Raw genomic sequence first — 72,089 nt, forward strand, 5'->3', positions numbered from 1 at the left:
ATAACACTGTTATTCCAGTGTAACAGTTTACTATTTGAATGCCCAATTTCATCATCAAATCCCTTCCCAACAAGTTAGTCCCTGCCTTGGGTACATACAATAATTGCCCAGAGATCATTTTATCCCCTAGTCTCAGCTTGGTATCCCCCAAAGGTGGCACTGTTATCCCAGCCCCTTCTACCCCCATCACTTTTTAGGGTTTCATTAGTTAATTTAATCCCTGATACTTTACAGGCCAGTAATGACCTAGCTGCCCCAGTGTATTGGGTTTGATGGCAAGGTTTGGGGGGGGGTGGGGGGGGCTGCAATGGCAGCCCCCACCAGGAGAATCCAGAAACTGCCCCGTGGCAGATAAGGGACAATTTCATCCAGCCCCAAAGGGGCCCACCGCTGCCCAGAGCCAAGCCACGAGCAACACAGTCCGTGCCTCTGCGAGAGCACATCCACAAAAACAAACAAACAAACAAACAAACAAAAACCTGCTGCTCAACAGCAGCTGGGAGAGCAAGGAGTGAGAAACCTCCCCGCAGACACCAAAGTCAGCACAGAAGGAGGGGGTGGAGGCGCTCCAGGTGCCGGAGCCGAAGCCCCCTGTGGCCTGTGGAGAGGCCCAGGTGGAGCAGGCTGCCCCCCCCATCCCCCTGTTATAAATGACTGAGTCCCAAATAGGACTGCAATCAAAGTTTACAATTTATTAAACGAATAGAGGAAAGCAAACAGCGCTGGGTATGCCGGGAGTCTCTGCTCCACCAAGACGCACACCCGTTACATAAGACGGCTGATTTTTTTATACTCCTAGGCTAATACATATTCATTACTACTTCTAGAAGAGGCAGGGTTATTATAATTGGTTTCCCGAATCCGAAGTCCTCCCAGGGGCGCCTGCGTATCAGTCTCTGGTGGTCTCTCGCGGGCCGCTCGGGCGGAAGGCTCATATTCTTCCTCCTTATCTGGTAGTCTCTTGGCCGGATGTCAGAAGCTACTGCACGTCCGTGCAGAGTCAGCAGTTTTTCTCTAAAAATCCCTCTGTTCTCTTATCACCTAAACCCAGGCCTCAATGTTAACCCTTCAAATCCCTTAGTGTCACGAATTGCTGGACCATTCCTTACAATCCCTCACCTTCTTTTTAATATCATCAATTCGTGTCTCTTCTTCAACCTTTTTTAGTAACAATTTCATCAGTTACTATCAGTTACTATCAAGATTTCATCAGTCAGTTCTCGGGGAGTCCATTTCTTAAGCATCATTATTGACACATCACCTTTTTTCTCTACCGAAGTCATCACAAATTGGGTGCTATTTATTATTCACTGTACCAATAACGTAAAGCAAGGTATCATACAAGGTATAAACAATAATGTCCTTACACCACATAAAAATAAAAATAACATCCTTTTAACCCATGGTCCACCGTGCAACCACGAAAAGAAATCCCAGTCTATACCCTTCCAAGTTTGTACTGGGATGGGGGCTACCTTCCTAATTTCCTTTGTTATCTGTTTAACCACTTTTCCATTATCATCAATTTGTAAACAACAACTAGAATCATTCAGTTTTCCACACACTTCCCCTTCTTCTGCTAGTAAATAGTCTAAGACCATTCTATGTTGAAAGATAGCATTCCTCATCTGAGTGGATTGATCAGCCAGAAGATCCAAGGCTGTCGCTGTTTGATTGGTTACAACTTTGAGGATAGCTTGCAACCTGATTATTCGGTTCAAATTATAAATAGGTTCTCGGGCTCCTGATACCAACTCATTCAGGTTCCAGGTAGCTGGCCCATAACGCTGTATGATTCTTTCAGGAGGCCATTCATCCTTTCCCCATTTTTGGGCACTACCCCCGGCTAAGGAAGTATCAATAGATCCTTTCATTCTGTTCAGGTCATCATATAATCTTATTCCTAAATGATTTCCTTGTGTTTGTGACAATAAAAAGAACAAGGGTCTTATGTACCCCACATAGCATATTCCTGACCAGTTTCCGGGTAGCCTCTTGTAAGCATGTTTGCCACACACCCAATAATGTCCCTTTAGGGCCCACGTCCCGTCTGGAGAAGGACCATCCCATCCCTCTTTACCCTTTAGGGCGTGATAATACAGAGTGTCCTTGTTACCAAGTGGTCCTGTTACAATATCTGCCCCGTTTGTACTCGTATATGCACACTTCCAAGCTCCCACGTTGGGTTTCCACTTACTGTCACAATTCAGTTCTCTTTGGCGGCCTGTCGTATTATAAGCTGACCAGAAATGTTTAAAGAACACTCGCCTCCCATTCTCATCTTGTCATTTCCAATGATAAACCCGCACCACATGCTGTTCCTTAGTGGTGTTATCACGCTGACAGCTCAAGATTTGACCATCGAATTGTCCCCCCGCTTGTGCTCTTGCCACAGTTTCACATCCGGATCCAAAAAATTCTCAATATGAGCATTTCAGCCAAGTCCCATTTCTCAGCTGAACATGCGTGGCGTTCCATTTCTCACTACATGCTGTACAGTTTATAGGACTACATCCAGGATTGGTACAATCATATCCAGGGGACAGAGTCCAATTGCAAATGCTTTTTCCCACCGCCACTGTTCCTGTTCTGTTCAAGCAGTATACACCCTGAGCTGACGAGTGCAACTGCCATGGGCCTCCTTCCTCTTTCCAAAATTGCGTCCCATTATGAACTTCGCTCAAATTACTGACCCACCACTTGGGTTCAACCAGGCCTGCTACCCAGGGCCAACTTTCAGTTCCCCCCCTCCCCCCGGTCCTCCACAAATCCAGCAGTTACTAAGGTTAAAGGCCTTGGCCACTTCCTCCCCCAAAGTGAAAAAGTTATTCCTCCATTCTTGCCCATGGCCCAATTGCCCCTGTAAAAACAATACCAGGAAGTATAGCATTTCTTATCCTTTTTTGCCGTCCAATCTTGAGAGTGTGGGAAACGCCTTCAGTCATGGGGCTGGGCCCGCTTTCAGAGCTTGTGTTACCATTCAGCCCTTCGGGGTGATCCAGCTCCTGGAAAAACTTTCAAGGGGTACGTCCTTCAAATCTTCGCGGCTGGCGTATGTTCGATTATTTCCACACAATTGTGTTCCAACGGTCCTTCTTCTGGAACAGTTCCTAGACATACTGCTGGATTTAACAGGTTAGTCGTTTTCAAGGTTACGTCATCTTGTTCAGTTAGTATTGCCTGATATTTCATCATTCGGCTGGGTGATAACCAGTGCCCCCCCCCCCCCCTTTTTGTTCTAAAACGGTTGTTACCATATGTGGTACAAAAACTTCAGTATGTTTTCCCATTCAAAGGCAAAATAATTTTCTACTATCTTTATCAAGAGGTATGCAAAAGAAGGCATCCTTTAAATCTATCACGGTAAGCCATTTATATTTCTCTCTCACAGATGTTAACGATGTGTAAGGGTTAGCTACTACCGGGTGAATGTCCTTTGTTATTTCATTTATTGCTCTAAGATCTTGTACCAATCTATACTCGCCATTCGGCTTCTTTACTGGAAAAATTGGAGTATTGTATTCCGATTTACATTCTTCCAGAATCTGATATTTGAGAAATTTGTCAATAATTTTCACTATCCCCTGCCTAGCTTCTATCTTAAGTGGATATTGTTTGATTCGAACAGGTTTGGCTCCTTCCTTTAATTCCACCTTTACCGGTTGTGGCAGTTTCGACTTCCCTGGTACATCTGTTTCCCACACTGCTGGTATAACTGCATTTTCTACTTCTCTTGGAATATTAACAAAGGTTTTATCTTTGATCATTAGGATTTGTCCTACTTTGGACTCAGGTACCTTCATTATTAATTCTCCATCCTCAAAGGTTATTGTTGCATCTAAGTTGGCTAATAGATCCCGTCCCAAGAGTGGAATCGGGCATTCTGGTACATACAAAAATTCATGGGTTAGTTCCTTACCCCCAAAACGCAAATCAAGGGGTTGTAAGAATGGCCATTCCTCCTCCTTCCCTGTGGCTCCAATTATTGTAGTTGTCTTAGTTCCTAATCGTCCTTTTAAACTATTTAACACTGAATATGTTGCTCCTATTACATTTGCAGGCTAATTAACACAGAGAAAGAAGCTCCCGTAACCAACAAAAAATTCAAGCCTCTGTCTTTGTTTCCTAGCTTTATTTCAACTAGTGGACCTGCTAGGGTAGATGCCCCAGGATGCTTTGATAATCAGTCAGCCCCCTCCCCCGATACTTGGGAAACTGACCAAACACCACCGTGAATATACCGAAACTTCTAAACTGTTATTTAGATAATGCTCCCACCTTCCTCCTTGACACCCTCAAAACATTTAAGAACAAAATAGGATTACAAGATGCACCACCGGGGGTGGATTGTTAGGATATAGAGGTGGCAGGTTATCCAATGACTCCCATTCATCTTTTTTTCTTTTTCTTTTTTTCTTTTTTTTTTCTTCTTCTTCAAACTTGTCTGCTTTTAGTGTAAATATTGAGGCTGGAAAAGGACGTGAGATCCTGATCCATAATCCTGCATAATCACTTTCCTCCTGGCTAAAAAGGTTCTTTTGAATTAACATGTAGATTTAAGGCTGGCAAACCCAGTCTTCAAAGGATCCGAAAATGGGCCAAAAGATATGTGGTCTTAAAGGCTTCTTCAGCCATTCTATCGTACAATACTGGACCATTTTTAATGTACTTTTTTCCTTTTCTGGGGCCCCTATCATTCCAGTTTCTAATCATTATCTCTAACGGACTTTCTGGCGGTATGTCTGGTAATTTGCTCCCTTTTCTCTGGTCCTGGGTCTTCGATTTTGTCTGACCCATCTAGGAATTTTATTGTGGCAATTCCTACAGCCCTTGGTTGCCTTAGTGAGAGTGTCTTGCAGGGGGTTTAGGACCTATCACCCACCCACGAATCCTATAGGAATCGCTTCGGTCCTTCACCGGCCAAGTCCCTCACAGGAGATTGGAACTGCGGTTAGAAGACCTCCACAATCGCTTCGAAACTAAGTTCCGTCTCAGTCACACTCTCACACACACACAGGCAACCGAATCCCACCCAACCGAACAGTATACACCTTAAATACTTACGACTCCGTCGTCTTCGTTCGGATCTTTGCGCACAGAATTACGGGCAAAATATAGTGCTGCAGCCGGCAAAGGGAGCTCATAAAAAAAATCTAAATCTTTGATTGCCCTTATTCAGGTTCAAGATGGTGTTAGTCCCGACCCGACTCGAACAGGAGCCACCAAATGGTGGGGGCGCCCCTCCTAGATCAAGTCAGAATTCAGGAACCAAGACCATCCTGGACGAGCCCCCAATTTTTATAAATGACTGAGTCCCAAAAAGGACCGCAATCAAAGTTTAAAATTTATTCATGGCTCCTGATTCCTTAAAAAAATCTTTCTCTTAGAACTTTTTAGTTCTTTCTTAGTTTTCAACAATTCCCTGAATCCTCTCTGGATTTATTCTCCGTTTTCCCTCAGACATTAGATGCCTTAAATACCTGACTTCTCTTTATACGTATTGTAATTTATTTTTCAATACTCCCAAGCCCTGCTTTCCCAGAAAGTTGAATAGCTTGTTAGTAGCTTCCTTCACAACTGTTTTCTCTTGTCCTGACAATAAACGATCATCCACATTTTGTAACAGTAATTCCTTCTTGGGAGGTCGGAATTGCTCCAAAATCTGTTCTAGAACTTTGCCCAAATAAATCGGTGGCCCTGTAAACCCCTGAGGTAAAACTGTCCATATGTATTGTTGCTTCCACCCCCACTTCAGAGTCTTTCCAGTCAGAGGTGAATATATCTTTGCTCTCAGGGCCTGAGAGCACTCCATTAATAACACTGTTATTCCAGTGTAACAGTTTACTATCTGAATGCCCAATTTCATCATCAAATCCCTTCCCAACAAGTTAGTCCCTGCCTTGGGTACATACAATAATTGCCCAGAGATCATTTTATCCCCTAGTCTCAGCTTGGTATCCCCCAAAGGTGGCACTGTTATCCCAGCCCCTTCTACCCCCATCACTTTTTAGGGTTTCATTAGTTAATTTAATCCCTGATACTTTACAGGCCAGTAATGACCTAGCTGCCCCAGTGTATTGGGTTTGATGGCAAGGTTTGGGGGGGGCGGGGGGGGGGCTGCAATGGCAGCCCCCACCAGGAGAATCCAGAAACTGCCCCGTGGCAGATAAGGGACAATTTCATCCGGCCCCAAAGGGGCCCACCGCTGCCCAGAGCCAAGCCACGAGCAACACAGTCCGTGCCTCTGCGAGAGCACATCCACAAAAACAAACAAACAAACAAACAAACAAAAACCTGCTGCTCAACAGCAGCTGGGAGAGCAAGGAGTGAGAAACCTCCCCGCAGACACCAAAGTCAGCACAGAAGGAGGGGGTGGAGGCGCTCCAGGTGCCGGAGCCGAAGCCCCCTGTGGCCTGTGGAGAGGCCCAGGTGGAGCAGGCTGCCCCCCCCATCCCCCTGTTATAAATGACTGAGTCCCAAATAGGACTGCAATCAAAGTTTACAATTTATTAAACGAATAGAGGAAAGCAAACAGCGCTGGGTACGCTGGGAGTCTCTGCTCCACCAAGACGCACACCCGTTACATAAGACGGCTGATTTTTTTATACTCCTAGGCTAATACATATTCATTACTACTTCTAGAAGAGGCAGGGTTATTATAATTGGTTTCCCGAATCCGAAGTCCTCCCAGGGGCGCCTGCGTATCAGTCTCTGGTGGTCTCTCGCGGGCCGCTCGGGCGGAAGGCTCATATTCTTCCTCCTTATCTGGTAGTCTCTTGGCCGGATGTCAGAAGCTACTGCACGTCCGTGCAGAGTCAGCAGTTTTTCTCTAAAAATCCCTCTGTTCTCTTATCACCTAAACCCAGGCCTCAATGTTAACCCTTCAAATCCCTTAGTGTCACGAATTGCTGGACCATTCCTTACAATTCCCCCCCCTTCTCGATACTTGAGAAACTGACCAAAGACCACAGCAAATATACCAAAACTTCTAGACTGTTACCTAGATAATGCCTACATCCTCTTTCCCTGCTCATTCAACTTTCCCAACTCATTCAAAAAACAGCTCTGTCAAAAATTACATACCACACCTTTAACACCTTCAATAACCCTTTTTAACACTTCTTTTTATCTTTCTCCAGCCTGTACTTTCACCAAAGTCTCAGTCATTGGCCAACTTAATTCCATACCTTTCTCCCTCCGGGATGCTGAAACAACATATCAGTATAACATATTTCATCCCATTTTCCTTCTCTCCTCCCGACACACACCTTCAGGGCCTCCCACAGGAGGGCCCCCCAGTGACTGTTCACTACATCCCCCCACCTTCTGGAGCATTTTCTGTGTATCTTGCCAGGTTTTACTCACAAAATGAACTTTCAAGAGCCCTTGGGTTACCGAGTCCTCAGGATTCATCCCCAAGTACTTTCTCATTCTGACCCCAAGTCTCTCATATGATTTCGGTGTTGCACGCTATTATTATTCCAGCCAGGGTCGGCAAGTGGTTATTTCTGCTCTGCCGGTATTACCCCTGGTCCTGGAGGATGAGCTCTTTCCCATTTTTGTATAGCAGCTCTCCTCCTGATCATTCCCATTTCTTTCCCTGTAAACAACATATTTATATACATAATTCCCCCCCCCAAGAGTATAAGTTAGGTCCTAGGAACTGGTCTAATAGTTCAGCTAGCCTGCTGGGGTCCTCAATTAAAGACTTCATCTCCTTAAAACTCCTAACCTCTCTGCTGGTAAGGAGGGGAGGAAGTTCACCTAAGAGGATACACAGTTAGTGTTAGTACTGTTAGTATCAGGGAAGGCAAAATTCTCAGTGCCTCTTCTACCTTGTTCTAATTCTTGCCAGAGCCTAGAGTACGCTCTTCTCTAGGGACAGTGCTAATTGCAGTCCCTGTCTCCCTTCCTGGAGTGACCGCTGCTGCCATCAGTGCAATATTAGGATTACAGGCAGCATAACTTGGCTCCTCCTCCAAAAAAAAAAGGAATCTTATTGTTTACACATAAATTTAAAGCCTGAATTTTCATCAGGCCCGTATTTTGGCCAAAATACTGCTGTTTCCTTAATTGGTTCTTTTGTCCAGACTAATACACAATATTTAACCATTTTTCTTTTCTTTTATCATCTCCTCTAATTTTGAGATTATTTTTCCAATTTCTTATAATTCTTCAGGAAGAACTTTCGGTAGGCACTCCCCCAGGGATATTTCCCTGTCCCCTGGAACTCATATTTCCCATTTTTCCTAGCCCTTGTCAGTGTGCTGCTACAGAAATTTCCCTCCTGCAGGGTACCACACACTAACGTTCCGATTCTGGAAAATAGGGGTGTACTACCAAGCACTTCCGCGTGCAAGGGGTACCGCACACCTATGAGTTTACCAGATTCCCTGGTGTACTTCCAAGCACTTCCCCGTGCAAGGATTACCGTACACCAAATTTCCCTGGTGTACTGCCAGGTACTTCCCTGTGCCAGGGCTTACTGTACACCAAATTTCCCTAGACTCTTCCTTTCTCTCCCTTATCTCATGCTTCGTCCTTCTCCGGCTGCGCCCCTCGCGGAGCTACGGAACCGCGGATCAGGACTCCACACTCGCTTCGTACAAAAGTACGTCTCAATCACACATCACACAGAGTCTCACCCGACCCCCAAGGCAATACTTAATATTTCTTACCTTGGTCTGTGCACAGAGTTACCGGATCAGTTCTTAAACCCGCAGTGCCTACCTTCTTCCCTTCCTCACTACTTCATGGATCCTGCCTCTTTAATCAGTCTCGGGCCCTCTGTCAGCTCTCCGCAGAACCGCCACCGTGGATACACAGGACCGCTGAAATCAGCGGGGCATGCCTTTCTGTTGCTGCGGCGGTGGGGCTCCCCAGTAGGCGACTGGATCCCGGACGAGCCCCCAAATTGTGAGAAACACTCCATAGCCAATAACTTAGGCTCAGGCGAGGATCTCAGTGAAGTAGTAATTTATTCGCAATTGCTATGGCGGGCGTCCCACAAGCAGGAGCGCGCCTACTGGTTCCAAAACACACGTTATATACTTTTGGATGACAGGACCCTCCCCTGTTTCCTCACTGAGTGGGTAATCCAGGTTCACAATCTATCTGATGCTTCACAGACAGTGCATGGCCTTCAGTTGCCGGCCTGTTACATTTCAAATTACTTTTGACTTTTTTACTGTTTGAAGTGGTAATGTTTCTTCACTTATCTGACTTGACTTAACACCGTGATTTTCACCTAATTGTTCTGAGGAGTCTGGTTGTCTGTATTTGACAAGGTCGCCTGCTAAGTTTTCTTATCACTGCAAGCATATCTCAATACCCTATTCCTTACCTTTAAACAATGTAACTCTGCAAAAACAAAACTTTTATTCCCACATTATAGACAGATAGAAAGTTATTTGTTTTCAAAATTATAACACATTGCTGGACAGATGCAAAAAATTCCATTTTACAAATGCACTGATAAGTTAGCAGATCATTCACGATCACACATCATGAATCAAAGATAAGAGTGTAACTTGCAATCTCCATAATCCTAAATTTAGACCTTAATCTCTAAAGGACAGTGCACTACCTGGATGTACCAAAAAGGATGAAAAGGTGTCCTAGTTTTGGGTGGGATAGAATCAATTTTCCTCGTAGCAGAAAGTATGGTGCCATGTTTTGAATTTGTGATTAAAACAATGCTAATACCACACCAGTATTTTAGCTATCTCTGGACAGTGCTTACGTAACATCAAGGGCTTTTTTGCTTCTTACACTGCCCTGCAGGTGAGAAGACTGGGGATGCACAAGGAACTTGGAGGCGACATATCAAGACAAATGATCCCAACTGTGCAAAGGGATATTCTATACCATATGATGTAGTACTCAAAATAAAAAACCAAACCTGTTGGGGGGCGGGGGGGGGGGGGGGGGGGGTTGTTTCCTGGTCTGTCATTGGACATTGATTAGCTGGTGGTGAGTGACTACTTTTTGCACCACTTGTTTTGATTTGTGCTGTGTTTTCTTTTTTTTTTTTTTCTTTTTTTCCTTTTTCACTTACTAAACTCTTAACCTCACTCCACAAGTTTTCTTTCTTTAGCCCTTGTGAATTTCTCTTGGATCCTGCTGTTAACTTAAAACAAAACAGTATGAATATAAAATGACAAATTTGTGAAAGCAGAGGAAATTGAGGGCTCTGCTCGGGAAAAATAAGGTCTTTTTTATTTTTTATTTTATTTTTTTATATGTCTATCTTCTTTGTATTTCACAAACATTATTTGTGACATTGCAAAGTAATGTTAAGTGTGATCTAAAATGCAAATGGGGACAGCAGATTTGGGGACTGGATAGCAGGAAGAATTTCTATGACCGAAGACCATTAGATATCCAGTTCAGAGCTGCAACTACAGGTAAATAATATGGATATACTTCTGTCCAAAACAATACTGAAAAACAGTGTTCTTGCTGACACCTGTTAAAGCATAGCCAATAGCCATGGAATTTCTATGTTACCTAATTTAACTGTAAATATTGCGGTTTTGCATAATTTATTTTTGTGACAATACAGTTAAAACATAAATGTTGAGATGCAAGGTTCTCAGTTGTAATTGTCTGTTGTACTGTAACAGCCATGACTCAAGTGAATTTAGTTAGTAAATAATGGAAGAGCTAAAGATTGCATGTACTCAAGTTCAAACACTTGCAAAAAGTACACATGCATGCAATTTGAATGCTTTTATCACTCATTTCCTTTTAACTGCCTTGTCTTCAGACAGTGTTGAGCACTTATATGCTTCTGTTCTGCTTCTCAGAGTTAGCAGTTTGTTTTAAAAATGGATTAACTTATGCTTAGTACTTAGTCTAGGTCAATTACCCATTTCTAAGGCATCAATTTTCTTGCAAAATTCTTCTGGGCTTGCTTCTTTTTCCTGGATACTGTCCTGCTCAACTTTCATCCTTCAAGTAGTACAGCCCCCAAAACACTCCTAAGGATTTTCAGTACTTCTTAAGAAACTAAACTAATCGTTTTATTTTTCCATTCACAAACCGTTTTTCTGGAACACAAGCATTCTGTGGCAGTATTTGACAGTGGTTAACATGAGGCCATTGCAATTTCTGTTGTTCATTCCTGCACATTCAATTCTCAAATCCCTTTTTTCCTTCCAATATGACTCTCCTAATGTTCATTTTCATCACCATTTAGCATGGATTTTCCAGGGAACAACTGATTTAAGGAAGCGAGCTTGAAGTCTTATGACTGAAATTGACTCTTTTTAGAGTCATAGTGATTGCAAATTATAGTTTTTTAGTGATTCATCATCAAAATAACATAATCTACACTTGAAATTTAATTGTTTCTGCTTATTAGACCAATAATCTCTGAAATTCAAGGCCCTTTTCACCTCACACATTAGCATCCAGCGTTTAGGTTATAAGCCTTAGTTTTATTTTACTCTCACCAGCACAGATCTTATCCTGAATTTGCCACAGGTAAAAATTAGTGCACAACTCCAGTTCACTGTCCCTTCAGGACAGATATCAAGAAAATACTTTTTTGAAATCTTACTAGATTAACAACCATCTTGACTGTATTTTAACAATATCTGCTAAATACATATCAATGCACTTAATTCCACATTGTTATGAACCAGAATCAAGGAGATATCTGAAAGATAATTGCCATTTTTGCGTGACAGCTGGAAGGCATATCCAACATTTTATTCTTGTGCTGATCAGTGTTACACTTGGAAAACCTAACACACTGTATAGAGAAGCAAAAGAAGTTGGGGATTCTGTCACAAAGAAAAAATCTAGAGGTCCTCTCTCTAACTTGTGGGCTTAGGAGAGCAGAGCAGTCATCTGTGCCTTAAAGATAAGAAGGGAATTGATTGATAAGAATTACTTATGACGTCTCCCTCCACACACACTGCCAACCACTCTTTCTACCTCAGTAGTTAGAAAACAAGGAAACTTTTTGTCTTTACTTTCAGTAATTGATAGGAGTGTCTTCAAAGAAACTTATATGCTAACAGGAAAAAACAACTTTACTTAAACAGCACTGTATTCATGTATATGTGGATAATTCATGTATTCACCTCACAAGTTTGCCAGAGCTGTACAGGCTGTATACTCAATAAAGACATTATTGCACACTAACCATATGCAGACTCCTCCAGCATAGACCTTTCTCAAGGCTTAAATGTATATAGAGATATTCCACTGACCTGTGGCACCTGACATGAAAAAGACTTGCGTATCCACTTGGTAGTTTGGGACATATAAGATATGCTTGCTTACCTGGCTTATTGCTGCCAGATGAAAATGTGTTTTGTCCTCACCCTGAGTTTGCCAGATGCAGGAGGGTCTGCTTGAAAAGGCACATAACTACAGTGTCTGAGTTACACAGCTCCAGTTAATGACCACAGTCAAGCAGATTTTTATGAAGTGTGAGTCACATAATTTTGGATAAAATACTTGGATATCTCAGAACACAGGCACAGAGTGTGCACCTACATGAAATGAATCCACATTCTCTCCAAAGGAAGACAGGAATTTTGGAGTAAATAAAAGTTTTAGCATCTTGATTCTCTCCATAACACTGTCACTTTCCTGCTTAACTATTCAACAAACTCTGTTGCAGCAGAATGCTACTCAGGAGCACGGTCTCCAATGGAAATCATAAGAAGAGCAGTTATGCATTGCTATTATGGTCTGTAATGACTTAAGAGAGGAAACCTTACATCCTGTATCTTTTCTACTAGGATGAGGAAACAGCTGAGGCATTTAATGTCTTTTTTTTTTTTTTTTTCCAGTTTTTAATATTTATGATAGATCTTGTGTTGCCTGGCCCTCTGAGTTAGACAAACATGACTGGGAAGCAGTGACTTTCCATTTGTGGCAAATAAAATTGTAAGGGAACAGTTTTATCAGCTGAATGTTTGCATCACCTAATGCAACTCACCCTAGAGTACTGAAGGAGTTAGCAAATCCTAACTAGAGCTCTCTCAATAATCTACCAAAGGTCCTGGGACTATGGGAAGGTCCAGTCTGACTGGAAGTAAGCCAACGTTATACAACACTGCTATGGTGGGTCTTCTCATGCTACAAGAAGTGCATGTGAGAAGACCCAGGAAAATACAGACCTGTTAGTCTAACCTCATTGCCTGGAAAGATTATGGGGAAGATTACTCTGTGTGCCACTGAAAGGCATTCAAAGAATAAAGCTGTTATCAGGCATAGTCAACATGGGTTCATGAAGGGAAAGTCCTTTTTTAGTAATTCAATCTTCTACAACAATATCACCCACTTAGCGGATGAAGGGAAGGCGGTGCATAAAGTTTTTCTGGATTTTAGTAATGCCTTTGATATCATCCCTCACAGCGTCCTTCAGGAGAATTCTCCAACTCTGAAACGAACAGTTTCATAATATGGTGAATGATGAACTGGCTGAACAGTGGAGCTCACAGTGTGGCAGCCTGTAATCTGTCTGATGGCCAGTCACCTGTGGTGTTCCCCAGGGCCCAATTCTAGGGCCTGTTCAACATTTTAATCAATGACCTGGATGCAGAAGTTGAATGCAGCCTCAGCAAGTTCACTGATGACACTAGACTGGGAGAGGCTATTGACTCTTTGGAAGGCTGGAAGGCCTTGCAGAGAGATCTAGAAAGGTTGGAGGACTGGGCAATTGGCAACGGCATGAAGGTCAACAAAGGAAAATGCTGGGTTCTGCACCTGGGACAGAGTAATGTTGGACACAGGTACAGGCTGGAAGAAGAGTGGCTAGAGAGCAGCTCAGCAGAAAGGGATTTGGGAGTGCTGGTTGACAGTAGGCTTAACGCGAGGCATCACTGCACCCTGGCAGCCAAGAGAACAAACTGCATTTTGGGGTGCCTTAACCACAGCATAGCCCACCAGTCAAAAGAGATGATTCTTATGCTGTGTTTAGCATTGGTGTGGACTCAGCTTGAATATTTTGTGCAGTTCTGGTCTCTACAATATAAAAAGGATAGTAAGATAGTTGAATGAGGAGGGCAACAAAACTGGTAAAGGGGCTGGAAGGCAAGTTCTATGAGGAGAGGCTGAGGACACTTGATTTGTCTAGTCTGGAGAAAAGAAGGCTAACAGGCCACCTCATTGCTCTCTACAGCTTGCTGAGCAAGGGAAGCACAGAGGGTGGTGCTGGTCTCTTCTCCCTGTTAACCAACATTAGGACACAAGGGAACTGAAGCTGTCAGGCAGTTGGAACTCAATTATATTTCTAGGTGCCTTCCAGCTCCCCTCCCCTCCCCTCCCCTCCCCTCCCCTCCCTCCCCTCCCCTCCCCTCCCCTCCCCTCCCCCCCTCCCCCCCTCCCCTCCCCTCCCCTCCCTCCCTCCCCTCCCTCCCCTCTCCTCCCCTCTCCTCTCCTCTCCTCTCCTCTCCTCTCCTCTCCTCTCCTCTCCTCTCCTCTCCTCTCCTCTCCTCTCTCCTCCTCCTCTCCTCTCCTCTCCTCTCCTCTCCTCTCCTCTCCTCTCCTCTCCTCTCCCCTCCCCTCCCCTCCCCTCCCCTCCCCTCCCCTCCCCTCCCCTCCCCTCCCCTCTCCTCCCCTCCCCTCTCCCTCTCCTCTCCTCTCCTCTCCTCTCCTCTCCTCTCCTCTCCTCTCCTCTCCTCTCCTCTCCTCTCCTCTCCTCTCCTCTCCTCTCCTCTCCTCTCCTCTCCTCTCCTCTCCTCTCCTCTCCTCTCCTCTCCTCTCCTCTCCTCTCCTCTCCTCTCCTCTCCTCTCCTCTCCTCTCCTCTCCTCTCCTCTCCTCTCCTCTCCTCTCCTCTCCTCTCCTCTCCTCTCCTCTCCTCTCCTCTCCTCTCCTCTCCTCTCCTCTCCTTCTTGCAAGACAGCTTTCTCAGCATCCCAGGGCCAATGAAAATGGCCCTGGGATTCAAAGACCAGTACTCTTCTCTGAAATAGTAGCACCACTTCCTGAAATATTCTATCCGTACTGACAATGAAGTTTTAATCCTACTGCTTTTCAAGATGTGTCTTGATTAATTTACGAAGTGTGGGAATGTTCATACATACATGTACTTTCAAAGTATTTTTAGATAGTGTATATGGGAGGATCCATATGGTGTGGCAATACCAATGTAGAATTTTCTTAATTTATGTGTTAAAATCACATTTAACCACAAAGAAACAGAGGATCTGTGTAAAAGATACCAGCTAATGAAACTAGGAAACTGCAGTCGTATTGCTTTAGCATACCGACAAAGAGGCTTTTTTTGGTCTTCTTACATTATGTTTTAAAACTTAATACTTCAGCCAAGATTTTACCTGTTTTAATTTAAATTATATTGTGTTCTACATGATCATAGCCATTGTATACTAAAAAGGCAATAAATTCCATGCCTAGAGAATTTATAAAGCTTAGATAGTGTTCATTAGAGAAAGTACAAGTTAAGATACCTTCAATACTTAAAGCTTGGGAGCTGTTGGATGGCATAATTATGAAGATGAAAGAGTTCAGACACATAGGTAAAGCAGATAAATAAACTGTATATTGCTGTGAAAGAATTTGTTCCGTCAATTCACAAAGATATCTCCACTGTAAGATCACTTGCAGTTAAAACTAGTCAGGTCCCTACACACATATTCATACCATTTCTTTGTACGCAGTATTAGTTCAACTACTGAAAAATGTTTGTGAAAGACTACTAGAGCTATAGCTGTTGTGAGAAAAGATTTAAAGTAGAGAAGAGTAGAAAAGGCACAAAGGCAAAAGTGGCAGAAAATACAAAAACATACAAAAGACTTAAAGATGTATTGAAAAAAAGGATTACAATTTTTTTATTTTATATTATTTTTTTTTTACATATTTACATTTCTCAGTTTGCATAAAGATTTGGGGTCTGACTAGCTGTAAATTACTTTAGGCCATCATGAACGAAGCACCTTTGCATATATTGGATAGTTTGAATCACAGAAACGCTCATTCCAGTGATGTAGGAATTGTGACTACAAAAAATGATGTCTTATAGCTTCCAATAAGACAAATCTCAATCACTTACGCAAGAAGTATTTCAAATTGGAGTCTGAAGTTAAGCTGAACGGTGGTGACCTATTACAAGGAAAGAAAGGTCAGTAAGGATCTTTTTTGTTGTATACAATAATTTTTACAGTATTTAGAGATGTTAATTAAATATAGAAATATATAACTACTAGTGACCTCAGAGGTAGAAAGAACTGGGTATATGTAACTGGTCTCAGACATATAACAAGTGTTTTTGTCACAGTATATACAAAGTTTCAGCACTACTGGAATACGGATTAAAATTCGATTGGTGGTGGGAAGAAGATTTGGATTTTAGGAGAGCTTCCCAAAATTTTGGGAAGCTCTGAACAGCTGAACAGATATCTGTTTATTTCCAAACTAGTGAACCAAAACACTGTATTCCCCTGAGATACTCACAAGGTAGGGAGGTAAACTGTCCTGTCCCAGTGTTCTGCTTGCTTCGGTCATTTTGGAAGCTGACACCAAACTCATCTCCACCATCCCTCTCAAATCCCAGAATCCACTTGATCAGGTCTCAGCTCCCAACTTCCATTACTCTGTTTTTAATGTCTCAGGGAAGTGATCCTTGTTTTCATTACTCAAAGTAAATTAACCGTGTGCCTTAATCCCTTCAATATACATTCATAAGGAAGCAAAGAAGCACAGGCTGCCATCACCTGAGAAGCAACATTCAATTGTAAATAGAGTCAGTAACAATCTATTTATTTATTTATTTATCTGTTTGTCTATTTATCTATCTATCTATTTATTTATTTATTTTATGCCTCTTAATCCAAAAGAGGAAGAACCAGAAGCGGATTTCTGTTCATGCCTTGAATGAACTTAGATGCAGATGAGACAGAGAAAAAAAAAAGGCAGCATGTCAGCCTTCCTTTTGGGAGAGGAGGAACAATAGGATCCATATCCCACGGAATCTTGCAATAGACAGAGGTCTCTAGGCCACAGAGCATCAGGTTGAAACAGGCTAGAAGCAGTGAAAATATCAGACCAAAACAGGCTTGTTGGGTGGGTAGGATAGTAAGGCCGTTGGAGAGAAAAGAAGCAAATAGTTGAGAAGAGGCTGGAGGAGACAGAATCACATACTTCTTTTCAAATAGATTTCAGTATAGTGCCAGAAGAGAGAAAGACCTTGGGTTGCAGGGAGATGCAGAAGGGAACAATAAAGCTAGTTTTATGAGAAACAGGGGTGTTAGGAAGAGAAGGTGGGTGGAGAGTTTGCAGAAATATATCCATTTCCCTCCCTCCCATTTTCTTTAAGGGTGTTTTTCTCAGAGCTTTTCCTTGCTTTTCTCCTCCCCACAGCAATCAGCCAAGCTGGGAAGAAGAGATTGTCTCCGAACTCAGTAGTGTGCCATGAGCACAGAAGACTGATAGTAAACAAGTAAACAGAGTTGACAACTGCGGTAACTACAGAGGCAAAGCCAGCTCAGTGACAAAAATGAAGACTGTTCCAGAGGTAAGGAAGGTTTGTCTTATTTTCTTTCCCTGTCACAGCAGCTCGTCTTATTATTACTGCCCTAGGGTACTGGAGTAATTGAGATTTGAGACTTTGTATCCAGAAGGGTCTTGCCCAGGTCTCAGAATTACTGATGTGGTGGGGTATGGTGTGAGGATTTAGGGATTCTTGCTCTTCCTGTTAGTCATCCTAACTGCCATTCCAAGTCTCTATTCAGACCTGTCTGAAGCCCTGGCAATAAATATTAATAAGCTGATTATTTGCTTCTTTTGTTGTATCCTTATTTTTCAACAAACAAATTATTTTCAGAAAGCACTTATGCAGAAATGTGCTTTTTTTTTTTTTTTTTTTTTTTCTCAACAAGTTGTGGGTAAATGTGGCATAGCTTTCTGAACACGAAAATGGCTAATTGCTCCCCATGCAGTGTGGTGTCCTTTTTCTGGTTTTACATCTCACAGAAATGATTAGTAGAGTGTTAACTGGATATTTATAGACAAATTACTAACCGAGCTGTTAGCTGAGAGTTGCTAAAAGGTACAAAACATTCATATATAGTAGTGATAGTAATATTTTTTATGTAATTTTTATTACATAAAAATTTTTTATTTTATATGTAACTAGATTATATTAAAAAGAAACATATTTTGTTATGTTGAAAACTGTTCAGTGTTGTAAGAGATATGTTTTTATTGCAAATGGTTGTTCACTTTATCTCATCTGCATTTTTCTAGCTAAAGAATTTGCAGAAAAGTTTGGTTTGTATATCCATTCTTGTATTACTGTGTGATGGAGATCAGCCAACAATCACAATTTCAAATAGTTATCGGCCTTTGTTATGTTTCTGACTTTTAGTAGTTCAGAATATAATTCAACACACTTTCTGTTTAGTTTCTCATGTTAGGAGGTAGGATACTTTGAACGCAGTCTAAAACATTATTTCTCAAATGCCATTCAGTGTGCTCAACTTATGTGTTTAAATGATTTGCTGACAAAAGACAAATTTAAGAAAATGCTAAATTAGTTTTAAGGCATTAGTTTGAAAACATCATCCACTTAACTAATGTGATATAGACAATTTGGGCAACAGTTGAAGTCAGTAATTCTTGAATAGTCTACTGGCTGATAAACAATACCCTTAAATCATCTGGTAAACATTTATGAAAAATAGCTCCAATTCTCCCTACTTTTGGTCTCTTTATTTTAATGAATTTAATTTTCCTCAAAGTTACAGTCATCTTTTTCTACAGCAGTACTAAACACTGGGGAAATAAGAGATGGGGGAGAATTGGGCAGAGGAACATCAACCTCTGCAGACTTCGAGATGTCTTGCAAAGAGAAAGAAGGAGATGCTGAAGAAAAATCAAATTTTTTGGCTGATTTAATTGCATCAAACTGTTTTTTCTTTAATGTTACCCAGTACCTGTCAGGATTCTGCTAGCATGCTCTCATTCAAATGGGGTAATTTGTGTAGTACATATTTTCAACGTTGTTCATTTTATAACCAAGGACGATTAGAAGTCTGCTTATAGTGATTTTACAGGCATTTGTTCTCACTTAGCTACAGTGAAGCCATTTAAATTTAAGCACTTGTACGTTCGTCAAAGAAAAGCGTGAAAGAACTGAAACCGTAGTGGAAATTTATCTTCAACTTCATGCAATTACTAATCATACTTCTCACTCACTCAAATGAGGTCCATATGTAAGAGCTCTGTCAGAGATTAAAGGCTCTTTATCCTCTTGCACAGGCTTCTTCAGGCCATTCACTTGTCTCTTTATATGGGGCATGTTGGGTGATGCAACCAAACCTCAAATATACCACATAAAATGCTTCTACTTCCTGCGTGCTTTGTAACGTTCCTGCATCCTGTGCCCTGGGAGTTTGTATAGCCCATTTCCAGTTCCATCTAGTTAAATCCACACTTTCTTGCCAAGGATCACTGAATTAGGATGGACTTTATATTTCACTTTAAGTTTCACAATGTCAAAACCAGCCCCAGTAACAGAGGCCAGATTAGAGAGACATTCCTTAGGGAAGGTGAGGTGCTTAAAGAAATTTTTTTATCCTTATGGCTCACATAATGTAGACCTTAAAATCCAGTTTCTAACAGAGAAGTATAATCATAGAATCATATGATTCTACAATTCTGTGATAACATAGACCTTAGACTCCAGTTTTTAATCTAGAGGTACACAACCAATTTCAATTTCCCTCGGCAATGTTCAAGACGCATTTGGATAATGCCCACAATAATATGCTTTAAATTTTGGTTAGCCTTGAAGTGATCAAGCAGTTGGACTCAATTATCTTTCTAGGTTCCTTCCAACTCTCCTCTCCTCTCCTCTCCTCTCCTCTCCTCTCCTCTCCTCTCCTCTCCTCTCCTCTCCTCTCCTCTCCTCTCCTCTCCTCTCCTCTCCTCTCCTCTCCTCTCCTCTCCTCTCCTCTCCTCTCCTCTCCTCTCCTCTCCTCTCCTCTCCTCTCCTCTCCTCTCCTCTCCTCTCCTCTCCTCTCCTCTCCTCTCCTCTCCTCTCCTCTCCTCTCCTCTCCTCTCCTCTCCTCTCCTCTCCTCTCCTCTCCTCTCCTCTCCTCTCCTCTCCTCTCCTCTCCTCTCCTCTCCTCTCCTCTCCTCTCCTCTCCTCTCCTCTCCTCTCCTCTCCTCTCCTCTCCTCTCCTCTCCTCTCCTCTCCTCTCCTCTCCTCTCCTCTCCTCTCCTCTCCTCTCCTCTCCTCTCCTCTCCTCTCCTCTCCTCTCCTCTCCTCTCCTCTCCTCTCCTCTCCTCTCTCTCCTCTCCTCTCCTCTCCTCTCCTCTCTCTCCTCTCCTCTCCTCTCCTCTCCTCCTCTCCTCTCCTCTCCTCTCCTCTCCTCTCCTCTCCCTCTCCCTCTCCCTCTCCCTCTCCCTCTCCCTCTCCCTCTCCCTCTCCCTCTCCCTCTCCCTCTCCCTCTCCCTCTCCCTCTCCCTCTCCCTCTCCCTCTCCCTCTCCCTCTCCCTCTCTTTTTTTTTTTTTTTTTTTTGTGCTTTGCAATATTCTGCTATTCTCTTCCTGGTATATGTGCAATTCTCTAGTTGTTTCACGCTGGAGTCTTGAGGGGGACAGTCGAGTTTTCTTACAGGTTTTAAAGAAAAGTGGTTATTTGTGACATTTTCTATTTCAAAAGGAACGTAATTTATAGGACTGACGTAGATCTACTGTTAACAAATACTTTGGTCTTGAGTATTGATTTCTCAGATTCATTAGTATCTGCATGTTATCAGAGGATATCTGTTTCTCTCTTTTGAGTACTAAATAGCATAATTAACACTCAAAAGAGAGAAATAGTTATCCTCTAATAATGTGAGACTAAAGAACTACAAAATGCTAATCATTTTGTTATAGGTATAGGACAGATTTTCTGTGTTAAAGACAAGAAGTATTCCAGAATTCCAGAAAATTCTAGAGCATAGTGAATATAAATAGTTCACTCTTTCCTAGATGGTGAGAGACAAGGGCTTGGATTTTCTTTTTCCTTTCAGCAAAGCAAATTTTCTTTTGCTCACTTCCCTCACTTCTTCTGTACTTGGAGAGTAAAAGCTAAAGTGTTTTACTACAGGGGCATTTGAAAGGAATTTAGATTTCCTCTTTTATATTTCCTACACTATGCTTTGCCAGTATGTTCATGTTTTGTATTTTGCACCTTTTAATGCCAGGATTCACTTGTATGCACTTGCTCTCTGCTTAGTTATCCTGTATCCTGTCTTAAGAAGTCATCAGAAAAGAATTATAAAGGGATAAAAGTAGTTAGGCATTTAACCATTGTTACAGCTGTCAAATAAGCTGCTTTTGAGAAGTCAATGTTACTGACTGAATAAATGGACATTTGAAATATATCAAATAATAGGGTCTGTTTTGTTGTTTTGTTGTTGTTATTTTATTTGTTTGTTTTCTGTTTCTTTCTATATTTTCTGTTCTGTTAATGTTTTTATGCAGAAATCACCACCACAGTGTCCAAACATACTCCAGAAGTATATTTCTGGAGGTGATTTACTAAGATGGTTAACAGCAGGCTGTTCATTTCCTTAGCCTTTCCTCAGGGGAAGGGGCCTATGTTGTGAAGTATATGCCTACTTCTTGTAGGGTTTTGTTATTTTTGTAAAGATACACGTTTTCTGATATTTGTTTTTTTGTTTGTTTTTGCATAGTAAGCATGGTGATTAATGCACTTTAATGTAATCTTTAGTTGCTCCATGTAAGTGAGCAGAAAGGGCAAACAAGGAAGAATTCTGTAAGCTGGGAGCCATGATGAGACAAGCAAGAAGTACTGGCCTTACCAGCAAAGGGTGCAAACCCACAGTATGGGAATGAAAGGAGTAAGGCAAGCTTGGTGCCAGTAGCCAGGGTCAACCAAGAGTCTAGATTGCAAGGTAAGTCCATCGTGAGGAGGCAAGTCCAAGGTCAAACCTGCACAATCAAGTCTGCAGGTCAGGGTTCAGATCAATGGGGTACATGGCCAGCCATAGGTGGGGCTATAATGCTGCTGAAGCATAGCTGAGATGAAGATCATACATGAAAGCTGCAAAAAGCAGCTCCCACCGAAGGCACTCAGTGGCATTCAGTGGGCACCTCCACCGAGGTTTCTTCTAGCTTTCTCTGTCAAGATTTCTCAAACAACTTTATTTCATTGGAGAGGCAGGCCTGAGCACAGGGAACTAAGTTGGAACTGTGGTGGGGGAAGTGCAAGCCGGGTCCTAAAAACGACATGTAAGAATTTCAGACTAGCATGTCCTTCAGCTTTCAAGACTAGGTTTACTCCTTATTTGCTATACTATTTCCTCATTATACTCTTAGTCTCAGGTTTTCCTTTATCTTTTGCTTTTTTTTTTTTTTTTCCCCTTCTGCCTCCTTTTTCACTCTGTATATTCTTTTCAATCATTCTACTTTTCATTTTTTCAGTTCTTTTTCTTCTTTTTTAGACTACCAGCATCCATTCCCATGTCTGTTCCCTTGTGGTATGCTGTAACCTACTGTTCTTGTCCATGTTCATGCACACCAAAGTAGGTAGAAGCAGTGAACACACACAGCAAAGGTAACTTTACGTAACTTTACCCAGGTGGAATTTAGAAGTGTAGCCTGACATAGTCATGTGGCTTCCTTTGCAGTCAATGGAGAAAAAGACCTGTATCTTTGGAGAATGCTTCAGTTTATCTTAAGACATGTTTGAAATAGAAGCAGTACTCATAACATGCCTAACCTTTTCCACTGACTAAATTGCAAATACAACCAAATTTAAGTGAGATGTAAACAGTCTGTATTAAAGATCTTCCCTGTGACTTACAGCATACTGCACTTTTTAGAATGAGACAAATCTCTCTCATTTGAACTTGACTACAGGGCTTAGGGTTCAGAAGCTCTTACTTGAGAAGAGATTAGTGCTCATGTTGAAATTAGCGCTCAAGTTGGCAAACAGGTTAAAGAGCCACTAGTCCTAGTGTGTTGGGTTTATGTGGCAAGGTTTTGGTAGCAGGGAGGCTGCAGAGGTGGCCTCTGTGAGAAGAGTCCAGAAGTTGCCCCATTTAGAGAAGGGCCAGTTTTAGCCAGCTCCAAAAGGGACCCACCACTGGCCAGAGCCAAGCTAATAAGCAATCTTATTTGCACCTCTGTGAGAGCAGTTTTAAGAAAGTGAAAAACCCACTGCACAACAGCCATTGGGAGAGCGAGGAGAGAGAAACAACCCTATAGACACCAAGGTCAGTGAAGAAAGAGAGAGAGCAGATGCTCCAGGCACCAGAGCAATAGTTCCCTGTGGCCTGTGGAGAAGATCATGATAGAGCTGGATGTTCCCATGCAGCCCACGGTATAGTGCAACAGAGCAGATCTCTATGCTGCAGCCCGTGGAGGACCCCATGATGGAGCACATGGATCTGACCTGAAGGAGAGCCTAAGGAGAACCCCTGCCAGAGCAGAGTCTGAGCCGGAGCTGCAGCCCGTTGAGAGGAGCCCACACATGAGCAGATGGTCTGGCAGGAGCTGCTGACTGTGGGGGACCCATGTTGGAGCAGTTTGCTCCTGAAGGATGGACCCCATGGTACAGACCCGTATTGGAGCAGTTCTTGAAGAGCTGCTGCTTGTAGGAAGCCCACACAGGATCAGTTCAGGAAGGACAGAATCCTGTGGGAGGGACTCCATGCTGGTGCAGGGGCAGAGATTGAATATGAAGGAGCAGTGGGGACAAAGCATTGTGGACTGACTGCAGCCCCCATTATGCATCCCCCTGCACTGTCTGGGGAGAGGACGTAGAAGAGGGTGGATGCGGGGAAGGTGTTTTCAGCTTGCTTTTAGTTTCTCAGTGTTCCAGTCTGTTAGTAATAGGCAATACATTACATTAGTCTCTCTATGCTGGGTTTGTTTTGCCTGTGATGACAATTGTTGAGCAATCTCCCTGTCCTCATCTCAACCCTTGAGCCCTTTTCATCATATTTTCTCCCCCTTCCATTTTGAGGAGGGGGAGTGAGAGAGAGGTTGGGATGGAGTTCAGCCACCCAACTGGGTAAAACCACCACACCTAGCCATCCTGTTGTTAGCTTTATGGGCTTAAAAAGGCTTTGTTACTTTCAGGAGGCATATGCAAGATGATTCCATAAAACAAAAGAAACTATGGGAGGGTAGGCTGCCTCATGGCAAGCCGGTGTTTAGATGTGTGTTTAATAACACTGTGGAAAAGCTGTAGCTGGAAAAGAAAGGGATATGAAAGAGGTGAGAAAGCCCCTGGGAACAAACTCCTTAGATGACTGGGACCACTGTTAGTATTCTGTCACTAGTCCCGTGAGTGATTTTCTAGTAGATATAGTAGATTTTATAGTAGATATATGACCAGTGCTAACTTTAACACAAATGTTTCTTTCTTCATTTGTTTCTGTTTGTCTCATTTTTCTCTCCTCAGACCTGTGACCAGGAGTTGAGAACAGGTGCAAATAAGGAACGATGTCTTCAAGGGAAAAGCCTACTTCTGTGTGCACTTCTTCTCAGTACTCTCCTTGGTTTTACATTACTTATCACCTATATCATGATGACTTGTGGTCTAGGTATAATATGGGATATCCTTTTCCCTGCTTCCTCATACAATCTATTTGTAAGTCCCCTTCCTCTCCTATCTGCCTCCAATGCTCATTAGGCTTAGCATTTGTTTAAGAATCAGACTTTCAGAATCTTGAAGAAACATAAAAAGACACCAGTTGTGAAAAAGGTACATTCTTCTGCCTCCTCCTTGTGTCATAGCAGGGATATATCCCCACACTCCTCCTCCTCCTCTGCCTGCCATTTAATAAGCCTGGATTCAGCTTGGTAGGACAGCAGCATTATATTGTCAAGATGTTCTTGAGTCTCCTTGTCCTGGTCTCCAGGTTCTATGACCCTGTAGTAACTTTCAGGAAACTGGTGCAGAATTTGAGATTTTTAGCTCCTCATCCACTTCTCCATCCCTGACTTAATAAGTCTAGTCTGGGCTCCCCAGTAAAATAAGGATGCAGAACTACTGGAACGAGTTCAGAGAAGGGCTACAAAGATGCTTAGAGGACTGAAACACCTGTTGTACAAGGACACACTGAAAGAAGGGGGCCAATTTAGCCTGGAAAAGAGAAGACTGAGGGGAGACCTCATTAATGTATATAAATATCTGAGGGGAGGTTGTCAAGAGGATGGAGCCAGCCTCTTTTCAGTTGTGCCCAGTGGCAGTACGAGAGGGAACAGTCACTAACCCTTTCCAGCCCCTGTTTTATGTTGGAAACCATTCATTATAGAGACCAAGGAAAGATATTAGTTAGTTTAGATCTTGCTTATTTTCACTCCGCATATCTCCTCCCATGAGAACTGCTGAAACCACAGAATGGAAAGTCTTACTTTGATTTACAAATGGCATATTTAACAATTGAGCTGATCTGATGTTGATACAAGATACTCTGACCCAAAAAGGGAACACATACCCAGGGGTTCACAGCACCTTAGATAAGGGAAAGGGGGGGGGGGGGGGAGGTGGGTGTTGATCCCCCTTTATCTAAGGAGGGATACAAGAAACACTAGAAAGTTTTTGTTCTAAGAAATGTCATTTCTGAGAAATGTTTGTTTCCTATGCTTGAACATCTCCCTCTGTGTATTAAAATTATCTCCTTACATTCTCTGTGCTATGTCCTTTTTTTGCTCCATTTGTTGACATAATCAGTAGCTTCTTATAATTTGGCCAAATCACTGTGTGCTGTTTCAGAGAAAGCACATTGAGAAGGCAGAATAATCCAACCTGTTACTGCCTACACAGAATGGAAGGCACCACCTCTGGACTGACTACCTGTCTTTTATTTAAAGAATCTCCCTTACAAAGTGCAATGCCAGTCTTGCTGTGAAGTTAAAGACAGAACATGTATTGTTCCATCTTCAGCAAAAACTTACAAGGAATTCAACAGTCTGTATGCAAAAGAGTTTATACCAAAAATAAATCTGGGGGGAGGGGAAAGGCATGTCCCACATAACTCCTCCTTTTTTTTGTGTGTGTATGTGGAGTTGTTCTCACTGCCACTGCTCAGTTCTCTCTTGTTTACTTCTGTCCAGGATCATGTGAAGCTGAGCGGAGGCTTGCTCTGTTGTCCAGACTCCTGAATTCTAGGAATGACACTGTAGATCCCTGTCAGGATTTCTACAAGTATGCTTGCGGCAACTGGGAAGGCAATCACTCAAGCAGAACCACAGAAGAGTCACGAAACGTCTTTGATATATTGTTGGAAGAAAACCGGCTTGTCCTGAAAAGGCTTTTAGGTAGAGAGAGATGGTTGTTATGTTACTTTCAGCATCTTCCTGAGTCAGAGCTGAGAATACTTATAACTGAGAGCACAATCATTCCTATCAGGGACTGAGTCTAGTCTCTTCATTTTCTGTTATTACAGGTACAGATATATTCTTGAGAGGTCATATTTAAATAGTTGCATTTCAAACATTTCAGTTCTCCTTGCTAAGTGTAAGAGATGGAAGTCACACTTCAAAATTTAAGAAGCTAAACAATTTTCCTACTGCCTTGTAAAAGTAGACCCCTTTTCTGTGCATGTCTGAATGTGTACTCTGACCTTGTCCTGACTCCATGTGGGACCGAAACCTAGGTATGATCAAACTTTCTGTTGTGCTCCAGTCTCCATGCAAAAAAACCCACATATTTGGTCTCAGGAAGAGTCATAGCAAACACTAGAAAATCTCTTGCTTTGGGTTACTTGGCAAAGTGTAGATATATTTACTAAACTGCTCTGAAAGTGCAAGGTGATATTTTCTTACAACCTTCCTCTGCTCTAATACTGCCCATCTTTCTTTATTATCACCTTTATCACTCTTGCAGTTTTTCATATACTTTTTTTTTTTTTTCTTTTTTCTCAGAGGCCCCTCAGTTAGAGATAAGAGGCTCAGCTAAAGAGAAAGCAATCCAGTTCTATCGTTCCTGCATGGATACCGAAAAGATAGAATCCCAAGGAAATCAACCATTGAAGGACCTCCTAAATCAGGTGAATGTTTCTGCTACATCTTCTACCTGCAGAAGATAATTCCTGTAGGAAAAAAAGGAAAGAGTGAAGTTTAGGCCATATGTTCCTGCATGGTGGAATTTTGCTAGCATCTGGTTTTGAAATAAGCTCATGGTTCACAGCCTGACTTCTAAGTGATAAATCTCGATTTGAATGCTGTTTAAAGATTTGGCTTTCTGACATCAGGTACATAAATCTGCCCTCATGACCTTACATTTTACAACTGTTCGACAACCAAAACTGCAAAGAGGGATCACTTAATCTCAGAAGCTCTGTTCAATACAATTTGACTTACAGATCAGGAAACATCTTGCAAAATGGGTGAAATGCTTGTGTCTAAGATCTGACAGCCATATACTACTCCAGGCTTCAGGAAAACTTGCCTGAAGAGGAAAATGCTTCTATTGCTGTTCTGGGAGGTTCCTCCCAGTGCCAGGGAGAATTCCTGTTAGCAGATTGCAGTTATGCCCTGTCTCCAAGGCAGATGTGGGAACTTTCAGCAGAAGGAACAGTGACTGCAAGGCCACCTGAGTATCTGCTTGTCAGGGAGGAGGGACCCTAAATTCCTGATCTCCGTTTGTTCACCTGGATAACTTTAGAAAAATATGTCCTCTTCCCTCTCTCCTTCGCTGCCTTTTTTTTTTTTTTTTTCCTGTGTTCCCTGTTCTGTTGATAATTATCATTTGTTTTCGCTGTCACAGAATCACAGAATGTTTGAGGTTGGAAGAGACCTCTGGAGGTCATTTGATCCAACTCCCCTGCTCAAGCAGGGCCACCTACAGCCAGCACCTAGGACGTTCTCCAGATGACTTTTGAATATCTCCAAGGAGGGAGACCCCACAATGTCTCTGGGTAACATGTGCCAGTGCTCAGTCACCCGCACAGTAAAAACAATGTTTTCTGATGTTCAGAATCTCTTCTGTTTTAGTGTGTGCCCATTACCTCTTATCCTGCCACTGGGCACCACTGAAAAGAGCCTGACTATACTCTTTCCATCTTCAGACATTTATATACATTGATAAGATTCCCTTTGAGCCTTTGTCTCTTCAGGCTAAGCAGTCCCAGCTCTCTCAGACTTTCCTTATGTGAGATGCTCCAGCCCCTTAGCCATCCCTGTGGCCCTTCATTGGACTCTCCCCAGTAGCTCCATGTCTCTCTTGTACTGCTGAGCCCACTAGCCCAGTACCTCGACACAATACTTCAGGTGTGGCCTCACTAGTGCTGAGTACAGGGGAAGGAACACCTCCCTCAACCTGGTGATACTTTGCCTAATGCAGCCCAGGATACCATTAACCTTCCTTGTGGTAAGAGCACATTTTTGGCTCATGTTCTACTTGGTGGCCACCAGGACCCCCTACAGCTTTCCAGCAGGGTGTCCCCCGGCATGTACAGGTGCCTGCAGTTGTTCTTCCAAAAGTGCAGGACTTTGCACTTCCCCTTGTTGAAATTTATAAGGTTCCTGTCAGCCCATTTCACCAGCCTGTCCAGGTCTCTGTGGATGGCAGCATGATGCTTTGGTGAATCAACCCCTCCTCCCAGTGTTATGTCATCTACATACTTGCTGAGGACACACTTGGACCCATCAGCCAGATCATTAATGAAGATGTTGAACAGGGCTGGACACAGAAGGGACCATTGGAGTACACTGCTAGTTGATGGCCTCCAACTAGACTTTGCACCACTGATCACCGCTCTCTGGACCTGGCTGTTCAGCCAGTTTTCAATCCATTTCACTCATCAGCCCATACAGCTCATATAGCTTGTCAATGAGGATTATTTTGGAGACAGTGTCAAAAGCCTTATTGAAGTGCAGGAAGATAATACCCAATGACTCTCCCCTCATCCACCACCCAGCAGGGCAGTCATTTCATTGCAGAAGCTTAACTTGTTGATCAAGCATGACTTCCCCTTGGTGAAGCCAGGCTGACTACTCCAGATGATCTTCTCCTTCATGTGCCTGGAAATGATTTCCAAGTTTAGCCATTCCATCACCTTCCCAGGGACTGAGGTGAGGTTGACCAACCTGCAGTTCCCTGGGTCCTCCTTTATGCTCTTCTTGCAGACAGGAGTGATGTTTGCTTTCCAGGTACTTTTCCCAGTCTCCATGATCCATTAAAGGTTATTGAGAGTGGTCTCACAGTAATAACTGCCAGCTCCTGCAGCATTCGTGGGTGCATCCTATCAAGGGTCATGGACTCCGTATGCCCAGTTTGCCAAAATATTTCCTGACTTGATGGTCTTCCACCAAGGGTACATCTTCCTTGCTCCAGCCTTTCCTCTTTGTCTCTGTGACCTGGGTTTCTAGTCTTGCTAGTAAAAACTTCGGCAAAGAAGGCATTCAGAATCTCAGCTGTCTTCATTTCTTGTGTAACCAGGTTCCGCATCTCATTTAGCAACAGACTCACATCTTTCCTAGTCCTTGTTTTTTCACTGATACACTTACAGAAGCCCTTCTTGTTGTCTTCAATATCCCTGGCGAAATTCAATTCCATTAAGGCTTTAGATTTCCTAACTTCATCCCTGCATATTTGGACAGTGTCTCCGTATTCCTCCCAGGATACCTGTCTTTGCTTCCACCCTTTGTAGGCTTCCTTTTTGTGTTTGAGGTTGGCCAGGAGCTCCTTGTTCATCCACTCAGGCACCCTGGCGTTTTTGCCTTACTTCCTATTCATTGGGATAAACCATTTTTGAACTAGTAAGAGGGGATCCTTGAATATTAACCAGCTTTCTTTTTTTTTTTTTTTTTTCTCTTTCCCCTCCAGTGTCATCTTGCAATTCATTGCTTTCCTTAAGTGAAAGTGACAGGTAGTTTTAAAGCAGGGTATGTAGAAATCTTCAGGAGTTTCCTTGTTGCTATTTGCTCTATTGTTTCTCTTTTGTCACAATGACTGAGTTCATAGGAGTGAAAAAAGTGTTTGTAAATAAGAATCAAAAAAGTGTTTTTCTCACCTATGGTCATGCTGTCTATCCCTTCTCTAGGTTGGTGGATGGAACATCACAGGCATAGGGAAAGCAAAAGATTTTAATAAAACTCTTCAGATTCTCATGGGCAGATACAACACCTTTCCCTTTTTCACAGTGCGTGTGGGACCTAGTCCTTTTGATCCTGAGACCAATGTAATTCAGGTGAGTGGATTAAAGAAAGAGAATTATCAGGAAGTGCTGGGAATAAAGAGTCAGTAACACAGTTCATGAGATCCAGGCTTGTTCAAGTTCTTCTCTGAAGAAAGTTTTCATAAAATTTTCTGTAAACTTCTTAATTTTATTGCATAAAAGACCTCTTAGTTCTGGAAATGAGGAGATGAGGAAGAATAGATTGCTTACTTTCACCTCTTCTGATTGATTGGTGTAAATTTCTTCTTTGTTGTGGAAGTGTCTGGTTCTTCACATGTTCACAGGTCTGGCTAGTAGAGCAGAGTACTCTACTAAAGTACTCTTAAGTGTTAAGTGTCTAATACATTAGTGTACTATTAATTTTGCATCTCATGTAGAAATATTTGTGTGGTTTATATTTGAATGTCAGTCACCACAGATTTGTAATGAGATTGCAAATAAGCTGCAGAATGTGATAGATCCACAAAAAGTACCTAGCGAACATTTTTGAATCATACAAGCAATTTATTAACATTTCAAATGCTGTGACACAGAGACAAACATGGCCTATTTAACATAGTCTTAACACTTCTAGTGTTTCTGGAAATAGCCAGATATTTGTCCTTTACTCCTTTTTGCAGATTGACCATCCTGAGTTTGAGATGCCACCTGAGAGTAAATTCAAAGAGAAAAAATATCTTGAGGTAACATATCAGAGGCTGAAGAAAGGTAAAAATAGCAATTTGGTATAGGGATCTCTTTGAATTTCTTCCTGATTCAGAGTGACCTATTCCTTGAGGTATGGTTGGTGACCTCTAAAAATGTCTCCAGACGGAATTAGTTATAAAATTGTCTACTTTTGTAAAATACTAGTTTCTAAAATGCAACCATTTTTAGATGCCAGTTTTAAAACTTCTAGTGTAGAAAGAGAATGTTACAATTTCGAGATAAGATTGAGATATAAAATCGAGATATGATTTAGTAGCTTAGTGGGTAGTATTGGTGATAGGAGAATGGTTGGACTAGATGATCTTGTAGGTCCTTTCCAATCTTGTGTTTCTACAATTTCTATGAATTTTATTTTTTATTTACTAGGTAATATGAATCTGGGTCTCCCTCTATCTTGAATGAATATTTCAAAACTTTTTTCTTGTTCAAAATAAAGGCTTTATAACCTATTAACATTGGTGTAGTTGGGGAGTAATTTTAAAATGTTTTAACCTAAGCTAGGGAAATAAGGTCTTTGACCACGGGAGTCATTGCAGCAAAGATAATTTTATCACAACTATCTAATTTTTCTGAACTGCATAAAAACTGAGCTGATTTCAGTTTCTCAGTCTGACTCTTTCAGAAGAATCCTCAAAAAATAAACCCATCTAGCCATCACAAGTATTCTTGTGATAGCTCATGAACATAAAAGCAAGACTGTCATTTCCTCTCCATCCAAAATACTGAATTACTGTGCCACTGTCTACTACAGCTCTCTTAACTTCAGAGACAGCAAGCCTGCAGCCCTAAAATGATTCTGGTATTTAAAGTATTTGTTAGCTGGGACAAATTAAAATTATTACCTTTTGAGAATTCACTGTTCTTCACTGAGAAAGGAGCTGTATTTGGCAAAGTGTATTCCACTTGCAGAATTACATGAGGATGTTGTGGTGAAGATGACAGTTTTGGGGACAAGGGCTACATTGTTTTTGAAAGAGTGAATCTTATGTGGTCAGGATGGATGGATGGATGGATGAATGGATGAGGTGACTAACTTTCAGTCATGTTTCTCCCCCTGATCATATGCTCTGTATTGCAGGTTCTCCGTGTCTATCTCTCATACCTGCAGAAACTGGGGGGGCTACTTGGAGGTCCACAGGATGGTTCCCCTCATTCCTTTTCCCTTACCTTGTCCTTCATCTCTAACCTCCAGCGTGTTGTTACCCCACTGCAGGAAAGACAGCAGAGGGGGATGCTGTTCTTTCGCACTACCATTAAGGAGCTACAGGTATCTATCTGTGCCTTAGAACTTGAGAAACACGATTACATGTGATGTTCACATTCTGAAGATGTAGATCAAAAGAGATGTGAGCTACACTATTTAGATGCCCTTCCCTTGCAAATTACCCTTGGAGACTGTTGAATTTTAAATAACCTATTAACTTACTGCTTCTTATTGATAGCAGTTGGAATTTCCAGGTCCCCAAATCCACTCCCCGCCTCCCCCATGCTGTTCTGATAAAAGAAATATATGTCTATTCTCCTTTTCTAGTATAATCAATACCCATACCATAAAAACAGCTCAACTTGTTGAAAGTATCCATTACCAGTATCAAGGAGACAATCCCAGTTTCCCTAGTATTTCTTGACAATCTGTTTAGACTGATAGCTCAGCATGTAAACTTTGTTTTACTTCTAGGAAAAGGCACCTGCTATTGACTGGTTGTCATGTCTCCAGGCCCTCTTCCATCCTATGCCAATGAACCTCTCTCAGCCAATTGCAGTGCATGACATGGATTACTTAAGAGGCATGTCACAGCTCATTGAACAATGGCACAATAACAGGTAGGAGTTGTACAAATCTATGGTTGAGGTTGTTCATGCCTTAAGAAATATTTACTTCTGATACCATAACTTAATGAGTTGCAAGCCTGCTGTGTCTCTGTATCCACAGGTCCAGTGCTGAGGATTAGCATATACTCCCAATAGGCTTGCACATGCATACAACATATATGTACACATATAAGGAAATATATTGTCACCCACCCACCCATACAAACATGAACAGCACAGTCGGCCTCCTCTGCAGCTGATCAGGATTGGACTACACTAGTGAAATATAGATAAACATATTTATGTACACACACAATACAAATTACTGCAGTAGTTGGCCTTTGATATTCAGAATGTTCAGTAGCCTGCCCCAGCCCCCCTGATCTCCACAGTTGCTGGCACCTGGATATGTGGGCCACTGAGACTTGCAGCCCTACTCTGATTGCTGGTACTCAGATATATTCTAGTTACAAATACACATTAAAAACAGATCTCTACAGTAGCTGGTCCAAACTGTTGGTCTCTCCAATAGCCAACCTTGTCTCCCCGGTATCCAGTCCCATCCCCACAAACAAACACACCCACAAACAAAAATATTTAAAAATAACTTGATGAGACAGACTCTGGTGACCATGCACAGGACTCAACCAGACAGACATACTGACAAAACACAAGTTTACACTAGTCCATTCTCTCTTATCACCTTTCCCCTTAACTTTACCATACTTAACTCCTCCCAGTCCACCATGATCTGTCCCTTTCTCTGCCTTTGGTGCTTCGTACAAGCATCCCATATTAAGTCTCACAGAATCCTACAGTCCCCTCAAAGTATCCCATAATAAGTATTACCCAGTCATAAAGTGTTCTTTCCCCTTCTTCCCATAATGAATCCTGTATCCCAGTAGGTAATTATCCCTTGAGTCTTCAGGGTGTTCTTGAGTGTGAGTTTCTTTGGTTGACTCATGTCAGCGGCTTTCATAGCAAAATGAATGAATAAATCATCCTCCTTTTGATAGCCTCAGGAGTAGTCCATTCAGGATACTTTGTTGTCACTGTTCAGGTTACCAGGTTTCCTCTGCCTCAGATTACTCCTCTGACACTTGCCATGCCTCTGTGTTTATGGTGACCTCTTAACATCATAATCTGACTGCTGCTGAAAAAAAAATTCACTGTATTGACTTTGTTCTTCTCTTAGAGTTATTAATGATTTTTGGCATTTCCAGCAAGCTTTTGCATGGTATCCTGTCCATATATTTGCTTTTAATTCATAAAATTGAATATTGCTTACTGTTCAGTGCTGACTGGTTTCTGCTCATTTTTTTAGGTCCAGGGTTTTGATGGAATTACTGATTAAATATTTGACTTCATCCAGCTAGGAGGTGACCTCATCTTAATGTGGGCTAAAGTGGTCCTCTCTATTGGTCTTTCTAAATGTCATGTTCCTACAGGGCCCTTCCCATCTATATGATTATTTGTCTGGTTGTGAATCTCTCCCCTGCCCTTGACAGTCGATTCCAAGATGCACGCTTGGAGCTATCTAAGATTCTTCATGGGAAAATGGGATCTAGAGTGGTGAGTTAGCTTTTAGCCATCTTCACTTCCACAGCACACACCTTCTGGATATTCTCTTGATTCCTCACCTGGATGGAGCTTCTTAGATCTGGGGAGGAGAACCACTCTCACAAGGCCAATTAAGGCTTCACATTTCTCAAGGAGTTGTAGACATGACACAAAAAAACCTTTCAGGTGCTAATTGCACTGTATCATGGGGTGGGAAACAATGTATAGATAGCCACCTTCCTTCTATTTATTTGTTACAGCCAGAATATGAGTATTCATCTTGTGTGAATGTAAGTAGGGTAAATAATTATTTGTTTTACTGTATTAAAGTTTTCATTATTCATGGCTGTCATTTTTAAATAACAACATATAAACTACTGAGAGCATGTTTATTTATCTTTTTACTGTCTTCATCTTTCTGTCTCTTCCTCTTCACTCTCAGGTGTCTTTATTTCTTTCTCTATTCTCACAGATCCCAGTTGAGCGCTGGAAGAAGTGTTTGACTGATACCAGCTCTTTCTTTGAGCCAGTCCTAGGGCAGATGATTGTGAAGGAAATTTTCCCTCAGCAAACCAAGAAACTTGTAGGTATTCATCTTCTTAATCCCCAAGCAGAGCTCAGCTTTGTTCCTTCCTTTTTTGCCCTGCCAGCTTAGAACAGCATCAAGGCAGCAAAAGCTTTTATACCTTTTTATGTATTCCTGTAGTCATATACTTCTCTTCTGTTTGGGGAAAACGTGTGATATTATCAGAACAAGGGCACTGTCACTGCTAGAATAATCAATGTTAAAATACCACTTAGAATCTTTATCTCATCTGTTAGCAAAGCTATGTGGACTGCACAAATACCTATGAGAACCCTGCAAGTGCATGCCATTTCAGTGTGTTTAACTGAAATGGCAGTTAGTATTCATCAGAAATCCTGAAGTATTTAAAGAAACTTTTCAATCATAAAGCCAATAAGAGAATGGTGGGTGAGCAAGGACTGCATAATGTTTGTGACCAGTTTTACAGAAACAAATCAATATCAAAACATTCTGAGAGGATCCACAGTAAATGGAACACCTTCTGGCACTGTGGAAAAGATATGTGTTTTTACTTTGATGATCAGACTTTTTTTTTTTTTATGGAGGGAAATTAGTGTAGGCATCAAGTTTTTTGAGAGTTTTCAGTGTATAAAAGTAACAAGGATAATAATAATAACTCCAAGAAAGGGTAATGAAAAACTAAGACTATGTACTGAAGCAAAAAGCTGAATAAGCAAAGCACAATTTTTGAAAGAGAGACTCAGACTGCTATAACTTTGGAAAGGGAGACACCAATAAGAAATTCTTGTGGATATTTTGTGAAGTGGGACAATCATTGGGTCCATTCCCATCCCAAAAGGGATTTAATGAAAAGGGATTATATTTCCCCTCTTACTATGATAGTCAAGAGGAAAAGGTGCGTGGGAAAGAATGATGACATCTGTGAGGAACCACTGGATGCCTAAGAAACTTAAGCCTAAACTTAAGCCATTCTCATCCCAAAAGGGATTTAATGAAAAGGGATTACGTTTCCCCTCTTACTATGATAGTCAAGAGGACAAGGTGCGTGGGAAAGAATGATGACATCTGTGAGGAACCACTGGATGCCTAAGAAACTTAAGCCTAAACAGATATAGAAACTGCTATTTCTTCTTTCATCAAGAGAAGAGGAATAATCTCCCAACTATTGTATGGTTGAATTGCTGGAACATGGGAAGACAATAACTAGGCCTGAACAATGTTTTTCCGCAGTTCTGACTGTGCCTTCTATTCTCCATGGCAGGCTGAGGAGATGTTCTCTGAGATCCAAGATGCTCTCTACAGCCAACTGGATCGGTTGGAGTGGATGGATGAGCAAACACGCCAACAAGCTAAAGTTTTGGTGCGTGTAGAAGGCAGAAGTTACTGAGGACAACCTTTCCCTAAAGTCTCTGGAGAAAAGTGGAAAGGGCCTATGTATTTCTACCTGTTTCTACAGGCACACAATTCAAAATAGGTTCCTTATACACACTAAAACCTGTATGTGGTTCTATAGGTGTCATCACGCACATGACACTGATACATAGGCATAGAGAGGCCACAGATACTGTGAATTAATGTAATGAGTTACATTGTACCTTCAGATTTACACATCTATAGAGTTTTAAAAATATAAACTGAATTCCAGAAAACAGTGCTAAAAAAAATAGTAGAACAGAATAACAAGAGGAGAAGTCTTGTTGAAAAAGAGTAATTGTTTTAAAAAATGGCTGATTAATAGATCATATTTTTGCTTAGAAATAGAGTTTAAAAGGGACTTCCAAAATGTAAAACTCCCTGTTGGTCACATTTCTTTCTTTTTCTTTCTTTCTTTCTTTCTTTCTTTCTTTCTTTCTTTCTTTCTTTCTTTCTTTCTTTCTTTCTTTCTTTCTTTCTTTCTTTCTTTCTTTCTTTCTTTCTTTCTTTCTTTTTCTTTCTTTCTTTCTTTCTTTCTTTCTTTCTTTCTTTCTTTCTTTCTTTCTTTCTTTCTTTCTTTCTTTCTTTCTTTCTTTCTTTCTTTCTTTCTTTCTTTCTTTCTTTCTTTCTCCTTTCTTTCTTTCTCCTTTCTTCCTTCCTTCCTTCCTTCCTTCCTTCCTTCCTTCCTTCCTTCCTTCCTTCCTTCCTTCCTTCCTTCCTTCCTTCCTTCCTTCCTTCCTTTCTTTCTTTCTTCCTTTCTTTCATTCTTTCTTTCTTTCTTTCTATTATGATTTTAGGTGTCCACGCTACGAGTGGAGATTGGCTATCCAGCTTACATACTTCAGACTGCCAAAGTGAACCTGGAATACCAGAATGTGAGCTATATAATGTAAACCTGTCTATCTCACTGCTGGCAGTTTACTTGTACCAACTGCTATCTTGTCTGCTGATAAAAGAGGCTAGGACCTCTGAGCAACGCACGTATCACTTTCTGAGAAGAGGTGGATCCAGACAACCTGCATCTATTGCTTCTACATTGTTCAGTGTTGCCTATGCTGCCACCTACTGATTGTGACCTGTTTGTATGTTCTGTTTGGCTGCAGATAATGTTCTGGTCACATCTTAAATCAAAAGTCTTTTGAACTGGGAGAGGAAAAAAAAAGTGTTCCATTGGTTTGTCTTTTGATGAACCTCTTTTTTTGACCTGTGGGACTTTCCTCTCTCTCATACTGTCCAATTCATTCCTCTCTCATGCCATGTGACATTGACATTTCCCAACTCTTCCCTTAGCTGGAGATAAATGAAGACACTTTTTTCCTCAACGTGGTGGCTTGCTTGAAGACAATGAGGGAGAATTCCTACTCAAAGCTCCTTCAGCATCATTCACATGTTAAGTAAGTGTCAGATATTGATATGAAAAAAACAGACTACCAGAGGTTGGAAGGTAATTGGGGTGATCTCCTAGTCCAACCCTCCTGTTCAAAGCACGATCAGCTGAAAGAGACCACTCAGGAGTGTGTCCAGCTGTCTGTCTATATATCTCTTTTACTAAGGGTGGGAAAGGCTCTGGCAGAACTGGACACAGTACTTACAACTGTGGTTACACCAGTCCTGAACCACCAGTTCATAACCACCTCTCGACCTAGTGGTGACATTTCTCCTAATGCAGGGCAGGATGCTGTTGTCCTTTTCTGCAAGGGCACATTGCTGCCTCATCTTTAAAAAAGCCCTGAACTTGGCACCTTATCTTGTGTTCAGCATGAGTTCATGCTATCAAAACCACCACTGTTGTGGAGGGAATCCCAAACCCCTCAAAATGGGACCTTTTCTGCTTATTGTCATAAACCCCTAATAAAGAGGAATAGCTGGTGCTCCTGGGCTGAGCTATCTGACAGCAAAGCATTGTGTGGAGGTGAATATTGGCAGAGACACCTCAAAGTCAGGACACAGATGCTTCTGAAGGCAGGGAGTGGAGATAGGCATACTTGGGACTTAAGGTGTATTCTGTGCGGGACATTACAGATGGTTAATAATTCTGACCTATTTGACAGTGAAATTGTGAAGGTGAATCTCTAAATGTGTGTGAAAGCTAAGCTACTAGCTCTGTCTGTAAATGAGTGAAGGTCTGTTTCAAACACCTTTAACTCTAGATAATGTGAATTTCATCATTTTCCTTCATTGTATGAAGACTTGCATGGAGCAAACCATTTCTGCAAACCCAATGGAGGAAAAGAGCAAGGTGTGAGATACAGATTAATACATTCTCTCATTTCTGCTTCTAGCTGGCAGGTGTCCCCCTGGGCTGTCCATTCATACTACTCACTAAGGCACCACATGGTGGTCTTTCCTGCTGGAATGTTCCGCAGCCCTTTTTTCCACATGGATTTTCCCAGGTATGAAGGGGCTGCAAAAGTGGAAGCTGAATGTAGTCCTTTTGCTACACCATGTTTCCAGGAAGAATCTCAGTAAATGTGTCTTGAACCTCTATTTCTAACTGCATCCCAGAAAGATCCAGTATAATGGGAAAAATAACTTTTTCTAAAGCCAAATGGATGTGGCTTGCCAGTTCTGCTCTATGAACTCTGAAAGAGTGTGATCTTTCTCTGGAAGCAGAGAAAGGGTTTGCTGGAGCAATATTAGAATATAGGTGAAAGTAAGCTGAGCCAAGTGTATCATCCCAGAGCAAAGAGGTAGAAGTCTTGCATAGGTTAACTGCAAAAAAAAAAAAAAAAAAAACAACAACAAAAAAAAAAAAAAAAAAAAAAAAACCACAATGCACCTCCGCCTTTCTTTTTCTAGATTCCAAGTATTTCTGCAATCTAATTCATAGAAATCCAACCCAGAGCAAATAGGAGCAACTTCATGTAAAAAGTCTTTTCAAATGGATCAAACACAGTTCTGTTCTTCCTTTTCTTCAAGAAATCTCCTCTAATTAGCAGACATATTTTTCATTCTGAGGCTTCTCCTGCAACAACGACACCTCTGTAGACTATACTTTCATAGTTGGGTTCTTTCATCATACTGAACAGTTCTTTTAAACATTTTTTTTTTCTGGTATTAAAAGCACTTAGCTGACTGTAAAAATATTATCTTATGTCCTTTTTTTGCATGATAACTGACAGAGACTTGACATAATCCCATCATACTCCAAAGATAAATTCACACAGTGGGAAGAGACTGAAGTCTGAAAGAAACCCATATCAGTTAAAGTAATTATTTTTTCCATGGTAATCTTCTGCCACTACTTGTATGACATTTGCTAGTATTTGCATTGTTTCATGAATTCATTATATTGTGGAGAATAGGAAAAGAATAATAGAAAAAAAAAATCCGGTTGTGCAGGTTTTTACATTGTTGTTCCTCTGGAAAAAAAAAAAAGAGAAAGTGTCTGCAACTTCTTATTCCTTTTGTATTTGGTGTTAGTAAAATATATTCTTCTCACCGTCATTCCAGGTCAGTAGACTCATAAGTTAAACTTGTGTTGGCACATTAACAGTTGGTCAGATGATGCTCCAGAATTTAAATTTTACTGTCAAAAAGAATTTGCCAGTTCAGATAACTATGAGTATAATTTTTAAAACTAGAATTTGGCAAGACAGTTCAATCGTTATAAACTACAGAGTTTCTGCAAGAGCAACTCTAAAAGAAGATGAATTATCCTGTCCTTGTCGGTGTCCTAATGAGTTCCCGGTGATATAATAATGATACGCCATCCCTGGAAGTATTCAAGTCCAGGTTGCATAGGGCTTTGAGCAACCTGGTCTAGTGGAAGGTGCCCCCATTGGCAGAGGGTTTGGAACTAGATGATTTTCAAGGTCTCTTCCAACCCAAACCTTTCTATGATTCTATGATTCTAGACCCATTTCATGCTTTATCAGTGTTAATCGGTGCCTGTAAAAAAAAAAAAAATCATCATTTTGTATTATGGAAATCTATTTTAATTGTACTCATGCTTGTGTGACTGTAACTTCATTGCAAAGAATGATAGAAATTCTTATTGGAAAGAACCTCCTGCTTGTAGTGAGTGGAAAGATTACCAGTGCTAGGCCTGAGTAATTGTAGTCAAGCCTTCACGATTTTAATTTGCCTGCCAGTTTTATGTATTATGTTTCACAAGATGACTGCTGCAAGACTGCCTTTCCAACCATCCTGCTCTTGTATTTTGCCATTGCAGTTACTGTTTATGTAGCAGTTCATCCAATACTGGGTAACTAAGGACATATCTCAACAGAGTATCACATTACAGTTAATAAGTGCAGAATTTAATTCGCACTCTCTGTGATTAAGATGGCTTATTAGCTAGGAATGCTTTAATGCAAGTCCATTGTGCAATTTCAAGCATCGGTAGAGTAATTTACATTTGTGTTCATATTTTTACAGAGTACCACATCTGGGAGGCAATAAACAGAAAGTGCTTCTGTGGGCTCTCAGAGTAGAATGCTTCTTTGCGGTCCACAATTGTGCTCAGTGGTGATAAAGAATGCTCACCTGTTCTTCTTTTCTTTTCAAAATCACTCTTTTCATGTTTATTTTTCAGTGCTGTGAACTTTGGAGCTATTGGGGTCTTCATGGCACATGAACTTCTTCACGCATTCTATGGTTATGGTGGGTACCAGCTGCAGGGTGAAGCTTATCCTCTTTGTTTACTGTTCTAGGCCCCCAGTGGTAGTTTCCCTTAGGGGTTCTTCAATCTTGACCCCTATATCCATGTATAAATACATTATTAAAGCAGGTGAAGCTAAGGAAACCCACTCCATACAAAAAGAAATACGAAGAAAGCTCAGTGTCGGGAATACAAGTGAACATCAGAAATAGCTTTACTTTCTAGGATATTTTTTTCCCTACAGTGTTGCCTGGTGGCTGTCCTACATGCAATAGGAGTGTGCTACAGAAATCTGTAGATTGCTTTGTTGAACAGTATGAAAGCTTTGACTTTAAGGTCAACGGTACTCTTACGCTCTTGGAGAATACAGCTGACAATGGAGGGCTTGTCATTGCTTACCAGGTATTGTAGTTTACTTATTTCTCTGATCTCATTTTTATGATCTCAGAGTCTCACCAGACAGCTCAACTGGCATGTCTTAAGACTGCCCTGTTATATCCCTGTCCTACATACTGCTCCAGTCCCAGATTTCTTGCATGTCTGTGCCAGTGCAGCATGTTCTTTGCATTTCCTCTGCTATTCCAATCATAGGTTCTCCACAGAGCTGTGCTTATAATCTCACTACCTCCATATAAGAACACTTCTCCCCTTCGCCTATTCTGGGGTGGTCCTTTTTTTACTTCCCTAATTATGTAATGCATACAAAACACGTTATTACTTTATATTAGGCTATTGTATATTTATGTTATACCTAAAGAACTAGGCTGAGATAAGAACTAGAATTCTGTATTGTGATAAAATTACTCCACTGTCATGTTTTCAGCAATATTTCCATCTAGAACTCCTGCAGGAATTCAGAGGTTTAGTTAATTAATGAGTGCAGGGTGCTCTGAGTTCTCTGGGTGTGAGATGGTACTTGTTGCATTTCTGTGTGAAGAACTTTGAGACTGTTACAGGCACAAAGATTTTTTGATGGCATTCATAGCACCAATAAATAAAGTTTTACAGATATTTGTGACTTTCTTTGAAAGTAATTTTCATTTTTTTCATAGTGCAGTCATCACATCTCTTCTGACCATCGGTGTATAGTAGTGTCAGAAATTGGAAACAAAGGAATTAACATTGTTATTCTCCCTTCTTACAGCTATTAGGGGAATGGCAAGCAGCCAGACACCTCAGAGTGAGCAGAAAGAGATACAAGCATAATAAATATATTAAATATATACCAGACTGATATATTTAATTGACAGAAGACATGTTTCTTGGACACTGTCTGAAGGGGAATTTATTATTAATTTTCTCTCTCCACAGGCCTATAAGAATTGGCTGAAAAAGCACAAACAGGAGGATTTACCCAAGATCGGACTTTCACACGACCAGCTTTTCTACCTCAGTTTCGCTCATGTAATGAATTCTAGGCTAGTTATGTGTCTCTCACTCTCCATTGTCTTCTACATTATTACAGTCTGTCCTTCTCAATATTCAGTCCTTTTTCTCCATTCTTCCTAGAACTGGGAATGATAGATGTTGTTGGTAGATTCAGAATCTTATTTAGAAAGCTAAAATTCACATATGGGGCTCTTAATCTGTCATGGATCTCATTGCAAACAAGATGGCTGTCTGTAAATATATCTTTTACAAAGCTCTGAAGTCTACCAAAATTAAGTTGTAGCAGACAAATTGTGTCAGAGAAAGAAGACTTCTTTGCCATCCTCAGTACTTTTTTGCTACTCTGAGCAATCTTACTAACAGAAAATGAAATTTTAGTGGAAAACACACATAGGTCTCCATCCCTTGCTCCATCCAGGTCTCCATCCCTTGCTCCATCCATCTCTTTGTCAAGTTGTAAGGTCATTCTGAGTGACTGGTAGAGAAAAAAAGTTTAGATTATAGATATAATTTAGAGATAAAGAATGAGAAATACATGCACACATAGTTGGAGATTTTTGTGGGAACATGGTTTAAGGATTTGTGCAAAGTTGTGCAGTTGTGCAGGTGAGTTTTTTTTTCATCATCATGACATTGGATAAAAATAGTCATAAATTGTGGTTGTGAAGGGAAGTATCTGAACATTGTTGGCACTCATGAAAGTGGTTCTTAGTCTATTCCAGCAGCCTCAGCGGTGTGGAATGTGCAGAGGCATGAGGACTTATGACTTATTTACATGAGGACAGTCACCCAAACTGACTTTTCTGTTTTACTTTCCCTCAGGCAATGTGTGGACACCAGGATCCTGAGGAATTACAGTCTTCCTCGAACACTGATCCACACAGTCCCTTGTCACTTCGCGTCTGTGGGCCTGTTAGCAATAGCAGGGACTTTTCCAAGCACTTCCACTGTCCCAGTAGATCACCAATGAACCCAGACAGCAAGTGCCACATTTGGTAATCTGTCTGGAGGAGGAAGAATGATACAACTGCACGAAGATGAAGGCCTGACTTGTGCAAGTATGACCCATGGGGTCATACTCAGGGCCCATGGGGTGACATGGGGCTTTTATTCACTCTTCTGCCTTCTTTTTCTTGATATCCTTTTCTTGTCAGTTTATGGTAGCAAAAGCCTCCAACTGAGCTCATAAGGGGAAAAGGTGTCTTCCCACTGCTCCCAGCACTGTCCCCCAAATGGGACAACTCTGTAGACCAGGAAGTCCCAAGGTAAAAAGATGACTAGCCAGTCTCTAGTAGGTAACAACTTCTGAGGAGTTGTAAACAGAAGTAATGTTGCATCATTAGGCCATCTGTTCAGTGCATTTCTCTGTCTACTCTAGCAACCTCGGTCATGTTGAATGGGCAGGGCAATATATTAGACTCCTAAGATTTGTTCATACAAGTTTGTCTCTTAGGAAAATTGTATGTGTTACTATGCAAACTACACATGTAAGTTACCAGAGAAGGAAGAATCCACTTCTATTCAATCTGCTGATAAGTAGTAGGGAAAACTTAGTGGCTGCATTTTCTAGGCTGGAAGATGAGTTACTAAATAATGAAGGTTATGCAGGTACTCTATAGGAAAGCATCCTCCTTGAGGAAAGTGAGACTGGGAGCTGAGAACTAACTCTCTTTCTGCTTTCTTTCTTTTCCAGCAGGAATCTTTTTTTCTTTCTTAGTCTCTGTTTAAGGTTGAGGGTATGGTTAAGGGTGAAGCATGGAACAGTAACAGGAGTTTCTAGGGATCTCTGAAGAACATTAACTTGAATATTCAGAATGCCAAGAACTTCTCTGGACCCAAACCAGTTTCTCTCATCCCTACAAGTTTTCTTATGCCTACATTTGTAAATATTTACCATCCAAAAAGAGGAGTTTGTCAGACATAGAATTTCACTATCTACTTGAAACTGAATTTTACATATTAATTTACTTTAGAGAAAAAAAAAGAGTAAGAAATAATATATTTTAGGGTAGCAAGAGACATTCTTAAAGCACGTTCTCAAGAGCAATGTATTAATTTCATCAATTTCAGGTTCTGATAATTTTTATATATATATATATACATATATCAATCTTCTACACATTTTACCAAAATTAATAAGTATTCAAAACTCTCCCTTTTGCATACACTTCAAACTGTTCCGTTTATTTTACTTAATATATTGTATGCCTGGGGATTGTTTGTAGAATAGATGATGGTAAGTGAAAACACCCTTTATCAGTATAAGCATAACTACCATTATGGAAATCTTAATAACCGTATTAATCCTTTTGAAGTACTGACCAAGGCAGCAAAGTATTTCCCATGAGTAGACTGTTCAGAGATTTTTTCATTTATTAAAGACTAAAATATTAATAAAGAACATGCTTCAGGAAAAAAAAATATACTTTGATTAGAAACTCTTTATGGCCAGGTTTTGTTTCTTCATTCTTTATTTGTACAGTTCCCAGCATGACCAGAGTTTGTAGCTGAACTTCACTAATAATAAATAATACCTCAGAATAATGGCATTTATTTACCCATCATAAAAAATAACAAAATTCAGATTTTGTTTATCTTTATATTTTAAACAGTGCATACTATTCCTCTACTTGCTTAATCAAGTTTGTCCTACCAGCATGTTCAAAATGTTTGGTCTTTCTATCAGGTGCTATAATAATTAATTATATGCATCATTATACCAGACCTTGTGTGTATTATAGCAGTTATTTCACTGGACTGAGGCAACTTGTCTTCTTTGTTTATAACGTGTATAAAAAGCAAAGGCTCATCTTGATGAGTTTTTTTTTGTTTGTTTTGTTTTGTTTTTTTACCAGAATAGAACAGAATAGTTCAGTTGGCGAAGGGAAATTCAAAGATCATCTAGTCCAACTGCCTGACCACTTCGGGGCTAACCAAAAGTTAAAGTATATTAATGAAGGCATTGTCCAAATGCCTCTTAAATACTGACAGGCATGGGGCATCAATCCCCTCACTAGGAAGTCTGTTGCAGTGTTTGAACACTCTTGCACTAAAGAAATTTTCCTAATATCTGGTCTGAACCTTCCCTGGTGCTTCTTTGGGCTGTTCCCTCGTGTCCTAATGTTGGTTAACAGGGAGAAGAGACCAGCACCTCTGTGCTTCCCTTGCTCAGGAAGCTGTAGAGAGCAATGAGGTGGCCTGTTAGCCTTCTTTTCTCCAGACTAGATAAATCAAGTGTCCTCAGCCTCTCCTCACAGGACTTGCCTTCCAGCCCCTTTACCAGTTTTGTTGCCCTCCTCATTCAACTATCTTACTATCCTTTTTATATTGTAGAGACCAGAACTGCACAAAATATTCAAGCTGAGTCCACACCAATGCTAAACACAGCATAAGAATCATCTCTTTTGACTGGCGGGCTATGCTGTGGTTAAGGCACCCCAAAATGCAGTTTGTTCTCTTGGCTGCCAGGGTGCAGTGATGCCTCGCGTTAAGCCTACTGTCAACCAGCACTCCCAAATCCCTTTCTGCTGAGCTGCTCTCTAGCCACTCTTCTTCCAGCCTGTACCTGTGTCCAACATTACTCTGTCCCAGGTGCAGAACCCAGCATTTTCCTTTGTTGACCTTCATGCCGTTGCCAATTGCCCAGTCCTCCAACCTTTCTAGATCTCCCTGCAAGGCCTCTCAACCTTCCAGAGAGTCAACAGCCTCTCCCAGTCTAGTGTCATTAGTGAACTTGCTGAGGCTGCATTCAACTTCTGCAACCAGATCACTGATAAAAATGTTGAATAGGACTGGCCCTAGAATTGGGCCCTGGGGAACACCACAGGTGATTGGCCATCAGCCAGATAACTGGCCACCACTATAATCCTATGAGCTCTACCATGAGTCAGTTTATCACACAGAGTAGTGTGAACCTTTTCATCTCAGAGTTGAAAAGTATGTGAGAAATGCAAGAAGAGAAGTCTGGCTTATGGAAACAATTGCATGAGCCCTTAATGAATTTATTGGTTATTTTTTTCAAGGGGAGAAGAAAGAATAAGCACTTTCAATATGTGCACAAGGTCTCTCTCCTTTTTTTCTTAGTGTTGTGGATTCAGTGGGATGTGGGTGGTGAAAAGAAGCCTTGCTGCCTAGTAGGTGATCTTGAAACACAAGTAGATGTTCACATTGCCATCATCTGTGACCACAGCAATGATTTCACACTTTATGTCATGCATTGAAGAAACAGCACAATGATGCTAATGTTCAAGAAAAGGGACTGATCCAACAGCAGATCCTTCACTGCTGAATTCCTCAGTCTCTGATAGTCCTCCTGTTGCACCATATTGATCAGCTCCATTCCTTCTCCTGTAGACGAGGCCACAAATGTTTCTTCCATTTGCTCCCAGCCTGCAGCTAGAGATAAGTATGGACAACATAAATTTTCTTCTTTCTCTCATTTTGTATTAAAATATCCTTTTGGACTCTTTTGAACTTTCAGTCCTTAGCTCTTTTCTCTACCTGCTTTCTAAACTTAAGACTTCACTTTACCCTTACTGCGTGTCCATTTTCTCCTTCATACTAAGGAGCTTTTCATTCACACCACTCTCTGTTTGCTTCCCTTGGTCTTTCCTTGGATTTATTCTTCTCAATTCTGTATGCATTCCTCAATGCTCGCCCTCCCCATAGTGTTCTCATAATTTGCAAGTGTTTTTCCTCGATGTGTGTGGATATGTGTGTAAACCTGGCCTGAATTTCTCTCCCTCTGCCCTCATAAGTTCATGCCATTGCTACAGGGTAGTAAGCTGTCATCAAGGAGGGGGAGACCATCTTTATTGCTATTTTACCAGGGGAACTGAGGTACAGTGAAGCAAGGCATTGGAAGAACTGGGGACTGGCATCTGGATTCCAGTGGTTTGAGACTTGCAGGATTTATTTTTTTCATCTTTTCTCAACACAATCTTTCCCATTCTCTTGTTACAAGTGTACTTTTCTTCCACTGAATTTCTCTTCCCTCCTCTTCACACTCTTGCATTTGGGCAGTTTCCCCATTTCCTTCTCAACACACCTTCTCCCTGACTCTTGCATGTCTTGCTTTCTCTCTTCCTGTGCTGGCCCAACTTCTCAGACTTGTTGTCCCTGAATTACTACACTTTGATCCTGTTTCCTGGGTATGCTCTGTATGGGTATGCTTACTCATTTTTCTGCCTCAATTTCATTGCTGCATGGGAGACAGCAGAAAAATGACCAGTGGAACAAAGAGACAGAAGGAGGAAAGAAGAAAGAGAAGCTCAGCTCAGACCTTCTCTAGGAAGCAATACTTGAATGGTCAGCATGTCACAAGTTCTTCCTTCCTTCCGTCCTTCCTTCCTTCCTTCCTTCCTTCCTTCCTTCCTTCCTTCCTTCCTTCCTTCCTTCCTTCCTTCCTTCCTTCCTTCCTTCCTTCCTTTCTCTCTCTCTCTTTCCCTCTTTCCCTCTTTCATTTTCTCTTTCTCTCTTCCTCTCTTTCCTTCTCTCTTTCTTTTTAAGCGTGACCTATTGTCACATTGAGAGGAACTGATCACTTCTGAGAAAGATAGGAGAACTTAAAGAGAACCACAATTCCAAAGATAACAATTCAGATAAGGGTCCAGAGCCATTGCCTTTTCCAGGGCACCGCCAATCAATTTTTTTTTTTCAGGAATTAAGAACAGTAATTACTGAGTTGCCACAGGGTAATTTAAGTTATTTTAGATACTGCTCTCTCAAGCACTGATCTGATTTTGCAGGGAGTTACACATTAGGAACGCTTGTTTCTTATCACAGGTGGGATCTTCTAAGAATTATTTTCTCCTTAGAGTTTTAACTCTTGCCTCAAAGGTTCTTAAAGAATTTTTCGTTCCCTACTTCCACCATGCTCTGAGGAAGCCCAGCTTTGAACAAAGTTTCTGCTTTCTTATGGCACTACTTTGAGAAACCTTCAGTTTCTGAGCAAAAAAACTTTACTATTACAATCCATTCCATTAAATAAGAGGCGACATGAGGCGACCAGTGCAGAGACCAATAAAAAGGCTATTGCTTAAATGAATAAGAGAGTTCTTGCCTAAAATATGACTTCTGAAATATTTTATTTTGAAAATTACTTTCCCCCTACTCTCCTTCCTTTGTATCTTCTTCCTTCTTTCCTTTACTGTACTTTTCCCTCTCAATGGTCATCCCAGATTCTTTCTTTCATCTTTGCACAGCCATGACTACACTAATAGGCCCTAATATCCCCTACCAGCCTAACCTGGAGCCCCATCTTCTGCCCATGGTTCTGGGAGCTTCATTTAAGCTCAGGCCTGGGACTCCACTACCTTTCTGAGGTATGCTGTAAGTAAACCTATCTCCAGCTCCAGCTCCACCTTATCTGTTCCTGGACAGGGACCCTATTATTCTGGCTCTCAACTTGCAGACTGACTTCTTGACTTGGCCTTGAATGTGTCATCATTATGGACTTGCCTGGCAGACACTGGACAGTCTGACCCTGGTTAGTTTCATTTGTCCTTATCTTTTCATCTCCAGCTTGACCATTGATCTGCCTCGTAATCATGGACCTGTTCGATGATCTATATCCTCGACTGACCCTAACTAGCATTCCAGGCCTGCCTTGCTTGCCTTGCTGAGCGTGCACTTGTCTACTGGCTCCTTGTCCCTTAGAAAGCAGCTGGAACTCAATGAAAATTAGCTTGGGTTTTCCTGAGCCCTAAGCTGAACAACATGGAGCTGCACCCACCACTGAGCAGAGCCTATGATCCCTTCTGAAGGATCAGCCTGTTTCTGGGCACTGATGTCTTCAGTGCCCATCACCTACCCAGCCACCAGGAATTTGAGTGAGGCCCCCTGCACCCCTAGGATGCCCAGTCTCTTGTGCTCCCCAGAGGTGGCCTGGACCCTTCTTTTCAAGCACACTGAGCACACACACTGGGCTTTAAGTCCCCCATATGCCATGTCCACTTCCCAGGTCCTTGTCCCTTTTCCTGGCTCTTCACCCTTGGAAATTGCCCTGTGGCATCCTGTAGCAATTAAATCATTCTACAGCCTGTCCATTCTAAACCGTCACTCCATAAGTTATGATGGGGACCTACTGAGAATGCAGGCTGCAGTCAGGGCCATGAGTGAACTAAGAGACCTTAATGGTCCTGACTTGCCTAAGCTTGTGCATCCACCCACATCTTCTGTGCGGTTTAAGTGTAGGGCTAGGCCGTGTCTGACCCTGGTTATTGTCACTGAGTCTGATCCTGACACTGACTGACTTTCCTGCTTGAACTCGGACCTGCCTCACCATCATGGACATGCCTGCTCATCTCTTCCTTGGGCCTGTCCTTATTGCCCTGTTGCTGCTTCTCAGGGGCTATGGGGACTGGGCCCTGGTGGGTGAGGGCTCTGCCCTGCAGGTATTGTTATCACACTCGGTGGCTTCTTGTTCCTTAGGGAGCAGCTGGTCCCCATCATCCTTTCACATCACTTTTCACACCTTTTCTGATTTTGTCTTTGCAAAACCAAGTTTCTGTGTCCATACCCCATTTCTTCTTCTGCCTTTCTTACTCTCAAAGTCTCCTCTTTCTCATTCTCCCACTTCAACACATCTTCTCACCTGCTGATGGACTGTTTCCTTCTTGCTGTCCCTCCTTGGCTATGTGAATCATGGTCTGGCTTTCCAGTGGTATGAAGGCATTGGAGAAGATGAGGCAGTAAGTGGCAAGAAGCAAAGACACCAGATAGATAGCAAATCTCAGGGAAACCATCAGGGGTGGATTACTCCTCATCCAAATCTCTTGTCCACTTGACACACTTTTGTTCCTCATCCCCCTTCAGCTAACAGTCAGAATTTCCCTGGCATCACAGCCTTGGGACACATTGTGACATCACTGGGCTCTTCTGATATACAAAAGTGCTGTACACTTTCAGGCAGAAACACCATGGACTTTGCCTCATAGTTAGCTAACAACATCCTAAAGCATGATAAGAGTGTGAAAGCTTTTAGGAATCAGTGAGAGTATGTCTTTCTTCAAAGTTAGAAAGAGAGAAATTTAAAGGGGTCTACATTTGATAGGACCATAATAATAGAAGGTCACCTAATATGAAATATCATGTTTCATCCTCAACATTTCTCTAGCCTCTCCTTTCAAGAAGTGCCCAAGTTAACTCTGAAATTGGAATATATATCTATATAGATAGATAAATATAAGACTGGTACAACTGAAAGGGAAAAGAAGATATAATGTCTATTATTTTTGTGTATTTCATGTTCTTTGGGTCTCTCAGTAGAGAATAATAAATATTAAAAAAAAATAATAATCAGAATTATAAGCATGTGTTCTTAAATGTCCTCTAGATGGTGATCTAACAATATCAAATGCAGGAACAGCTGTTCTTACAAAGTACCTGTTCTAGGGGAAAACAAACAAAACAAAACAAAACAAAAACCTCATGTCTTATTAACCCTTGCCTTTCACCTTGCCAGACAAAATTGTCATTTATAATGGAGTCTCAGTCTGGACTATGCTTTGTCTAGGACTTGAATGATAGTTTTTCACCATGCAGCCTGTGGGACAAATCTCTAATTATTTTCAAACTCACATTTAACCCCAACTATCATTTACTGTACCAAATATCTTCCACAGTTCTTGACTTTATGTAGAGTTTTATGTTACCAGTGGCTTTTACTATTAATTAATTAATTAATTTATTCTTTACTATTAGTAATGATCTTTATATTCAAGACCTTTTTTTTTTTTTTTTCCTGAGATGTTCAAAGCCAAAGCCTGTCTGGAATTTAGGCATGTCAGGAATTTAGGTTGTCAAATCAAGATAATAATTCTCCCAGGCCTATTGAACTCACTACAGAAGTAAAAATATACAAGTATACATATATATATATATATATATATATATATAGTGATTTGCAGACCGTGAAATCTCTGTACCAAGTGGTGACCTTTGGTCATCTTAAGCTCCGTGTTCAAAATATTCAAGTGTGGTTGGATTTTTTTTTGTTTGTTTGTTTTTTCCTTTTTTTTTTTCTTTCTTTCTTGTATTTTTTTTTTTTATTCCAGCTAATCTAAAAAAAAAAAAATTAATCCCAGAAAGCAATTATTAGAATACGATTTCAGGAACTTAAAATGTTTTTTTTTTTCTTTTTTTTTTCTTTTTTCTTTTTTCCTTTTTTTTTTTTCCCAGAAATTTTTATTAAATTGAATGTTTGAATAATACATAGATGTATAAATTTCTCACATACTCTCTCCTACAGTGGGCAGTGGTGTGTGATAAGGAGTGAGATCAATATACCAAATATCAGTAGCAATATACTCAGGCCTTAACAGATCTCAAGACACAGCTCATAAGACAGAGTAAGAGGGAGTGGGACTGGAATGTGGAATTTTCAGTTCTGCCATGTGACTAGTAAAACAAGGGGCATGCTCCCTGTAGAGATCTCTGGGTCTAAAGGAATCTGTACCCAATTCAGTGCTAAGATTGCATATCAAAGGTGTGCATTCCTCACAGGGACTGTGGAATACTTTCAAGTCCTCACCAGCACCTTTATTTAACCAAAGTGGATAAGTAAATAATCCCAGATGTGGAAACTCATACTCCTGCTGAAGTCATGGTATTCAGGTCATGGTATTCGTTCTGGCATAAATCTGGGCTTCTGCCTTACCAGGAGGATTCTGACATGGGACACTTGCTTCTACATCTTCCATTGTGCTGACACTAGTGTTGCCGTGGCATAGTTAACCAGAGAGATTAAGTGACAAAAATGTTTTAAATACAGGCATTTTGCTAGATCACTTTTCTAATGGGTGAGTTTTAGATCCAGATAACTATGGATCCACTATGAAGTGGAGCAAAGAGTGGCCCGAGTCCTCCAGCTGCTCCAGCACAAGGACCACTCCTGTCCAGCTGCTGCTGCTCACCCTTGTGCTTGGGGGAGCCATGGTCTCTGCCCAGACTGAGTGGGCTGCCACTTTCCTTTTTGCAGGTTTAACCAGCAGCAAAACTGAGCACGTATCCCAGAGACGCACAGATAGAGACAAGACACTGACACAACCGGTCATACAGGCTGTTGCAGCCAAGGACTGCCTTCAACATCACCTACACTCAGGACTTACGTAAAACATAGACATAGGCAGACCCCTTCCTCCTTTCCAGCTGGTAGAGTTAGAAGTTCACTGCTGCAGGCACACACAGAGTTCTCCAAGTTCATAAGCATACATTTACAGATCCTTTGAGTACTGTCACAGTCCCTCTGTCTGCCCAGCACCCCAGCCCAGATCCTTGGCCTCTTACCCCCTTCATGGGTCACCTACTTGCCAGCTAGTCCAATTTGAAGTTCAATGCAAACAAACATGCACTTACACACTTGTCCCTCATGCACACCACATTCACAAGTCCCCCTGGGCATATCAGCACAGATCCCCTGTCCACCTGATTCCCCAGCTAAGTACTCAACAACTAGTCCAGCTTGAAGTTTGTTAGCAAATACATGCAAACCTTCACACCCACCAGGTCTGGGGAAGATACAGACACTCGACCCCCAGACCAGCAGCCAGCACCAGGCACACAGGCTGTGATCTGCAGCCCCAGTCCAGCCCCTAGTGCGGAGCTCACACTTACTTCACTCACACTGATTTGTATAATGCAGATTCCTCTACATTACAGATCTATCTTCATTAGATTAATTCAACTGATAACGAAAAAGCCTTTAACCCAAATAACTAAGTCAATGATCAAACAAAATTAGATCAATACATTATTTTAGTGGTAAATGTCTAAGAGAAAGGTAGAGTTATAACTAAGAAAGGGATAGTAGCAATTAAGAAAGGAAGCTGGGGCTTTTATCAGAGAGAATGGGAAAAAAAGATCCTCTGGAGGTGGGGAAGGAACAGAAAATTTAGCTAATTTGAAGTTGTTGGATATTGCATCTAAATTGGACATATTTTGAATCAAGTTTTTTGTGCTTGGGCCCGGACATTAGGTAGGTTGACATCACTTCCTGCCTCTGAATAGGTTTAGCTTATATGCAAAATCTCGCTCCATATGGTCTTGTCCTTTTCTGGCATCATCATAATCATTTCTGCTTATTGTCATGGGGCTGGACTGGACAACCAATTCCTGTCTAAAGCTATGCTTCTCTAACTAGACCAAGAGATACAAGTGCATTTCTGTAGCTAATGGAATGGACTCAGTGAAGTCCAAATACCTGCCCTTGTATTCCTATGAAGAGGGGTCCAAGGTAGAAAAGAACAGTGGCTATGGATTACCCTGTTCATAATGTAGATCCAGAAGGGTGGGGAATGAGCAGCCTATGAGAGGGATGATGAAATTGAAACAATTGGATAAACCAGAGTTATAGCAATGATAACTCATTCTAGAAAAATTGACTCAATATTTCATGTTTTCCTTACTTAGTTAACTCTGCAACATGACCTGGTATGAGGTGCAAAGACAATCAAAATATCAAGCCAGTATAGTTCATTGGCCACTGCTCTGAGATTGGCCTGAGGGACAGGGATAAGACAAACTAGTTAATGTATGCTTTCTCTCTCACCAAGTTGAAAGAGCTGGTGCGTGAAATCTAGTAAAGCAGCTCTCCGGTCCAGTGAAGCACAGGACCATAGGCAGCACCAAGAAGGTTATCACTGTCTGCATCAGATGACTCCTCTGTGTGAGGTCAAAGCCCCACTGAATTTGTAATGGGGGGGGTGGAGGAGGCTATAAAGTCATTCCCAAAATGGAGCAGTGAAGGCCTAGAGGCAAGAAGGAGCCAATGAAGGGAAGAAAGGAAATGGACTGAAAGATCATAATCAGTGAAATTCTGCATCCTAACCTAAGGCTGTATTTCTCACAGGACAGTATACTGCCAGGCAACTAAAGCCACACCCACTGGCTGATTTTGATGCCATGATCAGAAAACTGATAGAGATGGAGAACATGGGGACACTCCAGACTGTTATGGGGGACTCCAAGGACATGACTGAAGCATGTCCTTCAGAGAACCCAGAACTACAAAAGCCAGGTAATAGGGTAAGGGTGAATGGTACAGGTAGAATTGCATGAAGAAATCAGAACAGAAATATGTAGAGAGATGCAGGGCAGGACAGAGAGCAATTGGCAGATTTATTAATGGATCATAGGCAGGGAATGGCTGGACATCTGTAAGACAGGAATAATGGATGTTGGAAGTTGTGTGTTTGAAATTAATGAAGATCAGACCATAAACAGTTGTGAGTGTAGGCAGGCAGGAATCGTGGTGAAGTAACTGCTGACAGTTCTACATTATGGCAACTGATCTGCTGTTGCAGGGAATCAACAATTGCACTGCAAATTCTGAGCAACTGGTTCCCCTCTGGCAGACAAGTTCTTTACATTTTTCAGTCATGCTTATTATAAGAATCACAAAATCACAGAATCATCTAGGTTGAAAGAGACCTCCAAGAGTACCTAGTCCAACCTCTGACATAATAATCACAAGTCCTCCATTAAACCACATCACTAAGCTCTACATCTAAACATCTTTTAAATACCTCCAGGGATGGTGACTCAACCACTTCCGTGGGCAGCCTATTCCAATGCCTAACAACCCTTTCAGTAAAGTTCTTCCTAACATCCAACCTAAACATCCCCTGGTGAAAGTGGCAAGTGGTCTACTAGAAACTGTTTCTTCATGACTCAACGTGCATTACACAGTGAGACACACGCTGTCTTTGCTTTTTCATGAAGAATTCAGTTTCTAAGGTCATCAGCACATAGTATACCTAGAGGGATGAAAAAGAGCCGAAACATGGCTCCAAACGTGTCCCTTTTTAACCACTAAAGTTGGATCCTGAAAAATGAAGATACCTTGGTTTTTCTAACACAGCAGATACCAGTAGCCAGGTGGTATCCTCCCATGCAAGAGATTAATAAAACATTATTATCCTAGAGGTCTCATCTATTTTACTATGGCACAGTAAAAAAAAGTTTCTGAACTGGGAGTGATGGCAACAATGGATGTTTTTTATTTCAAAAAACTGTGCAGATTAGATTTCCACTGAATCATGGACAATAAATGTCACTTTCTTTTCTCACCCTCTTTTTGTAAGTTTTCTGTTTTAGTCTGCTATTTTCTTGATTGCTATTAATTATTTAAAATAATAACTGGAAATATACGCAAGCTATCTAGTGTGAATTTTGGAAAAGAAAATGGGACTGTCCACACAGCTTCAGACTTGGGTCTGCCTTTCATAGTGGCAGCAGCCTTTAAAATTATATAATATTTATAATTTGTGCTGAAGAAAAGTAGCTTGGAGGTTATATTAGATGATAAGCCAAAAGTAACTTGAAGACTTAGAAATATGTTCAAAAGGTTACCAAATGATTTGACTTTGGATTTTGCATGCTTAAGGCAAATGGTAGGCTGTAGGGCCCTAAGCCGTCTCACCAAAATTTAGATGTTTAATTTTTAGGTGTTCAAACCTGTATTAAACTTAATCCTCCTTAATACCAAGTGAAGAGAAAATATCACCTCCATGGAATGATGTTTCCCAACCAGCTCAAACACCTGTATCAATACAGGATAAACTACTTTATAGACTAATTCAGACTTAACTAGTTTTTAACTATCTAGATTGAAGTGAGATGAGCACCCCTGCTTGTCATTTTGAAGAAAAAAAAAAAGAAAAAAAAAAAGAGAATTCGGATCAAGGAGAAACTCCACATCTGGGAGCTCCTAAAGCTCCTAAAGCAAAGTACTCCACTGCCAGGACCCTTTCTTAAATGGATGAAGAAGTTGGTGCCTTTTTCAGCAGCAGATGAGTCAGCGTAGCATAGAGAAAAAATATTCTCCCGCACAATAAATTTAACTGTTGAAGCATTTTTCTCTCTGCCATCTCAAGCCTCACAATCACGGGATAACAAATCAATTGTCTTTCTGACAACCATCCACCAACTCCTTATGCTATCAACAAATGTTGGAATCTCTTTCAGAGTGATCTAATTAAATTTGTTTTAAACTTCAAACAACCCTAGTTAGGCACAAGATAAAACAAAGAGCTTCAGCTTCTTACACTTATTGGTTCAGCCACAATTCCTAGGCAAGTTCTTCAGAAAATTAGTAAATTATTTATAAGTTTGTAAGAAATACAATATGGGAACACAATAAGGTTTGCCTTCTGTTCTCTGAATATGATTGCTTAACATTTTTATGGTTCCTTTATTTTAGTAATGAAATCTATAAAATCACTTATTAAAAAGCTGTAAAATTCAGGGACTCATTCCAATATACAGTATAGGCTTTGAAGGTCTTGCTGCAGAAGGCATTTTAGTGCTTGTACAATGCAAGTCATTTTAATTTTCCATAAAATCTGCATATATCCATCCCCCTGTTTTTGACTCAGCATCAGTAAATCATAGAGTCATGGAATGGTTTGGATTGGAAGGGACCTTGAAAATCCTTAAAGTTTCAATCCCTCTACCATGAGCAGGGACCCCTTCCACTAGACCAGGTTGCTCAAAGCCCCATCCAACCTGGCCTTAAACAATTGTAGAAGGCCACCAGATTTGTCAGGTATGATCTATTTTATTGAAGCTATGTTGGCTGCCAACAATCACCTCTTCATTTTCAATGTACCTTAGCATAGTTTCCAGGAGGTTCTGCTTCATGATCTTGCCAGGCACAGAGGTGAGACTAAGTGGCCTGTAGTTTCCTACATATACCTTTTTTCTTTTTTAAAAGTGGGGGTTACGTTTCCCCACTTCCAGTCAGTGGGAATTCCGCTGGACTGCCACAACTTCTCAAATATGATAGATAGTGTCTTAGCAACTACATCTGCTTGTTCCCTCAGGATGTGCAGAAGTATCTCAGCAAGTCCCATGGACTTCTGCTTGTTTAGGTTCCTTAGCTGGTCTCGAACCTGATCTTCTCCTACAGCATGTGGTTCATCATTCTCCCAGTCCCTGCCTTTGCTTTCTGGGACTTGGGCTATGTGGCTAGAGCACTTTCTCATGAAGACTGAGGCAAAAAAGTCATTGAGTACCTCAGCCTTCTCCATATTGTAGGCAAGCAGGTCTCCCATTTCCTTCTGGAGATGGCCTGCAATTTCCCTAGTCTTCTTTTTATCACTGATGTACCTCTAGGAGCCTTTCTCATTGCCCCATGATGTAGATATTAATGTTTTCCTTCATTGGTGAAGTGAGTGAAAGTCTATGAAGAAAAGATACAAATTCATGTTTATTTAATTAAATATGTAGTAATTATTATTTAATAAATACAGTAACTTAATATATATCATGGTAATGGAATGAGGCCTCCAAATGGATGAAAGCTACATATACCTAGGGTTCTTGGAAATGAGAATGTGAGGCAACTCTTCATGCCCTTACAGAAAGTGAAGAAAACAGGAATGGTATAGTTACCATGGGAATGTAAAAACATTAGTTTCGTTGTCAGGGCCTTGCATTCCTTTTTCCTCAGGCAAAACATCAGTGACATTCTTCTGACATGCTTTCTTTATGAATGGGCAATTATACTAGATTTTGTCTTAATTTCTCCTGAACCTGCTCCAGAGTTGACCATATGATGTAGCTATTCATTTGATAAGGTACACAAATCACTGATGTAATCTTCCAGGCTGTTATTTGGTTTGGAGTAAACAAGGGTTGTACAATGACAAGACAGAGAGCCAAGGCAGTTAAGCTGTTTGGAAGAAAGACTGCAAAGGTTCACTGCTGTCAGAAGTGTTACTATGTACTGCCACTGAAGCTGCATGATCTCTACCATGCAATACATATCAGTTGTTCTTAATAGCAAAGAAGAGTATTTAGTGTTCAAAGAGTTAAATAAGCATATAATTGTTTAAAAAATTAAGTAAGATTATTAAGAAAATTATTTTTATTTCATTGTTATTATTCTAATAATGTTTTCTAAATAGCCATGGGACACTATATTTTAATCTCAGCGAATTTCACTTCTGAATTTGCCATGGGATAGATATCATTCCACTTCCAGTCTATTCAGAGAAATTCCACTCTTCTCACAGTTTCTTCCTTGGGTATTCATAAGCCTGCGTTTGCAATACTGACTTGTTGTAATGGACAAGGCAGATGTAGGGAATTGCATTGTCCTTTTGAATATAACTGTATTCTGATTTTGAAAAGAAGGCAGTTACAAAATATCAAAGTCTTCATTTGGAGACAAGATTTTCCTTAAGTAGTATCTGCATGTGTAGTACCTAAATCGGAGTATTACAATGTGTATCTTTCAAGGTGTCTGACAGAGGTAGTCAGACAATACACTGCTCTAGAAATTTTAGACTTTTTTTTTTTGGTTGGTTTTATATTTTATTTTGTTGTTTGCTTTTTTTTTTTTTTTTCAGTTTGCTGAAACAAAAATAGTTAACCCCAAATTTAATGTTTCAACATTATTGCTTGATAGTTTGAGTCATCTAAACAGAGCTGTCTGGAGAGGGAGAGACAAGTATTAGTGTCCCACTGTGAAGCATTTAGAATGAGGTGACTGTGTGGCAGGACAGACTAGACCAATAGTAGATGCTACTCCAAAGATATGATCTCAGATGCTTTACACTTCCTGTTTTCTGTAGATGTGCTTTACATTCTCTTTATCTACCTCTTTAAAGCTGGGGCCATCCCTTTTAGAGCTATTTCTTCAAAAATGACCATACATTTATGCTGCTAGCAAACTGTATTTACAGTTTATAAGGCAAGAGAAAGTGTACTAAAAGTGCAGTTGTGGCAGAAATACTCCCTAGTAGTAATCCTTTCATGCTTTCTCAGAATTGCAACTAAGGGCAGAATTTGCCAGAACGTACATTATCCTCATAATACCCCTGATAATGTGACACCCAATCTCTAATCTGATCTGTACATTTTGGAATCTGACCTACTACTGTAGCACCTGATCTGAACTCTATGTTGAGTTTATTTGTGTGTGTCTTGCTTTGTACTTTGTGTGTGTCTAGCCCTAGGAAACAAATAGCAGAAGTTGTTTTGAAGATTCTTTTTGTTATTCCTCCCTAATTCCAAAGATAGCAGATTCACAAGTGTTTTTGAGATGAACCCCAAAGGTGGGGAAGTTCAAATGCCTCATACTTAGCAACTTATGTGACTGTCCTCTGAGCTTCTTTTCATAGAATTATAGAATGGTTTGGGTTGGAAAGGTCCTGAAAGATCGTCTAATTCCAAGACCCCTGCCATGGGCAGGGACACCTTTAACTAGACCAGGTTGCTCAAAGCCCCTTCCAAGCTGTCCCTAAACATTTCCAGGGATGGGACATACACAGCTTCTCTGGGCAACCTCTTTCTGGTGCCTCACCACCCTCATAATAAAGAATTTCTTCCTTATATCTAATCTAAATCTACCAGTTTTTAGTTTTAAACCATTACTCCTTGTCCTATCACTGCACTCTCTGACAAAGAGTCCCTCCCCATCTTTTCTGTAGACCCTCTTTAAGTACTGGAAGGCTGCTGTAAGGTCTTCCCAGAGCCTTCTCTTCTCCAGGCTGAACAACCCCAGCTCTCTCAGCCTGTCTTCATAGAAGAGGTGCTCCAGCCCTTTGATCATTTTTGTGGCCCTCCTCTGGACTCATTCTAATACATCCATGTCTTTCTTGTACTGGAGGCTCCGGAGCTGAATGCAGTACACCAAGTGGGGTGTCAGTCAGGTGGGATACGCAGAGCAGAGCAGAGGGGGAGAATCACCTCCCTCAATCTACTGGTCATGCTTCTTTCAATGCAGTCCAGTATACAGTTGGCTTTCTGGGCTGTAAGCACACGTTCCTGGTTCATGTTGAGCTTCTTATCCACCAACACTCCCAGGTCCTTCTCCTCAGGGCTGCTTTCAATCCATTCTCCACCCAGCCTGTATTTGTCCTTGGTATTGCCCCAACCCAGACGCAGGACCTTGTACTTGGCCTTGCTGAACTTCATGAGGTTTGCACAGGCCCACCTCTCAAGCCTGTCCAGGTCCCTCTAGGTGATATCCAGTCCCTCCAGCATGTCAACCACACCACACAGGTTGGTGTCATTATCAAACTTTCTGAAGCTGCAGTCAATCTCACTGTCCACGTCATTGACAAAGATGTTAAACAATGCTGATCACAGTGCACTCCAGCTGCTCATTGACATAAGGGATGATGCCCCCTCCTCATCTCCCCTGCCTGTCCTTCCTAAAGAGCTGGTATCCTTCCTTTTCAACACTCTAGTCGTGGAAGCCATCTCACCACATCTCTGTAATGCCAAGGAGGCCACAGCTCTGCAGGCATGTGTACATCTCTAACTCCTCTTGTTTATTCCCCATACTACGTGTGTTAGCATAGAGACATTTAAATTGTGCCCCTGATGGAGCTGGCTTACAGGCTGGAGTGCCTGGAATTCCTTTGTGCTGCTCTTTTCATGTTAAACTACATACTTAAGAGGTATACTCTTATGGTTCTCTCTCCATGACTTCCTAGTCATGGCATGGAAAGTTTTTTGTTTCTACACAATACAATTGATATGCTATTAATATAAAAATATTTCATATAGTTTCAGAGGAAAGACTAAAACTACATAGAGCATAGGCAATATGAAAGAACTGATGCAAAAAATGAAAGCTGATTTTAAGGTGGTAGAAATTATATTTACTTAATGATAGTGAGAAATATTCTTAAAACTGCAAAATGATTTATCTTTCCTTAGCCCTACAATAAGTTACTCATGTTTTTTAAAGTTATTTGTTCATTTGGGTAAGGTTTCAAAGTATATCTCTCCCCTAACATAGATAGTTGGGGAAAATTGTCTGGACTTTTAGATTTTTTAGTTTTAAATTATAATTAATTATTTCTCTATTTATAATAAGGAAATACTTCTCACACAGGTAATGCTAAAAGGCAACAGTAGCTGAATATCTGTCCCTGCTTCTTACTTCATACAATCAACACCACAGAATCTTTATGTAATACTCACTGGCAGCACGTGAACTAAAAACACAGCTAAAAGTTTGTGCTCATTATACCATGGCACAGAAGTCAGTATAGATAGTTGGAGACATAGTTGCAGTAGTTGAAGGAAACTACCAGTTCAGATAAATTTAGTGATACAGTTTAAATTTATATTGTTAGAATCATTGCTTCCATTTATATATATATATACATGTATATACAATGAGAAAGTATCATTTCTAAACTTCTCCTTGATCATGATGTACTCTTTCAACACAACTTTAACTGAAAACGGTATGGAGCTAGAAATGTCCATGAAATAGCTGTAGAGCTGCAGAGAGCTTGTGGATTTGCAAATCAGCAGTTTTGTGAGCTGTGGGAATAATCTGGCAAAGTAATGCCTACAGGTTTTATAAGAATTAGTGTGCTGAGTATATATGCATGCTTCCCACACTCCAAGTTCTGTTTACGTTACTTCCGACAAAGAAGCAGGCATCAGATTTCCATTACATGATGGTGGAAACCAGAATGTTTCAAACTGATGAAAAAGAGAAATCTCCAAATGGAAAAAGATTAAAAAGACCACATAGCCTAAGGAAGAAAAGAGCAAGAAGTGACAGTATACTTCGTACAGACTGGAACCAAAACACTAAACCAATGAGCAGGTCTGTAATAGAAATAATCAGTTTTCAGATTAAGTTTGCATATGACATCAGGTGAGAATAGATTGGGAGTCAATATTTATAGTTGTCTTCAGAAGGGACTTAAGATGCAGAGAAACCTGGATATTTAACACTTTTCCCTGGCATTCCCACCTACAGGAGGAGCTAATTGAAATAGGTTTGTTCAGACAGTATTTCTTTTTCAGTAAACTTCATGACTCCAAAGGGCAAATTATGGAAAAATGCCTTGGGTGCACAGAGGATGTTCACATGGAAAAATACTTTGTGGTCTTTTCCTCAGGGTTTGGATGAAGGTCACCCAGATACAGTGTTCTTACAGTGGTTCTAGAGAAGTGACCTCTCATCTCATCACAGGCTTAAAATGAGAAGATGGGCAAAGATGTGTGCCCTAATGCTTGTTATTCTGCTCTGGTAATGCAAAATCAGTTATCTAAGAGCTTCAGCTGATCTGATCCAGAATTTGTGAATGTCCTCCTCTAAGAGGGAGGTTTGGCTGGATAGTACCAGAGGTCTCTTCCCAAAACTGTGATAAAGCTACATTTTATTTTCAGGAGAGTGATGATCTTGAGCTTCCAGCAACTTGACTCTGAAATCATGAGAAGTAGGCAATAAGTAGCTTCTTCCTGGTGAAAAGTGCAGAGATCTCACACATTTCTAGTGATATCAGATTGAGAAATAGAATGGATCATAGGGGACTCTTGTGTACAGAGAAAACTAAAAGGGTCTTTGTTGCAGTATGTTTACACTCCAGTCTGTAGTGCTGAGATACATGAACTATCTTGGCTGGTGGCAGCAGCATCAGTTAGCTTATGCTGAATTCTGTGCCACAAATCTTTTAGCTAATACACAAAGATATTGTGACTACAGTGTTGTTGCACCTTTGGTGTTTATATATTCCAAATTGATCAAGATTAGGATTATTTAGTAGAGGAACTGAGGTTGGATACCTCACTATCCAGTAGAATATATAGTAGTATACAAGTAGAACAGTAGTTTTCCAGGTACTGTGGAAGTCAAACGCTTTCTTTTGCAACTCAAGACCTTGCCAGCTTATTTTAGCAAAATTCAAACCTCCTGAACATCATACATTTCTCTGAAGAAAATAATTAAATAAATAAATGGTACAAATTGATATTTTTCTTGTTTCAGAAGGCCATTTTTTAAAATTATTTTTCAGCAGAAATAGGAGATGCAGCTTTTGCTGTTTGTTACTCGTAAATACAATCTGTCGATTTAGATATAACTTCACTCATGACTGTATCACAAAATGAATCAGTATTCAGGTCTTAAATGTTGAAAATACTAACACAAATAGAGCTGGTTCACAAGCACGAAAAACTGAAGGACAAGAGAGTCACATTTCTTGAATGTTTATTCACTTCCAATAGCTACTTCGATTAATGTTTGAAAAAGTTGCCAGTGATGTAATTTTGATGGCTCTACAGCTCTAGCGTGCATTAATGTCAGTGAACAGGTAATGATCAGATGCAGGAATTTCACATGTTAATTAGCAAAATATAATTTTTAAAGAGTTGTCAAACTTTTGGTCCTTAAAAACACTTCAATAGAATCATAGCCTCTAAAAAGACTGTACTCTCTCCTTGTTTAAAACAGCACTAACAGCAAAATTAGATCAGGTTGCTCAGTTTTGTTTAACTGAGTTTTGAAAATCTTAAAGAATGAAGATTTTACATTCTCTCTTTGGCAACCCATTCCACTACAAGAACCACATTCACTGTAGTGTTTAAACTTTTCACTTCTTGTCCTTTGTACCTCTGAGAAGAGTCTGGCTCTGTCCTTTCAGACAGAGCTCAGCTCCTTCAGCCTCACCACACACAGTGTTGTCCATCTGAGTGGATCTCTGCTTGACATGCTCCAGATGGCCAGCCTCTCTTCTGTACTGGGAGCCCCAGCACTGGACATATTCTGTGGTATGAAACCTAACCCTACTGAAATGGATGGGAATAATAATTCTGATGATAGACTGGCTATGGTCTTGCTAATGCAGACTAGTATGTGGTTGATCTTCACTCTTGCAAGGGCACACTGCTGGCTTATGTTCAACTTTCTTCCCACATGGACCCTCAGGTTCTTTTCTGCAGAGATACTCTCCAAACAATCTTTCCTGTAGCATGTACCAACATGTAGAGCTTTTTTTTCCACCAGGTGTTAGTTGAACTCCATGAGTATCCTGTTGGCTTGTAACTTCATCTTACAAAGGACCCTCTGACTCGCAGCCCTGTTATTCAGCATTTCAACCACTCTCTATGATTTTGTGATCTGTAAAGTTATTGAAGGTACCCTTTGTACTTTGAATGCATTCATAAGAAAAACATTAAAAATTTGAGCATACTTTCATCAATCCAGTAGAGAGCAGTCAGTCTCTGCTTATTAACACATGCAGGACAGAGGAATGTCAAAGCATACACACCACCTCTACGTCAGCTCTTATTATGTTTCAAAGATAAGTATTTTAAATACTAGTGCACCCACTACAGGGACTTCTGGGAATACCTAAAGTAAAATATGCACTTACGTTTGTTATTCAGTTGTTGGATATTATGTTGAGCCTTGAGCTTGTGTTTAATGACAGTTGATGTACAGTAAACATACCTCTGTACTGGGACAGATGGACTGAACAGGGAGAAATGAGGCTCCTACTGAGTCATCTCCTAATGTCATTTTATGGTATCAAATTTGTACTGCTTTATTAAGTTACAATGTTTGTGTCATATTACCTATACTCTTCTAAGAGCAGGAGAGATATTTTTGTTGCTCACTGAAGAAAAAGTGTTATTTTGGATCATCTAAACAACAAAGAAGTAAATCCTTAGTTAAGAGGAGTTTAAGGAAAAGGTAAGCACATTCAATTGTTTGGTCCATGACCACTGATAATAGGAAACTTCACATGAGCCTCTGCCTGCAACATGTCATCAATCATACTTGTAAAGGGAAAAGTAACATTTTATTTCAAGTTTTATTCTCAGAAACCTTCAGAAAAACAGAATGCTTGTTCCAAAAGTTTGTTTTCTAAAATTCTGTCCTATTCAGAGTTATATAAGTGAATGGAACTTCTTTCGTCTTAAGAGCTTAGTTACTGGTCACTACCAAGATTTATTTCACAGTGCTTTTGGACAATCTTCATAATAGAAAAATTCAGCTCTTCCTGGTGGAAAAACAAACAAACAAACAAAAAATCCAGAGACAACAATTCAGCCCAGGCAGTGCCTGGAGTATGTGCATGTACCTGAAGATTTAACTTTTGAGAATAACTTCTGTTCTGTACTCATTTTTTAATCAGTGCAAACCTATTTCAGGGAACAACTTTTTCACATTCTTCATTTTCTGGGGAAGAGATCATAATGTTAAATTGTGGTGATTCATCTTGTTCTTAATTATGTATCTGTAGTGACTTTTTTTTTCTGTTATGGAGTAAAATTTTCAACTTCATAGGAAAAGAAAAACAAACAACAAAAACAACAACAAAAACAATGCAAATACAGGACTTGAAGCTTTTTTGATGTCATGGTATATCAGGTTCAAAACTTGTTAGCTAATGAAGTCTAATTGGATAACATGAACGTGAAGAAAACCTCAGTATATTGCAAAAAGTGCAAAAGCATGACAATGAAATAAAACCTTCTGATCCAGCACAGTGCTAAGGAAGTCAAAAAATCTCAAGCTTTTCGTTGTGACAAGGTGCACACAGAAACTCTGCAGCTAAAGACTCTGAAAGTTCTTGCTGTTATCATGCACTCATAGACCATTTTCTTCATAAGGCAAATTCTGCATTATTAAATAGGGTGAAACTGAGAGAGTCCATGGGAAAAAGAGTTACAAACAAACAAACAAACAAAAAATCTCAACCAGCAACGTTTCCAGCAGAAGGTAAGGGGAAAATAACTAGTTGTTAATAACTAATTTTAAAAATACATTATCTTAGTTTTAGTAGCTACTTGAATGTATTAAATAGAAAATAACCAGTTCTGTTTTACAGGAGGTCTGTCACTTCTTTTCTCAGTGTTGTCAAAATTTCATTAAAAATCTAGCTCATTGCTTTCTCCTTGAATCAATTCTACTTTTTGTACTGCAGCCTTCATTATCTACTTTTTTTTCTACTCTGATTGCTTGGGATCAAACTCTGATATATTCACATAATCAAAGGCCTTCCAATGATTAATTTAATAAACCACTGGCTCCTTTGTCATTTCTCTACTATGCAAGTTCTGTATTTGCTTAAATTCTATAAGCAGCCCTTCAAACACTATAAGAGGACTCTACCATTTTTCATTTTCTTTTTTACCCTGTTGTTGAAAGCAACAAGTTCACATAGGCAGAGATATTTGTTTCTAGTCTAAGAATACTTCTGGAATAGTGAGTTGACCAAGTTAATTTTGCAGAACAACCAATCAGATCTGGCCTCTTCCGGTGGTCTCTTGCTACTGCCAAAGTTTTCAGGAGAGGTCAAGACTTCACTGGGACAATGTTCAATACTACAATTTCAATACTAATAAGTGCAGTGTTTTTTTTTATAGGACCTCTCAAATTGTGAAGGAAATCTAAGGGAGCAGCAAGGGCTGGTCACACCCTAAGGGACAGGGAGCTAAGCATTATCACACACCAAGAAGTATAGGGGTCTCATCAGCTAGGGTCCAGCCCCACAGTACCTTTGTGAAGTGAGCAGACCTGATGATAGTAGCCAGGTTCAAGTCCAGATCATCAGGTAATTTTGTGGTGATGATTCACTTCTCAGATAAAGCTACGAAGTTAGTCCATTGATCAGAATGATATCTAGTGATGGTAACCAAGGTCCAGTTATCATTTGGAAGGCCCGTGATGACAAAGCAAGTTTGAAGTCAAGTTGGAAATCTGACTAATTGGTCCATATCATTGGAACCCATGGCCAAACATAAACATAACTGTGACGGTGGGAATGATAAACTCCCAACCAACCCTGAACGTGTGTGGGATTTGCTGCTCCACCTGGATCTATACAAGTCCATGGGTTCAGATAGGATTCATTCCAGAGTGCTTAGAGAGCTGGCTGACGTCACCACGGGACCTCTCTCAATTATCTTTCAAAGGTCTTGGGAATCTGGAGATTCCAGATGACTGGAAGCTGGAAAATGTTGTACCAATTTTCAAGAAGGGCAAGAAAGAAGACCCTGGCAATTACAGACCTGTCAGTCTCATGTCAGTGCCAGGTAAAATTATGGAGAAGATTATCCTTGAAGTTGTTGAAGCACACCTGGGGGACAATGCACTCATTGGTCCCAGCCAACATGAGTTCATGAGGGGTAGGTCTTGTTTGACTAACCTGATTTCCTTTTATGATAAGATCACCCATCTAGTTGATCAAGGGAAACCAGCTGATGTGATCTTTTGTGATTTCAGTAAAGCTTTTGACACAATTTCCCATAGGATCCTACTGGACAAAATGTCCAGCATAAAGCTAAAAAAAACTTCACACGATGGGTGAACAATCGGCTGACAGGTAGAGCTCAAAGGGTTGTGGTAAATGGGTCAGCATCAGGCTGGTGGCCAGTCACCAATGGGGTACCCCAAGGCTCCATTTTAGGGCCAGTTCTCTTCAATGTTTTTATAAATGATTTGGATGTAGGACTAGATGGTGTTTTGAGCAAATTTGCTGATTATGTTAAACTTGGAGGAGTTGTTGACTCTGCTGATGGTGGAAAAGGCCTTGCAGAGAGATCTGGACAGACTGGAGAGCTTGGCAATCACCAACCACATGAAGTTTAACAAGAGCAAATGCTGGGTCCTGCACATGGGACGGGGCAACCCTGCCTATACGTACAGACCGGGTGACGAGATGCTGGACAGCAGCCCTGCAGAGAGGGATCTGGGGGTTGTGGCTGATAGCAAGCTGAACATGAGCCAGCAGTGTGCCCTGGCAGCCAGGAGGGCCAACCATATCCTGGGGTGCATCAAGCATGGCATTGCTAGTCGGTCAAGGGAAGTGATTGTCCTGCTCTGCTCTGCGCTGGTGCAGCTTCACCTCGAGTACTGCGTTCATTTCTGGGCACCACAGTACAAAAAGGATGTGAAACTGTTGGAGAGTGTCCAGAGAAGGACTACAAAGATGGTGAAGGGCCTAGAGGGGAAGACATACGAGGAGCGGCTGAGGTCACTTGGCCTGTTCAGCCTGGAAGAGAGGAGGCTGAGGGGAGACCTCATTGCAGTCTACAACTTCCTCGTGAGGGGGAGTGGAGGGGCAGGCACCAATCTATTCTCTTTAGTGACCAGCGATTGAACCCGAGGGAATGGTGTCAAGCTGAGGCAGGGGAGGTTTAGGCTGGATATCAGGAAGAGGTTCTTCACTGAGAGGGTTGTCACACACTGGAACAGGCTCCCCAGGGACGTAGTCACTGCACCAAGCCTGTTAGAGTTTAAGAAGCATTTGGACTGTGCTCTTAGTCATACAGTCTGAATTTTTGGGTAGACCTGTGTGGTGCCAGGAGTTGGACTCGATGATTCTTACGGTTCCCTTCCAACTCAGGATATTCTATGATTCTATGATAACTGTAGCTAAACTAAAAATGTTTGCTCCTATAGCATAGCTCAGGCAGAAACTGAAGGCCCAAGACAGAGCTTAAATAGAGCTCTTCTGCCCATGGGCAGGGCATGTGTGTGCATCTGTGAAGGACCTGGGTAAGACTGGTTAAGGCCATCAAAGCCTATTAGGGCACTCAGGGACCTGACAACAGCCTTCCATCCTAGCAATGTGTGTACTCGCGCCTTACAGGGATCTGAAGTTAGAAAGAAAATTCTGTAGAGTGAAAGTGGAATAAAAATAAGCAAAATACTTTGACTCTGCCCTGGGATTTCACAGGTCACAGGATGTTTGTAGCATGCAGTGTGACCTGTGATGTATAGCTGAATGGCTCTACTAAGCCATCAGCAAACACTGGTTCTTACTGACAAAATTTTAATAGGGCCCAGATTTCCCACATTAGCTAGGACCAGAGCTGAACCCATGCCATCAAGAGCTACCTTCAAAATTGTCACTTTTCTATCAAAAACTCATATTAGGAAGATCCCTAATGATGCTTTGGACAACAGAGTAACTCAGAGGTGTGTGTGCTCCAAGTATTGTGTCCTCTGCTGTAACCCAAAATAAAACACTCACAATCTCATTTTAATTCTCTGTCTGCTATCCTGACAGAGTAGCAAAACTATTATAGGCTAATACTCAAAATGTGCAGGATGTATTCATGTAGTGGGTTTACGTGACAAGGTTTTGGTAGCAGGGGGACCATAGGGGTGGCTTCTGCGAGAAAAATCCAGAAGCTGCCACTTGTTAGATAGGGGCCATCGCTACTGGCCAGAGCTGTGTCAATAAGTGATGTTGTTTGTGTCTTTCTGAGAGCATATTTAAGAAAGGGAAAAAAAGAATTGCTGTGAAAGAGCAGCTGGGAGAGAAAGGAGTGAGAAGTAGCCTTGCAGACACGAAGGCCAGTGAAGAAGGAGGGGGAGGAGGTGCTTCAGGCACTGGAGCCGAAGTTCCCCTGTGGCCTTTGGAGAGGGCCATGGTGAAGCAGGTTGTCCCCCTGCAGCCCATGGTGTACCATGGTGGAGTAAGTTTCCATGCTGCAGCCCGTGAAAGAGCCCACAGTGGAGCAAGTGGACCTGCACCAATGGAGGCTGTGGCCTGTGGAGGACCCCCACCGGAGCAGATTCTGGGCTGGAGCTGCAGCCCGTGGAGAGAAGCCCACACAGGAGCAGGTGACCTGGCAGGAGCTGCTGCCTGTGGGGGACCCATGTTGGAGCAGTTTGCCCCTAATGGATGGACCCCATGGTACGACCCCATATCTGGAGCAGTTCTTGAAGACCTGCTGCCCATGGGAAGTCCACGTAGGATCAGTTCAGGAAGGACTGAATCCTGTGGGAGGAACCCCATGTTGGAGCAGGGGCAGAGAGTGACCGTGGAGGAGCAGTGGAAATGAAGTGCTATAGACTGACTGCAGCCCCCATTACCCGTTCCCCTGCACCACTTGGGGGGAGGAGGTGGAAGAGAGTGGAAGGGGGGGAAAGTGTTTTTTGTTTTCTTTCCTTTGCTTCTCACTTCACTAGCTTGCTAATAATAGGCAATAAATTTTACATTCTCCCTATTCTGAGTCTGTTTTGCCTGTTACGATAATTGTTAAGCAATCTCCCCATCCTTATCTCAATCCTTGAGCCCTTTGTATCATATTTTCTCCCCCTTTCACTTTGAGGAGGGGGAGTGAGAGAGCTGCTGTGGTGGAGCTCAGCTGCCCATCCAAGTAAAACCACCACAATTCATTTATCAGAGATCTCTGAGATTCTTCCAAGGCTGATATGAGCAATGAAATAAGGAGTCAGAGCATTTAGGCTGCCTTAATTCAACATTGTAGAATTTGAACAGCAAACAGCTGTCACGCTAACTTCTTAGAATCATAGGAAGCCCAGGTTGAAAGTGGTCTTGAAAAATAGTCTTGTCCAACCTTTTGTGGAAAAAGGGAGCCTGGTTGAGATAATCACACCCTGTACAATGGTGTCTTGAAAACCTCCACTGACAGGGATTCTAACACATCCCTGGGGAGGCTGTTCTAGTGATTCATTGTTCTCACTGTAAAAATTTTTTTTTTCTTATAACAAGATGAAACCTATGCTACTGCAGCTTGTACTCCTTGCCCCTTGTCTTCTCCATGTTGTTCCTTGTGAAGAGAGAACTTCTCTAAGTACTGGAATATTATAGCCAGGACCTCCTTGAGCCTTCTCCAGGGTGTAGAGATCTTCAGTCTATTCTCATAAGGCAAGTTCCCCAGCCCTTTGATTGTCTTTGAGGCCTCCTCTTGGGCCCTTTTGAGTTTTCTGTGTCTTTTCTGAATTGTGGGGACTAGAACTGGACACAGCACTTCATGTGTGGCCTCACAAGCACTCTGTAGAGTAGGATGATCACGTTTTTATTTCTGCTAGTAATGCCACTGTGGATGCAGCCCAGGATCTGATTTGCCTTGTTGCTGCAGTGGTGCACTGCTGACTCACGTTCGGCTTGCTGTCCACCAGGACCTCCAGGTCTCTTTCAGCAAGGCTGCTCCCCATTCACATAGATCCTAATGTGTATTGGGCTGTATGGCCGCGTCTTTCTCTGTGCATGACCTAGCACTTGTCCTTGTTAAACTTCTTATAGATTTTGCTTGCTCACTCCTCCAGCCTGTATAGGTCTCTCTGTAAGATGGCTCTCCTTTCTGATGTAACCATCTCACCAAACATTTGGTACTACCAGCAGACTTGTCGAGAGTGTCTTCGATCTCATCATATAGATCATTCATGAAGATGTTAAACAGCATAGGGCCCAGTATGATCCCTAGGGAAGCCCACTTGTGAAAGTCTGCCAGCCTGAGTAAAAACCATGGACCACCATCCTTCGAGTGCAGCCTGTCAGCCAATTTCCTACCCATTTCACAGACCACCTATCTAATCTGTATCTTGTCAGTTTTTCCAGGAAAAGGTTGTGGGAAACAGTGTTGAATGTTTTGCTATCTGTTGCTCTCCCTGTGTCAACAGAAAATACTGTATTGTTGTAGAAGGTGATCATGTTAGTCAGGTATGATATGACTTTGGTAGATCTGTGTTGGCTTTCCCTAATCTCCTGCTTCATTTGGCTTTTAATACTTTCTAGGAGGACTTGTTCCATTACTTTCCCACCGACTGAAGACCAATGTGCCTGTAGTTTTCTGGGTCTTTTTTTTTTTGTGCCCTTCTTGTAAATGTGTATGATCTTTGCCCTCCTCCAGTCATCAGAGATATTTGGGCCGATAGATTTATATGTGTTAAGACCTTGCAAAAGGCTTCAGACCAGCCTTCCCTCTACAACTGGTAGGTCAAAACGTGTGTTGTCATAGCCACTTGATCCCGTGGTCTGGCATCCACCTACTCTGGTGAAGACAGAGGTAAAGAAAGTAGTGGGACTTCTGCCTTGTCAACATTATTAGTTACAAGTTTCCCTGCCTTGTTCAGCAATGGGCCTGTATCTTCCCTGTTCTTCTGCTTACTGCTCACGTACACGAAGAACCCTTTTGTTCTTGATGTTTTTGATCAATTTCAGTGTTAGCTGAGCCTTAGCCTTCCTGACAACATCTCTGCATGCCCTAAGAAGTTTCTTATTTCTTCCAAACTGCAAAAATGTTGCTAGCCACAGAGCTGGGGTTAACATTCCTTTGGATACATCTCAGCTACATGCTTTGAAGCCCCTGTGTATCTTCAGGAACAACAAGATCTTCTATTAAAAAATCAGGGTCTACCATTTCCAAAGTTTGCACAGAGAACCTCATAGTTACTGAAT

General features: G+C 41.2%; 1 protein-coding gene and 1 long non-coding RNA gene across 5 annotated transcripts; one reads left to right on the forward strand and one right to left on the reverse strand.

Annotated features, from left to right (window-relative positions):
- Positions 1 to 677: 677 nt before the first annotated feature.
- On the reverse strand, positions 678 to 9,879 carry LOC136791868 (uncharacterized). The gene is made up of 2 exons (XR_010834813.1): positions 8,679 to 9,879; positions 678 to 3,122 (listed from the first exon to the last, which is right to left on the reverse strand). It is a non-coding gene; the product is annotated as an uncharacterized lncRNA (long non-coding RNA).
- KEL (Kell metallo-endopeptidase (Kell blood group)) lies at positions 3,001 to 44,709 on the forward strand. Of its 4 annotated transcripts, none has more exons than XM_067005087.1 (20): positions 3,001 to 3,135; positions 17,342 to 17,495; positions 21,709 to 21,892; positions 24,409 to 24,597; positions 26,067 to 26,270; positions 26,877 to 27,001; positions 29,999 to 30,145; positions 30,754 to 30,816; positions 31,920 to 32,108; positions 32,520 to 32,665; positions 34,102 to 34,225; positions 34,686 to 34,796; positions 36,022 to 36,120; positions 36,971 to 37,048; positions 37,464 to 37,567; positions 38,456 to 38,566; positions 40,711 to 40,778; positions 41,021 to 41,178; positions 42,088 to 42,180; positions 42,988 to 44,709. In XM_067005087.1, the coding sequence occupies exons 6-20, from the start codon at positions 26,942 to 26,944 to the stop codon at positions 43,162 to 43,164; spliced, it is 1,728 nt and encodes a 575-aa protein (XP_066861188.1). In that variant the 5' UTR covers positions 3,001 to 3,135; positions 17,342 to 17,495; positions 21,709 to 21,892; positions 24,409 to 24,597; positions 26,067 to 26,270; positions 26,877 to 26,941; the 3' UTR covers positions 43,165 to 44,709. The 4 variants fall into 4 exon arrangements, with proteins under 4 accessions (XP_066861188.1, XP_066861181.1, XP_066861180.1 ...); XM_067005080.1 differs by having other exon boundaries at positions 24,409 to 24,550; XM_067005079.1 differs by lacking the exon at positions 21,709 to 21,892 and having other exon boundaries at positions 24,409 to 24,550.
- The last annotated feature ends 27,380 nt before the right edge of the window (positions 44,710 to 72,089 follow it).

This window comes from Anser cygnoides, chromosome 1, assembly GCF_040182565.1.
Source record: "Anser cygnoides isolate HZ-2024a breed goose chromosome 1, Taihu_goose_T2T_genome, whole genome shotgun sequence".
NCBI lineage: Eukaryota > Metazoa > Chordata > Aves > Anseriformes > Anatidae > Anser > Anser cygnoides.

What these genes read in the sequence shown, in the direction of transcription:
- KEL (XM_067005079.1), top strand. An exon ending in TGTCCTGAAAAGGCTTTTAG is followed by an intron (nt 26,271 to 26,876) that starts GTAGAGAGAGAT and finishes CTTTTTTCTCAG; the next exon opens with AGGCCCCTCAGTTAGAGATA. An exon ending in GCCAACAAGCTAAAGTTTTG is followed by an intron (nt 36,121 to 36,970) that starts GTGCGTGTAGAA and finishes TTATGATTTTAG; the next exon opens with GTGTCCACGCTACGAGTGGA.